Raw genomic sequence first — 69,759 nt, 5'->3', positions numbered from 1 at the left:
TTGCACACTATGTTATATTATTTTTTTAAAGTCATTGTTAACCCTTTAAAGCCGGTCAGAGCAGCACGCTCCGTGTTGTGTAACTATTTTTAAATCCCTGTAGAACCTGAACCGTGTAAGCTAGCGCAATAATTTGTTTTGCATATGAAACCGGAGGAGTTGTACTTACATCTGATGCCATCAGCTTGTCCTCGGTCACGGTTTCCTTCCACATATAGCTTTGCAAAAACTGCATAAAAAGCTCTTGCAGGAACAAAAACATAATATTCCAGAAACACGCTTTGCCGTTCCTATCAGCTGTTCGTAACACTTCCCACAGTGAAATGATGCACCTGCTGTTTTCTTTGCAAATTTGCATCATAGGATTGTTTTTTGTTTTTCCTGCAGTATATAAAAATTGCTGTATCTCCAAAATAAAACTATGAAGACACTCAAAATAAATTTCCTGTGGTGGGAAACTATTTTTTGCAACTTTATTGTATTTAAAGTTTTGAGGGATAAACCTCTTAAATTTCTCCAAGTAGAAATATATGTAAACAAAACAAAAGCGATTTTCAATTTTTTTTGTAGTTTATTGCACTTTTTTGCAATTTATGTAATTACTATGGACTTAATGCATACATATTATTAAAATATGGGCTATAACAGTTGTATTGATGTATAGCAACTTGAAATGCTCCCACAAATGGCACTACAGCATGTACAAAAAAATAAATAATATAAGCTCTGGTGGACTTGGTTCTATAGTAGGTCTTAAAGGGTTAAATAAATATCGGCAAATAATCGTGATCTCAATTTCAGTGAAAATAATCGTGATTATCATTTTTGCCATAATCGAGCAGCCCTAGTTACACCCATGAACGGCCGCCTCAGCAATGGAGGTGCTGACTATGGTCCAGTCGGTCTCAATGTCCCCAGGGTTCCTCGGAATAAACACTTTTTATTTATTTATGATCATTGTTAATATTTTAATAAATGTATTTATATAATTTTAAGGATTTTTTTTCATGTTTTTTAATTAATATTTTTATATTGATCAGTGGGTCTAAGTCCTGTCCTGGTATTTGGGGCTTCTGATTGTTTTTGTTTTTTCTCTGTGGGACTGACACTGATGCCTGTGGGTGTGTAGCAGCCCCTGCAGGATGGGACTGACCCCGACCCCTACGTGAAGCTCTATCTCCTCCCCGACCCTCAGAAGATGAGCAAGAGGAAAACGAAGGCGGCGCGACGCACGTGCAACCCGACCTACAATGAGATGGTACGATCCGCTCACAGCGTCTGGAAGTGCTGTGAGATACTGCTATCGATGTGCTAAGTAAATACTGGCCCAGCTGTGCAGATAGTAATGATAATGCAGCAGTGAGCTGCATGCTGGAGGATAGAAACAGTGTCGCTCTGATAGCAGTGTTGGTGTTAACCTGTCGGTATTTGGATTGTTCTGCATCTCTGGTGTAAAGAATCGCGGATGTCACTGTGGTTCAACTCTTAGATGTTGATATGACTAACTTTGCTGTTTCCATAGCAACATCACTTTTGCCTCCCTTTGTGTCCCCAGCTGGTGTACGAGCGGATCCCACGGGGGGACCTGGACCAGAGGGTGATCCACCTTCGGGTCCTGGGAGACGGCGCCTTCTGGGAGAACACGCTGCTGGGAGAGACCTTCATCCCCCTGAAGAGGCTGGTCCCAGGTCAGCACTGGGTGGGCTGGCACAAACTGGGCCCCCCTGGCTCAGACTTCGCCCACTGATGGACAGGAAACGGGAGGCAGCGGACTTAAAAGAAAGAAGAAGAACTGCAGGCGTTCCTGCTGAGGGGGAACAGTGAAACAAAAAAAGGGAGATCCTTTCAAAGTAAAAGCCTTGTGGCTGCTCTGCGGGTGTCGTGCCACGCTCGTTAGTTTATAAGAGACTGAGTTTTACTTCAGTGAACGAGTTCCACTAACGAGCTCGCCCTGACCTTTGACCTGAGAGCGACTGAAGGAGTGGATTCCTTTTTTAACAGACCTACAGGAGCTCAGACGTGCTCGAGCTGTTTCTTCTTCTTCTCCTCGGACCGCAGCAGGAAGTTGAACTGTGAAAAAGGAAACGAGGACAGAGGCGCGGTGAAGAAGACGAAGCAGGTTGAAGAGCGTGGGCAGCGCCGCTGAGAAGACTTTAGGTTATTTTTTATAGCGGGTTTGATTTATTTTTAAAGTGCGACTGACTGCCGGCTGCTTGCGTGCCTATGTTTCATTCCTGGTTTCTGAACCATGTCATTTCCTGTTTTTAGCTCAATGACGGCGGGCGTTTTGTGATCAGCTGATTTTTGTGTTTGCGCTGTAAATGAATGCGAGGTTTTCACAATGACTGCTTCACACGTTTAAAGACGAGAGAAATCTGAAGAATTTCAAAATTCTGAAACACTGAAATTTAATTTTTATTGTTGGATTGTTTTTGATCATGTGACTCTGTGACGTCATCACGCTGCTCATTCAATCAGCTATCACTTCTCTCCCTGAGGGCACTTTCCCCTGATTGGCCAGCATGCAGAAGCCTGCTGAGGGGCAGCCTGTGAGCTGTTAGAGCCCCCTGCCTGTGGACATGTCATTCCACAGGCAGGGGGCGCTCTCGGGGCAAATTTCATCCTGTTTTTGATGGAAGAGTTCGACAGTTTCTACTGCAGTGAAGTCGCTGAGGACATCACAGCACCACGAGCCGCTTTACAGCACCCTGCGTTTTGATTTGGGGTGTGAAGCCAGCTCCTGCTTCTGCTGCTAACGTGTGCTGGAGGTTTGGAAACAGGCGCCGTCAAGGGAGGACGTCCTGTCCTGAACTCTAACCGACCAAACAGCAGGCAGCAGTAGCGTGCTGGTGTTTCATGGGTAAAATCAGGTCCGCACGAACAGTTCAAGTGTTTGTATTTGTTCTGCATCATGTGACTGAGGTCCTGACCAATCAGATGAGGTTGCTGTGGGTGAAGAAGCATGATGACGCGCAGAAGCAGGCTTTGTTTGGATGCAGCTTCACTGATGACGACCTGTACAGACGAATGATTCTGAACCTTTTCTATTGTTTGCACTACACAATAAACTTGAAATGAAAACAGCTGAAGGTGGTCTGTCCTCCTCTTCCTCCCTCCTCCTAGGGTCTACACCTGCCTCGTTTCCTGTGTCCGTGCTGCGAGGGATAAAGGTCGGCCTGGTTTTAGAAGCTTGGCTTGGTCTATCAGATGTCTGGGGCTAAAGAGGGTGGAGCTCAGGTGAGCACAGTGTGGTCTGTAACAGCAGGTCTGCAGTCGAGGCTGAGATTTCATTAAAATCCAAGAATGCCAGAAATCTCTTTAAAATGTAGAATAGAAAACAATAGAGTCCAGGTGAACCACTCAGGTCTGCTGATTGGCTGTCGGCTCTCGGGCAGGTACTCCTGCAGTGGCGGCACAGAAAACACCCCACGGACGTCTTTGTTACTACAGTTTTTAATAATATTTTATATTTGCGGGTGGCTGTAGCTCAGGAGGTAGAGCAGGTCACCTGCTGATCACAAGGTTGGAGGTTCGATCCCTGGCTCCTCCAGTCTGCATGTCAAGTATCCTTGGGCAAGATACTAACCCCAAGCTGCTCTCCGATGCGTCCATCGGAGTGTGAATGTGTGTGGATGTAGTTAGAAAGCACTACGTATAGATAAAGTGCTTGTGAGAATGGGTGTGACTGGGTGAATGAGGCATGCTGTATAGAGCGCTCTGAGTACTCCGGGAGAGTAGAAAAGCGCTCTATAAGAATCAGTCCATTTACCATATTTACGTAGGGCAGATTTTTACAAGTAATGTGTGGATCAGATATCAAGCATCTCAATCCCAATGTTGATATTGGTATCAGATCGATACTAGTGTGACTGGACCGATACTTGGTCTATCCTCTGAACTGTTAAATAATTTCTAACAAATAAATATCCCAGAAACCTCTCTGAACCTTTCTGTGGTGCCAGGTTTATTCATAGCCACATTTAAACTACAGGAGCTGAGCCGACCGCTGTAGACACGGGCACATTTACAAGCAGCTCTTCAAAATAAAAGCTGAAATGTGTGAGAAGGCAGGACACACTGGTCTCCCCTACATCAGCTGCCTTTAAAGGGTGTCTGTGTCAGCAGTACTGGTCCTGTATTTACTTGGTATCAGAACGCTAAACTTTTTTACTGCAGGCTGGCTCGTTTTGGTTCACTTTTTATCTGTTTCTGTAATTATTGTGAAACTGCAGATTTGACAGATCCAGTTGTAGGCACAGTTTGGATGTCTTTGGTTTTTACATTAATCCTGATCTGTTTCCTGTGACGCTGACGGGACAGCAGGACCTTTGACCCTTGCCGCGTCCTCACACAAAAGCAGGTGATCCTCCACAGCATCATCCAGCACCTAGCTTACACACACACACACACACACCTGCATACAGTATTTATGGAGTTTAGTTTACTGTCAGATTTTGATCAATGATTTCTGATCCTGGACTTGACACCTGATCCCAGTGTCAGCCTTTTGGTATCGATCCGATATCAAGTAAATGCAGAGCCAGTGCGATACCAATACTGATACTTTCAGCTTATGTGAGAGAGCCGTGTGTCTCTTTGTCCCCGCAGCCACATGTCCCTGAGCCTGGTTCTGCTGGAGGTTTTCTGCTTGGAAAAATCACATTTTTCCTTCCTACTGTTGCCAAGTCGTAGGCTCGTAGGCGTTCGTCTGATTATTGTAGGGTTTTTATCTTACAATATAAAGTGCCTTTGGTTGACTGCTGTGATTTAACGTTATATGAATAAAACTGAATAGAATGGGGAGCAGTGTGTCCTGATTCATGAGATGAACCATCATCTATCGGCAAATTCTGAACACATGAATGAAAGGCTTTATTAGCCACATGCAGGTTGCATGGTGATATGAGATCTTCTGTTGTTGCCTGTTAAGAGTCGCGCTGCACAGTCTGAAGATCAGAATCAGAATACTTTATTGATCCCTGGGGGAAATTATTTTTTGTTACAGTGCTCCATTTTAAACCAACATTAAGACAAGACAGACAATACACTAACTAAGAATAGTACAATATATACATATATATACATACATACATACATAAGTCACTTATAAATAAATATTTGGAAAAGAAACATGTGTAGCTGTAGCAGCAAACAGTGTGTTAAGTGGATGCGTTGTACAGGGAGATGGCCACAGGCAGGAATGATTTCCTGTGTCGTTCAGTGGTGCTTTTCAGTAATCTCAGTCTCTCACTGAACGAGCTCCTGTGACTGACCAACATGTCATGGAGTGGGTGGGAGGTGTTATCCAACATTGTCTTTATCTTGGACAGCATCCGCCTCTCCGACACCACCTTGAGGGAGTCCAGCTCCATCCCCACAACATTGCTGGCCTTACGGATTAGTTTATTAAGTCTGTTGGCATCTGCGACCCTCAGCCTGCTCCCCCAGCATGCAACAGCATAGAGGATCGCACTGGCCACAACAGACTCATAGAAAATCCTCAGCATTTTCTGGCAGATGTTGAAGGACCTCAGTCGCCTCAAAAAATAGAGACGACTCTGGCCCTTCCTGTAAAGTGCTGTGGTGTTTTTAGCCCAGTCCAGTTTATTGTCAATGTGTACTCCAAGGTATTTATAGTCCTCCACAATGTCAACACTGACCCCCTGGATTGAAACAGGGGTCAAGTGTTTCCTGGTCTTCCTGAAGTCCACGATCAGTTCTAGATGATCTAAAGCTAATTGGTTAAGACACGTAAAAAGACAGGAAGAAATAGAAGCATGCATAATCATCTCCAGTTCAGCCTTTTTCACCATTAGTCTGAGTTTTGAAATGTTCCTTAGATGATGACTGACTTTTACTTTCCACAGTTGGCACAATAAAACACAGCTTTCATCTTTTATTTTGGAGAGCTGAATGTGAACGTGCCTGTCTAATGTGGCTGTAAATAAAACAGGCACCACAGAAAGGTTCAGACATGTTTCACAGCGTGTTTGACGCATTTGTTCATTAAAACACTCAGTGCGCTACATACTGAACTCGGGGGATAGAAACAAAGTATCGATTTAATACCAATATGGGCATCGGTTACTATGGGCTACTATCCATACTGGGTCCTTTCACCATCTCCAGTGTCTGAGCCGCTTCTATAAATTGACCGTGGGAGCTTCACGCTGATAAACACGTGGCACACTGAGCCCAAGTTTCGTTTATGTAACGGAGACGCAGGAGCGAACAGCACCTCCTCCTGCACTCCCTGCCCGCGGCCTCCCGGAAATAGAGATTCGCGTCATAGGCGACGGTCCCCGGGCTGTCTGATGAAATCTCTCAGCGGACGGACGGAGCGGCCGTGGAAACTGCTCTGTATTCGGAGACCGCACCAGTATTAACGCCAGGAGGAGTCCGGAGAGCACCGCAGACTGATTATAACCCGGTGAAGTGCTGCTTTGGTTCGAGTATTTGAATCCGTCTCCGCCTCCGGGGAACTAACCGTCAGGCTAACTAGCTGCTAGCGCTGAGCTAACGTGCTAAGCTAACTGGAGCCCCGCCGCAGACAGAATGGCCCGTTGCTGGTCTCCACACCCGGTACTCTTCGTGTCTCAGCACTTGGGTTTCTCCACCTCCGTCCGCACAGAGTTCTCCACAAGAAAGAAGCACCACTGTCAGCAGAGCACCACGGCCCGCGCCGGGCTCTCGGCCCTCGGATCCTCCCGCAGCTGTAGCCGGTGTGTGTGGTGTGCGGAGTAGGCGCGATGAGCTGTTGGATTAGCAGCTAACGTGCTAACAGCCTGTTCGTATTGAAGTTGTTCGCACATTAAACTGAGGACATGTTCAGAAATATGAGTGAAGAAGGACGTTTAATGGGCGGGAGGCGCCCCCCCTCATCTTCCTCCTCCATGCCCGGACTGGACAGCCAGGAAAGTTCGTGGATCGGCTTGCTGTCCAGGCCCGCGATGGCACTGGTGGAGAAAATCCGGAACCGAACTCTGAAAAGCAGCTTGGTTACCGAGGAGAGCGAATTTCTTAGCCCGCTGGAGGACGTGCAGCTCGGGCCTCCTCACCTGTCCTACCTGCAGTGTGAGCCCCGAGGCGTGGGGGCTCTGCCATGGCTCTCCGCGGACTCGCTACGGGAAATCGGGCTCCAGAATGGGGCAGAGGTGGACCTGAGCCTCTGCCAGCAGACCCAATTCAGATACCTGTCTTCGTTCCGGGCTGTTCTGGGCCACATGCTACTCAGTTCTCAGGAAGTAAAACCCCCGGGAGGGCAGAGCTGGTCCAGCAGGCCATGGTGGGACAGCTTCTGGGGGGGCAAGGAGTGCTCGGAGAGGGAGCAGCTGTCCCGCGGGATGCTGGGAGAAAATGCTGGAGCCAGCGACCACAAAGAGCAGCTGGTGAACAATAGAAGCCCCCCCACAGTCCAGAATGCTGTGGCAGACCGCCAGCTCAGCATCAGAGATCCACAGAACTGCTCAGGAGCCACCATCGCCGCAGCCTTACCTGTGACCCCCGAGCAGGACCATGGGTACTCCAGCCTGGAGGAGGAGCACCTGTCCGGCGTGACGTCCGCCAGAGCAGAGCCGTCGCCACCACAGGAGACTGAGGGGATGGAGGAGGTGGTGCTCGCCGTCCCTCAGTGCCAGAACAAAACTATCAACTTCATCATGGGTGGCCCTTGCAGCGAGGATGAGGACAGCCAATCAGAGGAGTCATCCTCTGATGATGATGATGATGATGATGGCTTTGACAGCGAGGGCTCCTCTGAGATGTCTGATGACACTAATGATGATGATGAGGATGATGACAGTGAGGCGGAATCAGAGGTGGAGCGTTTGTGGCGCTCTCTGTGCCACAGCGAGGACCCCTATGACCCCCGAAACTTCACTGCCCGCCTGCACACGGGTGTCACTGCACCTCGTGCCATCCCTGTCTCCACGCCACCATCCTCTGCTCAGTCTTCCCCCTCCTCCTCTCCTCCCTCCAGCCCTGACACATGGGACGACTCGCCGTCTGCGAGTGAGGCTGATGAGGAGAGCCTCCGCCTGTGGGACTCCTTCAGCTCCTCCTCAGACCCCTTCAACCCACTCAACTTCCAGGCTCCCATCAGGACCCGTGAGTCTGCCACGGCGAGGGCCAGGGAGAACTCCGCCTACCGCCGCCTCCGCCAAGAGTCTCCACCCGAGTACAGGAAGGAGGAGGCAGAGGACCGGATGGACAGCGGTTTCTGTGACGCCTCCGCCCGGAACTGCAGCTCCACGAAAAAGGTGCGTTGGGAGACAGTGCTGCTGGGGCGGGTCAGGTGGTTAAAACACTGATTAAGGTACAGGTGAGGCTCACCTGAGGGACAGTCAAAGGGTCTTTGTTAGTCACACCTGCAGACACACCTGCAGACACACCTGCCCTGTGGGGTTTTGGGAACAGTCAGAGTGAAAGTGAAGCTTCAGTCTGTTCTTGGTTCAGGTTACTGCGGCTCGCTCTGCGTCAGGAGCTCATGAACAGGTGAGACAGAGAAGGTGTGGAAAATAAAGTTTATTCAAAGTGAGCTGAAAGTTTCCAGCAGAAGAAATCAAATCTTCACGCTGCATACTGATCTCTCGACATACCTGTAGCTTTTCCATGTTCATTACAGCAGATGCTGTTCAACCTGCTGACTTTCAGTGTTTATTCTCAGGTTATGTGACATATTTAATTATTTAATCTAAAATATTTAATAAATCTCTTAATTTAGGATTTAAAAACTATTTTTAAAAAGTTATTCATTGTGTGGCTCTGCTGAATGTTTCTTCCTGTTAAAAGGGAGTTTTTCCTTCCCACTGTTGCAGAGTGCTTGCACCGAGGCAGTTGTCTGATACTTGGGCTTTGCGTGTTCTTGTGGGTATTTACCTTCCAGGTAAAGCACACTGAGTTGACTGCTGTCACCGACTTTGGGGTAAACATGCTGATTTGAACATGGGAGTCTGTGGCACCGACTCACTGCTGGAGCCTCTGCTGGCCGTCAGAGGAACTGCAGCTGAGGAGTGTTTGACAGTGAACATGAGTCAGACAGCAGGAAGCTCCGCCTCCTGTGGGTTTGTTTGCTTCCTGGAGAGACGTGAGGAGAAACTGGATCGGTGAGCTGTAATTAGCTCGGAGCTTTATTTACTCTGTAAACACGGCCAGTTTATTAGTAACTCCCAGTTCAGCCTTTACCCAGAGTTCCCACCAGGTTGTCCGGACAGCTGTGATGGTGAGCCCACATCTGGGCCATGAACTCAGAGACGCTCTTTTCGCCCCTGAAAGCCAAAAAACACAGCGCCATGATGGTTGAACGACTTATCCTGTGTCAGGTCTTAATGAAGGACGTCTAATGTCATAACGTTTCCCCATCAGATTTCAGCTTCAGTCAGATCCTATAACGTCCTTCAAACATCATAAAAGCCTGAAACTCACTTTGATTTGGACCCAAAGATTTAACCAAACCCGACGATCCTGCTGCTTCAACTTATCCCCAATACAGATGTAAGGATGTAGGGAGTGAAACAGTCGAGTCTGTCACTACCCGATCCGTACCGGAAACCCGATCGGTACCCCGCATGCGTGAAAGGTTTCTACTTCCGGTCGTAGCGTTTTACGATAGTTATGGGTCAGAGTATCTGTTAAGATGTTAAGAATAACAAGTATATCTTAAAATGGTTGCAATAATGAAGCATTTCAGTACAATGTAGACAAAAACGAAAAATAAAAAAGTTACGGATCAGGACTCTCCGATCCTTACTGCGCATGTGTAAAGTCTGACCGTACAAATCGGGTCTACCCGATCCGTACCGCGCATGTGCAGATGTTTTCTTCTTCTTCTGTTCGTTTAATGGCAGTTTACTCCCCAGTGTACGAGGATACCGCCACCTGCTGACCACGCGAATAAACCCTATTATAAACTGAATTAGCGTCATTACAAACGTGTGTTAAATTTGATTTAGTGATAGTCGAGTGTGTTTATGCTTGTCTGTGAGGAGAGGATTGTTGGAATAGTGATGATGATGTGCGCTATCACTGTCAATTGTCAGTAAACACTTCATCTGGCTGATGAATCTACACGTGAGATATTACAAAGTCTGCATTATTAACTCTGCAATTAGGCGCCATTCTTCTTATTTTACGGCGCTGTTGCTCAATCGGGGGACGCTCTCTGTTGAGGAGAAAAGCATGAATTTCTTTGTATACGGATTATCCATTGTTTAAATGTCCCGGGCAGTCGAAAAGGAGTCAGAGCTGTTGAGAAATGCTAAGAGCTAACTGGGCGCTAACCATATCATTCAAATATATTGAATGTCGCAATGTTGGCAAAGAGAGGAAGTGATGTAAGATTTGCGCATGCGGGGTACCGATCGGGTTTCCGGTACAGATCGGGTAGTGACAGAGTCGTTTGAAAGCTGATTTGTTCCTGGAAGTTTCAGTGACCTGATGACCTTTGACCTTTCTTTGTATTACCGAGCTGATGTCGTTTTCTCCCTTTCTTTTCCATCAGGTTCGTTTCTGTGACGATGTGGAGGAATTCTTTGCCAACTGTGGGGAGGAGGAGGACCGGCGGGGCCCGTGGGAGGAACTTGCCCGAGATCGCTGCCGCTTCCTGCGGCGCTGCCAGGAGGTGGAAGAGAGCATCGCTTACTGCCTTCAGCCGCAGCACCGCCGGCGCGTGTACGAACAGCTTGCCGCGATTAGGCATGCTCCTCAGGGTGTTTTTCTGGCGGCGGGCCCGAGGCAGAGTCCAGCTCCACTGTGAGGAAGAACGCCGCTGGGTTCTTCAGTGTTTCTGAGCTCCGAGCCTCATCAGCTTCCTGCTTCCTACCACAAACCCATGAGCACCACAAAAGAAGAAGAGAGGTCCAGACGCTCCACGTCTGGAAACGCTGTCAGTGTTAATGTGCAGAGCTGTGAGGGTGAGGATGATGAAGGCTCCCGCCTCTGATTAACCAATAAAAAGTCCCCGTCTGCAGCAGCTGGGCATCCAGCTGTTTCCAGTGTTTTCACTCTGAAACCAAAGAAGAAGAGTTTGTGTGTGTTTGTGTGTGAGCGAGTTCACCTGTCGCATGGGCAAACCTCCCCCAGACTCACTGATAATCAATACTGAGTTTTCCTGATCACTGTGTATTAACCCTGCGTGTCCAGCCGGAGGCGCTCTTGCTCCCTCTCCTTGTAATTCAGACTGGACAGAAACAGCTGACACGTCAGAGCCGAGGCCCCGCCCTTCAGAGCGTTCAGCGGTCAGAAAGATTGACGCTGTGGCAGATGTTCCAGATGTTTCTGACTGACAATGAGGAAGAGCGCTGCCTGAACTGTTTGGCGTCATTTTAGCGAGAGAAGCGTTTTATTTTTCTAACTGCGTGTTTGCCAAGGACTCGTGCCCATTGATCGTCTCACAGACTAAATATCAATCTAAATAAATCCAATATTTAATGATCGCACACGGCCTCCTGTCATTCTCCTCACACCTGCACACACCTGCCCAGCTGTCAGCTACGGTACCACTGGCAGCCTCCAGGTGGTGGTAACAACAAGCTTCCTGATTTGTGTTCAGGGTGGATTCTGTTAGAAAATGTCACACAGGTCTACGGACCAATCAGCTCCCAGGTGTCTTCCTCACACCAATCGCAGGCAATGGAAACCATTTAAACTTAGTTGTGTGGTTGCTGGGTGTCGTGATCTGTCTGTAGGCCTGTGCGGCTGACCTTTAAATCACCCTCAGGGACAGGTCGCAGGTATTTATTAGTGATACTGAGACATTGGTCTGATACAGAGTACACAGCATCAGTATTACAGACACCTGTACAGATACTGTTGTGTTGGGGAGAGCAGAGTGTCCTGATTCATGATAAGAATCGTAATCAAAGTGCAAATTCTGAACACATTTTACTGACCATTAAATCACTGTGACGTTTACTTTCCACAATAATGACTGAACACAATAAAACACACCTCTCAGCTTTTATTTTGAAGAGCTGAATGTAGACTTATGTCTAATGTGCTACAGGCTGCAAATAGAACAGGCACCACAGAAATGTTCATTGAAACATAATCAACACTCAGTGGGCTACATACTGGACTCAACAGGATAGAAACCTGTTGCACTAGTTATGATGATAACAGCGTTGGCATTGATGCTGTCGACGTTTGGTTCGATCTGCCCACCTGTAGCGTCAATCACTGATTTCTGGGTCAGTCATTAAAAATAATCAGCACAAGCAGCGTCTGCAGGGTCATAGGTGGAGCAGGAAGTCCCACACCGTGCTCGCTGAACTGCCCGAGGTAATAAACGTGTCAGTAAAGGGTTGAATCATTGTCGGGAAATTCAAAGAGACACACACTTCACTTCTTACACACTGCAGATTTTATTGGTCCGAGTTGAAAGCAAAGAGAGAACGCTTACAGCTTCAGGTGAGAGCTCAGCATGTATGCAGGTGATGCAGCCAGACACACGCAGGTACTCGACAGCTTTCATCATTTCTCATCTAATGTTCTAAAATGTTCTTAATTCAGATCAAACTGAGGTTATTGTACTTGGCCCTGAAAATCTTAGAAATATGGTATGTGTCACTACCCGATCCATACCGGAAACCCGATCGGTACCCCACATGCGCAAATCTTACGTCACTTCCTCTCTTTGCCAACATTGCGACAGTAAATGTATTTGAATGACACGGTTAGAATAGAATAGAATAATCCTTTAATTGTCCCACAAGGGGAAATTTGGTTGTAACAGCAGCCAAAAAGATTAGCACCCAGTTAGCTCCTAGCATTTCTCAACAGCTCTGCCTCCTTTTCGACTGCCCGGACATTTAAACAATGGATAATCCGTTTACAAACAAATTCATGCTTTTCTCCCCAACAGAGAGCGTCCCCCGATTGAACAACAGCGCCGTAAAATAAGAAGAATGGCGCCGAATTACAGACTTAATAATACTGACTTAGTAATGTGTCACGTAAAGATTCATCAGCCAGATGAAGTGTTTACTGACAACTGACAGTGACAACAATCCTCTCCACACAGACAAGCATAAACACATGACTATCAATCAAATTAAACACGCGTTTGTAATGACGCTACTTCAGTTTACAATAGGGTTCATTCGTTCAGTCAGCAGGTGGCGGTGTCCTCGTACACTGGGGAGTAAACTGCCATTAAACGAACAGAAGAAGAAGTAAACCCCTGCACATGCGCGGTATGGATCGGGGAGTCCTGATCCGTACCTATCTTTTTATTTTTCGTTTTTGTCTTCATTATATTGAATTGCTTCATTATTGGAAACATTTTAAGAGATACTTGTTATTCTTAACGTCTTAACAGATACTCTGACCTGTAACTATCGTAAAATGCTTCGACTGAAAGTAGACACCGTTCGCGCATGCGGGGTACTGATCGGGTTTCCGGTACGGATCGGGTAGTGACAGTATGTATGGTTGCATGTCTTTATCCTGTTTTCCTTCTCTCACCCCAACCAATCACAGCAGATGGCCCCGCCCCTCCCTGAGCCTGGTTCTGCTGGAGGTTTCTTCCTGTTAAAAGGGAGTTTTTCCTTCCCACTGTCGCCAAAGTGCTTGCTCATAGGGGGTCATATGATTGTTGGGTCTTTACCTTACAATATAAAGCACTGAGCATGCTGCTGATCATTGAGGCAAATGTTGTTGAGATTTAGTGCTATATAAATAACACTGAATTGAAAAATGTAATTATTATTAATTAATAATAATGAAATAATATTTAATTATTCTTATTGTGTTTTAACAAATTCTGTTTTATTCATTTTAAAGTTTGATTTTATTGTGCAAATGTATAAGGTTTAGTTTTACTTTGGTTATATGTTTGAGAATATTCTGCCAGATTGTTTCCCTACCCAACACTGGCTGATTGACTTAACTGAGTAACCCAACAGCAGGCATGAGACCCAGTCTGCATCTGGAGGTTGGTTGCAGAAGGCCAGTCAGCAGCCATGATGTGGTGCACCAGATGTAATAATTAAGGAGATTTGGAGACCTCGAGAGAAGAGAGCACTGGAGTAGACAAACTCGAGTTGGCGATGTCAGGGTACTAAGATTAAGCCGGCCCCGTAAGTCTTCCTTTGGCGTGATGTCGGGCAGTGACTGTACACGCCTGTGTCCTTCAGAGTACTGCCACCATTGTGCCATTAGAGCCACTGACAGAGCAGACCTGGGAGCGTCATCAGGAGAGAGCTGCTATGATCAGGGAAGCACTGCTGCTCAGCTGAGGACTCGCTGCTCCCAAACAGTCGCTGAATCTCAGCCTTCAATGAATCTTGGATTCAGGGTAACTAACCACTGCGCCTGCGCTGTTGCTTTCGTCCTTTTTTAAACTTTTCTCTGCGCATTTATTGTTTGGAAATTCCTCTCAGTGATACTGTTTTTGGAATAACGTTAACTTGCCATTTTTAGATCTTGTGTTTTATTATCTCTACTAGTAGAGGTAACTTTAGTACCTTTGCTCTGTTTTATGGGCTTTTACTAATGTTGTCCATCCCACGGACTAACCTCAAATCCCGTGGTGATAGAGCCTTCTCTGTGGCAGGTCCCAGACTTTGAAATAGTCTCCCCTTAAATATTAGATCTGCACAAACACTTGAGCAATTTAAATCTTTACTAAAGACACATTTCTATGCCCTGGCTTTTAACACGCTATGACCCAAGCATTTTGGTCTTATTTGAATTAGTTTAGTTATTGTTTTAATTCTTTTACTGTCCTTTTATTGTTTTTTACTGTTATTATTGTTTTACATTGTTGCTTTTTAATACCATTTTTATATTGTTAAGCACTTTGTGCAGCATCGGCTGTTTGAAATGTGCTATATAAATAAATTTGACCTTGACCTTTTATTGAGGGGGGATAAAAACTGTTTTATAAGTAGTCAAAGGAGCTTGCAAAGAAAAGCGTCTGGACTTCTTTAAGTTGCTTGAAGACGTTTCACCTCTCATCCGAGAAGCTTCTTCAGTTCTAAGGTCAAATGGTGGAGAGTCCCAGATATAAACCTAGTGGGAGTTTCCCCCCACAGAGGGACAAAAGATCCCCTGATGATCCTCTAATCGCCTGAGCCAAGGTGGGAAACTGGGTGTGGGTCCCAATCAGCCAGAGTTTCGGGTGTGTTCATTGTGAAACCTGGCCCCACCTTATCATGCGAATTCCTGAGGTCAGATGGCCCAGGATGTGAGTGGGCGTTAAGGCGTCTGGGAAGGATCTCAAAACTGGATTATAGATGGCAGAGAGTTGGTGTCGTAAGCCCCGCCTCTGTTCAAAGATGGTCGCTCACAGTGGACATAGATGCTTCTTTCACTCCTCTTTCAAACCATCTGTCCTCTCTGTCCAAAATGTGAACATTGGCATCCTCGAAAGAGTGACCTTTGACCTTTAGATGCAGATGGACTGCTGAGTCTTGTCCTGTGGAGGTGGCTCTTCTGTGTTGTGCCATGCGCTTGTGAAGTGGCTGTTTGGTCTCTCCAATGTAGAGGTCTGGGCATTCCTCGCTGCACTGTACAGCATACACCACATTGTTAAGTTTGTGTTTTGGCGTTTTGTCTTTCGGGTGAACCAGTTTCTGTCTGAGTTTTTGTGTTGCTGGGTCTGAAATGCACCGGGATGTCGTGCTCGGAGAAAACTCTCCTGAGGACTCTCCACCATTTGACCTTAGAACTGAAGAAGCTTCTCGGATGAGAGGTGAAACGTCTTCAAGCAACTTAAAGAAGTCCAGACGCTTTTCTTTGCAAGCTCCTTTGACTACGATGACCTGGATGACTAAGAAGCTTCACAGACATATTTTATAAGTAATTATCTGTTACGTCCTGTCCCCGGCTGTAACACTGCTCTCCCCTATGTAACCTAAATTATTCAAATAAAATCAGTTCCTAGGTTCATCTAAGCCTAGGCGACATTGTCAGAGTTAACCAGTAATCAGTCATTACCATGTTTTGACACATTCTTGGACTTTCTTTATTCACAATATGAGAAGCTGGGACAGGCAGGCCACAACATCCTGAACTGGTTCAGAGGAAGAAGGCTGGATGGTAAACCGTTCAGATGATGCTTTTTTAAATGCCACAGATTCTTCCTTTAACCAGAGGTGGCAGTAGTCCACACGTTTGTCACTACAGAGAAGAAGAAATGCTATGGTTCATGTTCTCTACTAAACTAAAGTGGAAGAAGTACAGGCTCTGAAAACAACATTCTTACGCAAGAGTACAAAGTTTACTTCAGCTCTAATTCTAATGACGCTCAGCTTGAACCTTCGTTACGTGGAACACAAACAGCGAAGAAGAAAGACTTTAAAACTCGGCCTGTTTGTGTTTCCCTGCCACCACAGCTGAACACAGGTACAGTCAAGGGTTCAACTGGGATTGATCAGGTGGGGAAGGTCAGGTGTAGCGGCTCAGCGTGGGTAAAAGGGGACCAGGATTTCTGTTCAGGCTGTGATCAGCTGACCTGCTGCTGCTGCTCTTCATGGACTTGCTGGACTTTTCTTCCTGTTCAAAGGGACGTTTTCCCTTCCCACTTTCGCCAAGTGCTTGGTCATAGGTGGTCATGCGATTGTTGGGCTTTCTCTGTATTAGGGTCTTTACCTTACGATATAAAGGAGCTTGTGGAGACCGCTGTTGTGATTTACATGACTCAGGTCAACAACATGTGAGCTGATGAGCCGTCACAGCTGACTCCAACCCTGCACACGTGTACTTCAGCTAGTCAGTATGTGCTGCCCTCGATGTCACCTCACACCCCAGCACAGTGACGTTTTGCTGATGTATATGACGGCAGACACAGGTGTTACACACTATGTAGCTTGTGTTTGATTACTATGTTGCTTAGAGCCGCTTTGCCTACACCTCTCTCCCGGTAGCACACACAGAGGGAACCAGTAGCGTTAATGGAGCTCTCATCGACAAAATGTCAGTGCGACGTTGATTATCAGCGCTTCATTGGAGGTTTCCTCTTTGACTAGCGATGCATCAGATAGCAGGAGTATAGTTTTCCTATTGAAATGTCTTGACCAAAGCTTAACAATAGCCTCAGGCAGACCTTGTTAATCGAGGCAACATCTAAGCCAGTCTGCAGTTGTTTCTCGCTCATATTGCAAGAAACAACTCCCAAGCCAGGTTTGAATCATGTATATTTTAAGGTATGCTTGGGTGCCTAGCTGGAACCTCCCCCATGCTAACCAATCCTATCTCGCATTGTGCATGCCATGAGTCCATCTTAAACCCAGAGGTATCGACAAAAAAACAGAAGAGTTGCCAGTCGCTATCCAGTTACACTACTCGCCTCAAATGATCAAGTGCGCCTCAAATGATCTCCAAGCTACTCAGAGCTTCCCGTGTGCGTCACAGAGCGAGAAAAAGCGTTGGAGAAGCAGAGGTAAACGACGTTGTCCTAATCTCTTGCCAACAAGCATGCTACATCAGCACTACCAAACCCCTCTCTGTGTGGGTCGTGCAGAGAGCGGTAGAACGTAGGCAAAGCATACCTAAGCGATGGAGGAATTACCTCTTCATAGTGAGCAAACATATGCCTCTGCTATGTAGGAGCTACCACCACTGATACAGTGCATAGAGGCTAAGTCGGCAATACCTCACTACACTGTGTTGGATGGGACGGAGACGGAGGGTGCTATCTGTGACTGACCATGAACCTCACAGCTGCTCTGCACCCGTCCTTACTTCTATCTAACCCAGGGCTGGGGAACCTGCAGGTTTTAGATCTCACCCTGGGTCAACACACCTGAAACAATTGATGAGTTCATTCCCAGGCCTCTGGAGAACTTCGAGACATGTTGAGGAGGTCATTTAACCATTTAAATCAGCTGTGTTGGATCAAGGACACATCTAAAACCTGCAGGACACCGGCCCTCGAGACCCGGAGTTCCCCACCCCTGATCTAACCGCTCTTCTTCTCCTTTCCTCTTTCTTACATTTTTCTTCATTTGTGAGTGAACTTCTCTCTCATGATGGGAAATACAGCGTCTGGACCTTTAGCTAGCAGACTCACTGTGTGACAAGCTGCACACAAAGAGTTTGTGTGTTTGCTGAACTCTTAGAAATGCTGCATGTGAAATTACCAGACACTTGAAAAACATTACTGCCTTTATGCTCGCTGCTCTTCTGTAGTAGTTGAAGTCTGCACCATAAACACTCTTGTGGATCATTCTGGCCCACTTTAACTTCTGAGTTTAGCGATATAATTGATGCATATACGATACACCAAAAGGGTTGTCTTTAAGCGCTATTGTTTCGGAATCTGGAAGAATCTGGAAGAATAAACTTCCTCCAGATGTCTTTAACTGAACGTAACAAGCCTGTTTGACAGATTAACCAATAAAAAGTTCAGATATTTCTGCTAAAACGTGGGGAGTAAAAGTAAAAAGTTGTCAGAAAAATAAATATTCAAAGTAGAGATACCTGAAAATTGTATTCCTGCTGCACCTTGAAGTACTGTAATGTAGTACTTATACTTTGTTACGATGTTCCTCCTGTAAATCTACACTTTGCTTTTTATCCACGTCAGAAAAATGAAGTTGTTTTAAACTCTGATTAAACAGTGCATGATGTTTCCAAGGTCATCTGCATCCACATCTCTGTTACCATAAAGTTCTCACCCATCCACAATACAGTGAAATGATGCCGGCTCAAATCCTTTCCCTCCATGCTCAAACTGGGACCCATGTGACCCTTAGCAAGTCACGTGACGATGGGGCGGGTCAACAACGCTCATGACCATAAGGCGTTCAGTGGATGAACATCTTCACAAAGAAGACTTCCTGCTGCCTTCGTTCAGAACACGGATGGATGCCAGACTCCGTTTTGGTAACGATGTGGATAACGTGTGCGGGATACTCAAGGGAGAAACGAATCGTGCTCCTCGTGTTCTGGTGGTGATGGACGGATTGTGGTGACCACGTTCCTGCTTCTGCTGCACCTTCAAACAAAAGGGTTGTTGATAAACTCGATGCCAGGTTCAGACTGCACGGCATCCACCTGACTGATGGAGGCCTCTGTAACGCTGTGTGACTCCCACTCTCCTCCTGGCTCCTCCTTCTTGATGTCGTCACACAGGTGAAGAACAGCGGCATGTAATCTGTCTCTTCAATCAGCTGATGCGAGAAGCGTCCTGCAGTCTGAACCCGGCAGTGGAAAGAGTACTTCAGTGTGACCTTATGGTGGTTGTTTAGCAGGTGAAGGTCTCCGTCTCAGCGCTGCAGTCTAGGCCCAGAGACGAGGTGCTGGGCGATACCCCTCCACTGTGCCTGGTGTCCTCCAGCTCCACTAGGCCCTGCAGATATTTGATGTACCTAATGGCGGCCCGCAGCGTCTCCACCTTGCTTAGGCGCTTGTCGGCACTCTGACCTGGCAGGTGGTCTCTCAGCTTGGCGTAACCCTGGTTGACACACTTCACCCTCTGACGCTCCCGCTCATTTCGTTTCTGGATGAATGCCGGCTCAAATGGACACTCGTAGACGCTGAAGTGTCCGTGGTGGTGAAAGGGGGTCAGATAGGGCAGGATCCCAGGGCCAGGGCCCCTCAGAGGACCTCTGTAGAGGCCAAGGCCGGTAGGGTCCATGCTGGACGGGTAGAGGAGGAAGGGGACGGAGTTGGAGAGAGAGTCTGAGTGCTGCGAGATGCTGTGATCCTCAGAGAGTCCAGCAGGCGGAGACACGCCGAAGCTCAGGTTCGAAGATCGTTGTTCGATGAACGAAGGAGAGAAGGCAGAGCTCATCGTGCAACCTGGCTGAGCAGTACCTGATCCGAACTCCCAGCTGGATCAACAACAGTCTTCAAAGACCACCTCAAAGACAGTCGATCACCAGCACGCAGAGATCTGGGGAGACGCATAAAGACAAATTCAGCTTTAATCCTGAATCTTCCAACCTGAAAAGCCACACAGGTGAGTTATCTTCCTGCTGACTGACACTGCAGTTCCTCTACCATCCAGCAGAGGGTCCAGCAGTGAGTCAATCCCCATAGACTTGCATTTTAAAATGTCCAACGTTATAGCAGAAACAAACATGTTTGCAGCCTGAAACAAAAACCGTTTTGGTCTTGATGGATAATTTCATGCCGTATTAAACTTTTGTTACAGAATAAAAATAAGAGGAAGAGTTCACTATATGTTAATGACACCGTTTTATATCCTGGAGACGACTTTAACGATTCCTCTGGAGTTAATATCACGAGTCAAAGGAAAATAATACAAGTGTATGGGGAAGAATGGTTTTCTAACATACCTGGAATATGGCTTAAAATTTGCATTATTAGGGGTGTGGCCTCTTTGACTCACCTGTGTGGGTCGAACTGTGATTGGTCAAAATTAATAATGAGAAATTTGAACCTGATATTTTGAACAATATATAGGAAGTCTTGGGAAAAAAAGGATGAAAATCACATGTTCTGATTTCTGAGGACTTCTCAGATCTCAGAGGCTGAAAGGAAAAATATTTCTGACGTTCTGGATCATCAGGATTAAATTAGATATGATATGAGGAGGAGTTTGGACATAAAAACACCACGTGTGCAGTTTATCGATCTTTCAGATGTGCTCATTCATAACTTTTAGACTAAATCATGAACCTGGAGATACTTAGATACTCAAATCTGTGTTCTGCTCTGTGGGAAGAACATCTAAATCTAACACAAATCTGTTGTGTGTTGACCTTGTTTTATGATGGACTTCATGGTCACGTTGAACTTGAGCTGATGATCAAAGCCTGAGTATAAGGTATTTGTATGACTGCACATCTGGAGCAACAGCAGCTTTGTTCTTTGTGTAATTTTTGTCCTGAAATGAGGTGTTAAACACATGAGACGATCTGATGGATCAGAATCATTGAACTTCAGGTAAACTCAGGAAGGTTTTTCAGTCTTACTTAAAAAATAATTCTTCTTGCTTTTTGCTTGGTTTGGTTTTTCAAAGCCTGCTTTGGATCTAAAATAATCAAAGTCTGGAGACCACGCCCGACGGAGCCGGTCTAATCCAGAGCTGAACTCCAGCACGGAGACAGCTACTTGTTATGTTTAAAATAGTTTCCAGAGCAAGTTTACCTGTTTAAGATTTTCTTTGTAGTTTGAATTAATGTCACAGTTAAACTGGGCATCTTTAAAAGTTCAGAGCAGGTTTAAACTCTGCATCCAGGGGAACAAAAGCACCAAAACCTTCACGAAGAGTCTGCGTACGTGAACAAAGTGATGAAAAACAGGTTTTCTCCGTATTTTAAATACGTAAATTATCTTCAAGGTTTTTTTTAGTCTACATGTTGTACAAAATATTTTTTACATTCATCTTTAGTTTTAGTTTTTATTCTGACAGCAACACGAAGAACCGCTGCGCCCACGTTTAGTCCCAGTCAGTGAACGCAGCACCAGATCAGCTCACACACACACTCACTGGTTTCCAGTAACACTCTGACACCCTTTCTGGGAGGAAATGTGAGAACTTTCCTCTTAAAACTGAGATTTCTTCCAAAAAATAAAAAGTGAAAGACAATTAAAAACAAAACAGTGGAGACTACAGCTGCACACATTACAAACAGCATCATTTAAACTGCACAGTGTGTGTGTGTGTGTGTGTGTGTGTGTGTGTGTGTGTGTGTGTGTGTGTGTGTGTGTGTGTGTGAATGCATGATGTGATTAGTCGTGTCTTCATCTCACCTTCAGGTGCAGCTGCGCTCCTTCCTCCTCGAGCTTCACAGGAACACTGAGTGCACGATGAAAAGCTGATGCTTTACCTGCTTCTGCCTACTGAAGCCCCGCCCCCTACAGGTGTGTACAGGGTCATCAGGTAAGAGAAACTGTAGAAAACCAGCGAGCTGCGTCTAGCTTCACCTTGAGCCGATTAACTCGCAGCTCTGAGGTCGGATTAAGGTGAAACCGAACGTCGCACACTTCCTGTGTGGAAAATGTTGAATTTATCATCTTTCTCTTTTTTGGGGGGGGATTCACTCAGGTGACGCAGGTTAAATCTGCTCGCCGCCGTCTCTTCTTTCTCTCTGGCTGAGAAACATCAAAGACAGAAATGAGTGTTTGCAGTTTCCTCTTCCTAAATCCTGCACTTCCAGATGAAAGGCGTCAGCGACACACGCCCTTCCTGTCATCACACATCTCATCACACAGCACACGCTGATGACTGTTTACACGCACACACACACACCTGTAACCTGAGCTGCTGTCTGAGAGTTTCCTGAGCCTGTGTTCACCTTCACATGAACGTCTCTGATTGTTCATCACACAGAGACCTGTTACCTGTGAGCCGTCAGACTCACCTGAGACGTCTGTGTTCGTCCGAGTTTGGCCACGACTGGAGAGCAGAAGTTTCTGACTCGATGATCTGACGGTTCCAGATCTGAAGGATCTGCGAGCACAATCAGCTCGATAAGTTCTCTGGTGAAGAAAGCAACTGTCTGAGGAGACACTGAGCGTCCTGTGTGAAAGCAGAGAAGACAACAGTGTCCCACGAATGAAGAAGCCATGAACATGACCGACAGGTCTGAACCTTAAACTACAGCTGAGGCAGAAATCTCTCAGAATAAAGATCATGAGCTTTACTAAAATACAGTTTTATTTACAAGGCACCAAAAAGACTGACCGGGAGAGTCTGTGCCAGGGTGCTGGAAAGACGAGTTTGTCTTTTAGCCAAACCTCGGATACCGAAGGAACAATGCGGTTTTCGTCGCGGTCGTAGAACACTGGATCAGCTCTTTAACCTCTCGAGGAGTTTGCCCAAGCAATCTACATGTGTTCTGTGGACTTGGAGAAGGCATTCGACCGCATCCCTCTGAGTGTCCTGTGGGAGGCGCTCTGGCAGTATGGGGTGTTTGGCCCATTGCTACGGGCCATTTGATCCTCATACAACCGTTGCAAGAGCTCGGTCTGCAGAGCCGGCAGTTCAATTCAATTCCACCACTTAGCATCAGCTTTCACCAGGGTGGGGAATCTCATCTCTGCTTTTTGCAGATGATGTGGTTCTTTTGGCTTCGTGAGGTGATGCTGGAACGGTTCGCAGCCGAGTGTGAAGCGGTGGGATTGAGAATCAGCACCTCCAAATCTGAGGCCATGGTCCTGAGCTGGAAAAGGGTGGAGTGCCCACTCTGGGTCAGGGACGAGTTCCTGCCCCAATTGGAGGAGTTTAAGTATCTCGGGGATCTTTTTCACGAGTGACGGGAGAAGGGAGCGGGAGATCGACAGACGGACTGGTGCTGCAGCTGCAGTGATGCGGACGCTGCACCGGTCCGTCGTGGTGAAGAGGGAGCTGAGTGTAAAAGCAAAGCTCTCAGGTCCCTACCCTCACCTACGGTCGCAAGCTGTGGGTAGTGACCGAAAGAAGGAGATCGTGGACACAAGCGGTGGCTGGAGATAGGATGAAAACCTGAAGAAAGGAATCGCCTAAATGTTTGGGAAAGTCATTCCAGATCTTTTCTGCTTCATCTGTTCCAGAAACAGTTGGGTGTTTTTTTTCAACATGTATTTATTGAGCAGTTCACATGTTTGTATGACAATGGAAATTACAGTATCAGATAGTCGCTCTGTTTTTTACATTAACATCACATAACAAAACATTACATAATATGGTACCATACCCTCCCACACACCCACAGTCCCAGCTGTGCAGCTCGTTTGTCAGAATAAGAAGCCAAAAAACTATAACTGCTGGTTAGAGCTGCAGACATGTAGGGACGGTCTGTCACAAAGAGTATATCGTAGATCCAGACTTAATGTATTTGCCAGCTCATTAAGCCAGAGCTGTAAGGGGGATGCATCTCTCTTCTTCCAGTGAGTGAGAAGTTTCTTTGCAATAATAATACAGTAAGCTATAACACGTCGCTTTGCACGGTCTATTCCCACAGTATCATCAAAGATGCCCAGAATAACTGTTAGTGGATCAGGGCTCAACTGCACATGAAGAACTGGAGCATTTTTTTAACCTTGGGACAAAAAATGAAATGTGGCTTAGGGAGCATTTCTCACACAGAGGAGACACCTCAGGGTGTATTTTATTTAACCTTTCTCTTGAAAAGCTTTAACCTGAATCAAGCAGTGTCTTGCATTATGGATATTCTGCAAATAGTTTCCCATCCAGCAAGGAGATGGGACGATAAGAACCAGCATCCTCAGCATTCCTACTTTCTTATAAAGGACAGTTATAATCTCCTCTGTAAAGGTGGGAAGAGGACTTTATCTACTAGAGCTTCAGGAAATGTTTTATGCAGGTATGGGCACAAAAACCTCACTAAAATTCACTGGCGATGCCATCTGGTCCAGCAGCCTCATTGATTTTACTTGAAGCAGTCGCCTTCTTGATTTCTTCTATTGTTAGTTCTGTTGTTCTGTTGTGAGTTTAAGTGTGCGAGTTCATCCTCCCCTAGGTTTGCAGAAGTGCTGCTATCCAAGAACTTTTTCATAGAGTCACAATCCATATTTTGTGTCGTGTATAAATTTGATAGAATTGGACATATTGATAATGTCTCTGAGGTCCGTTGAAGCCTCACCTGCATCATTGTTCTTGTTTCCCAAGTTGTCTTGTTAGTATTTTATATGGTTTGTCACCAAGCTCAAAGTATTTCTGCTTGGTTTACAAAAAAGCTTCACTGACTTTTGCTGAGAGTAGATCATTATATTCATATTTATTCATATACAAAGTGTAGCAGGCTTAGTTTCCGAGTTTGCATCAAATACAGAGATCTGCGTTTCCAAATATTCATGAAAATCCTTCTCACCCAACAATAGAGGCTGAAGCCACCATGTTTGCTGCGGTCTAGTTGCATTTTAAGGTTAATGTGGCAGGGAAGTGATCCAAGATGACAATATTGTGAGAATTTGTGTCAATGACATATGGCGTTGATTTGGCATCCAAAAGACAGTAGTCAGCTCTACTGTATGAATTATGCCTGGTTGAAAAGAAAGAGCAATCCCTACCAGTGGGGTTTGCAGTTCTCCAAACATCGGACACATTTGAATTTTCAATAACGGTGTTAAGAAATGCACTGGAGTTGTTCCTGACCTGCTTAGTTAAAGAAGGTAGGGGTCCAACACACAGTTAAATTCCCCACCAATGACAAGGTTTGTTTGGGACGTGTCTGGGACAAGTGCCGTGAAGAAAGATGGACCGTCCACATTCAGGGCGTATACATTCAGTAGAGTGAGAGGAAAACAGCTCGACCACAATCGCATCTGTTTTTATGGTACCTCTAGTTTCCTCGTCCTAATCAATCTCTCTCTCTCACACGCACGCACGCGCACACACACACGCACACACACACGCACACACACACACGCGCACACACACACGCGCACGCACACACACGCACACACGCACACACACACACACGCACGCACGCGCACGCGCACGCACACACACGCACACACACACGCGCACGCACACACACGCACACACGCACACACACACACACGCACACACACACACGCGCACGCACACACGCGCACGCACACACACGCACACACGCACACACACACACACGCACACACACGCGCACGCACACACACGCACACACGCACACACACACACACGCACACACACACACGCGCACACACACACGCGCACGCACACACACGCACACACGCACACACACACACACGCACACACACACACGCGCACGCACACACACGCACACACACACACACGCACGCGCACACACACACGCGCACGCACACACACGCACACACGCACACACACACACGCGCACACACACACGCGCACGCACACACACGCACACACGCACACACACACACGCGCACACACACACGCGCACGCACACACACGCACACACGCACACACACACACACGCACACACACACACGCGCACGCACACACACGCACACACGCACACACACACACACGCACGCACGCGCACGCACGCACACACACGCACGCACACACACGCACGCACGCACACGCACGCACGCACGCACACACACGCACGCGCACGCACGCACACACACACGCGCACGCACACACACGCACGCACGCACACACGCACGCGCACGCACGCAAACGCACACACACGCACGCACACGCACACACACACACACACATGTCGGCGAGGCGTGATCGCAGATGCCGTGCAGGTGCATCTGCCTCCCCTGCACCAGCACCGCAGACCACGCCCGCCACGCTTGTGTTAAAAAACACTGCAGTAAAAACTGATTCAACTGTTTTAGTCAACTAAAAGTGAAAAAGCAAATTTACTCTGAAATGTACTCAAAGTAAGAAAGTAAAAAGTATCTCCTTGAAGAGTCCACCCTCATTTACATGCACGGGTAAAAAGACCTTCTGCTATGTTAATATAACACAAAAGTAATATTAGTGTGGATCTGTTATTTCACACACAAACTAACCTGTTTTCATGCAACATTTGAACAACACAACGTTAGTATACTTGTGCGTTTTGCAGGACGTTTCACAATACAAAAATACAGAATTTATCAAAATCCATCACCAACAGATGCAGTATGTCATTACAAATTATGACACTGCATGTAATCTTTAATCTGCAGTTCATCTTTTCTTACACCTTTCTCCATCTCTGAGTGAAATAAGCAGCTGGACCTTTATCAGTAACACACTGTGACACAAACTGCACATAAGCAGTTTGTGTGTTTGCTGAAGCTTCGCCTCGTCCACCCCAGCTGTGAAACTCAGAAACCAGTCTTGTTATCGTCTATCGTCCACCTGGGCCTTACACAGAGTTTCTGTCTGATTTCTCAGACCTTTTATCTGATTTAGTTCTGAGCTCAGATAAAATAATTATTGTGGGTGATTTTAACATCCATGTAGATGCTAAAAATGACAGCCTCAACATGGCATTTAATCTGTTATTAGACTCAATTGGCTTCTCTCAAATCCATGGTGGTGTTATGGCCGGGAGGCCGGACCAGGAGAATGAACTAAATGCAGACACAGATGGAGGCACTGGTTATACATGAGAGGTTTTTTTACAGACTGTGATATATTTAGAATATCAACCATGGACTGTGAACTGGAGCATAAACGGAGAGCTATGAGGCAGTTTTAAAGTACCAGGTATATGTAATTATTTTGCTATTAGAGACCTGAAGTGTTCGTTCCCAACCATGTGGCTCAAGTTTTAGCTCCGTTGTGGTCTCTAATGAACTATTGTAGTATTTCCCTCACTCTCTGGGCTGCTATCCTTTCCCCAGGCTGCGGTTCATCCCAATAGCAGACGAAGCTGCGCGCTATTCAATGTTCCCCACTGCCATGTCCACAGAAAAGCCACATTTCTGCAGCTCGAGTAAAGGCCTGAGGACAGAAGCGATTCACGGTTAAGGAGGTTTGAAATATATTATAAGAAAGAGTTGTCTTCCTTTCTCTCTACAGACCGAATATTAGAATGTTGTTTCCTGTTGAGTGGGACTCCAGGTCCGTCAGCTTTGACCGTAGAACTTCATGCTGCTCCAGGCAAGTAGTTAATGCCTCAATAGCCTCTGCCGACAATTCCTCCATTCACCCTAATCGTTTCCACTTCAGCTACATGGTCAGACAAGCTCAGCATGTCTCTCACAAGCGTATCGAGTTTGGAGTTGATCTTGTGACCCAGGTGGTGAATTTCTTATCTTAATCGGTCATTCTCCTTTTTCGGATCTGTTTATAATTCATTACTGGCCTCGTTATATCTGTTGACTTACTGGTTCCTCCAGTGCTCTGTTGCTCTGTACTTTGTCATTGTCACGGTCCGGTGTGTGGGAATGGAAAGAGAGGACCAAAACAAAGGATGAATGGGGCGGAGTCTGAAACAAGTGTTCAGGAGGGCAGCCACGTGGTCAGCAGCATCACTACAGCTTATCTGGGAGGCCAGCAGCAGTGCCAGCGACGATCCACTGTAGACCAGTTGAGGTTGCCGGTGGTGCAGCTTGGCGCAGACCTCTGGCTTAGACAGAGCAGGACCAGCAGGTGCAGAAACCTACGCTGGGCTGTGCATGGATCACAGCAGGCTCAGGTGGCTCTAGCTGGGGGTGCGCGTAGCTTGCAGCAAGCACTGGATGCTGCAGATGGAGCTCAGGTTGAGGACTGGGTCTTCCGTCCCTTGAAACCATTACAGGTGGAGGAACTGGCCGAACCTGAAGGTACAGGTGCAGGGACGTGTTGGGTCCTGGCCGCTCTCAACCTAGGAGCAGGGACAGGCGAAGGAGCTAGCTGGACACCAGCTATCGCCACCCGAGGAACAGGTATGGGTGCAGGAGTGGACCAGGTCTCAGCTGCCCTGGGAGCAGGCACAGGAGCAGGTGACAGCTGGATACTAGCTGCCCCAATGACAGAGCTAGACTGAAAACACACACGAGAAGTCGATGATGACGAGCCAAGGAACTGTGGGAAACTGAGGGTTTAATAGACTGGATAATGATGATGAATGGAAACAGGTGGGAACACAGCTGAACTAGATCTGACTAATGACACAGGAAGTAGAACTAAACATAACACATACAGACAGATGACTAACACAATAAAACAGGAAACATACATGGGAACTAAACAGTGACAAAGTCCAACTGAAAAGCTTTGAAGCCAGATAACACACACCAGTGAGTTAAACTGCAGGAATGTCTTAAAGACATAAAGACCTGGATGGCTGCTAACTTTCTGCTTCTTAATTCAGATCAAACTGAGGTTATTGTACTCGGCCCTGAAAAGCTTAGAAATATGGTATCTAAGCAGATTCTTACTCTGGATGGCATTACCTTGGCCTCCAGTAACACTGTGAGGAACCTTGGAGTCATTTTTGACCAGGACATGTCCTTCAATGCACATATTGAAGGACATGAAAAGGACATATTGAAGGACAAGGAAATTTCAATGCAGATAAGTATATTAATGACGTAAAAGAAATTCACTGGACTGACATCTGCCTCGAGAATGACCCTGATAGGGCATTATCTATGTTTATTGAAAACTTTTGCTACCTGGCTGATAAACATGCCCCCTTAAAAAGATTTACTGTTAAAAAGAACTATGCACCTTGGTTAGATAACGAACTTAAGGTTGCAATGTCAGAGAGGGATATAGCAAAAGCAAAAGCACATAAGTCTATCAGTCCACAAGAGTGGGCAAGATATCGCGAGTTAAGAAATCAAGTAACTAAATTTAATAGGCGTAAAAAGAAAGAATATTATCAACTTAAGCTCAAAGAGGCCAATAAGGACAGCAAAAAGGTGTGGAAAGTTTTAAATAATATAATGGGTAGAGATCTTGCTCCGGTGATGCCTCACATCCACACGGGTGGTACGTTTATAAGTAAAGCCATCCATCGCAGTGGAAAGAATCGAAAATAATTCCGATTCCTAAAAACAAGAATGACATTTTTAATGGTGTCAACAGCAGACCTATCAGTCTGCTACCCATTTTAAGTAAAATTATGGAGAGGATTGTCTACGAACAAATTCAACATTATCTAATAGAAAATCAGTTACTCACTCAGTTTCAACATGCCTACAAACCTGGTTATTCCACCAGTTCAGCTCTCATTCACATGACAGATAACTGGTACAAATACCTAGATAAAGGGAATTTGGCCGGGGTGGTATTTCTGGATTTTAGTGCTGCATTTGATTTAATAAATCATGATCTACTGATAGATAAACTAAAATGTTATGGATTTTCACCAGCTGCTTTGTGCTGGATGGAAAGTTATCTGTCTGGAAGAAGGCAAAAGGTTTATTATAATGGTTATTTCTCGGAGGGCCGCGAAATGAACTGTGGTCTACCCCAAGGCAGCTGCCTCGGTCCACTTCTCTACTCAGTTTTTACAAATGATTTGCCGTATGTCCTGGATAAATCTCATCTTGTAATGTACGCTGATGATTCCACCATGTTTTATTCAGCCAGTAGCCACTCTGAATTGACCAGCGTGTTACAACTAGATTTGCTGAACGTGTTTGATTGGATAAGTAAAAACAACATGATTATAAATGTGACTAAATCCAAATCCATGTTAATAGGAAGTAGAGCACGTTTAATCAACAGTCCACGACTAAATCTTTCCATAGCTGGATCGGCATTAGAACAGGTCACCCAGATTAAATTACTTGGTGTTACCATAAACCACCACCTTTCATGGTCTCAGCACATCAATTCTGTTATTAAGAAAATGGGACAGGGCATAGCTATAGCTAGGAAATGCTCCTTTTATATTACTTCTTCAGTTATGAAAGATGTCATTAACGCATTAGTATTATCTCATCTAGAGTACTGCTCAATCATCTGGTCTGCAGCTAATAAGACAGATCTGAATAGACTTCAGTTAGTCCAAAATAGGGCGGCCAGATTAGTGTTAAGGTGTTCATACTATACAAGTATTGACAAAATGCATGATAAACTTTCTTGGCTTTCTGTACAAGCTAAATTATACTATGGCTTACTTGTATTTTTAAAGAAAACAATACTGTTAAACACACCACACTTTTTTTGTGCTCAGTTGCAGTATCCAGATGAAATTCATAATCATGCCACACGATTCTCAACCAATCACAATTTAGTAATTCCTCGTGTTAAAAGTAACTTTTTGAAAAACTCTGTTATATTCAGAGCATCGTTTCAGTGGAATAAGTTGCCTGAGGCAATAAGAGAATTGGCTTCAATTCATAATTTTAAAAATTACTTAAAAGCCTATTTAGGCAGTTTTTAATGTATTTGTAAAAATTGTAGAGGGTAATATCACTTGTAATGGAAATTGTGTATTTTGTTTGAGTGTTTTGTTTTGGTTTTCTGCTTTTATATAATTTTTAATATTCACATGTTTACATTTCAGTATTGTAAAACTTTACTGTAGATCTAATTGTTGTAACATTTTATTTGGAGATATTTGATGGCTTGGGCCCCAGGAATACTAGCAACCACTGTTGTGGAAGCTAATGGGGTTCCTTATAAATAAACAAATAAACAAATATTAAACAAATATGTAAGACTGCTTTCTTCCATTTGTGCAACATCTCTAAAGTTAGAAATATCCTGTCTCAGAGTGACGCTGAAAAACTAGTTCATGCATTTATTACTTCCAGGCTGGACGACTGTAATTCATTATTATCAGGAAGTCCTAAAAACTCCCTGAAAAGCCTTCAGCTGATCCAAAATGCTGCAGCAAGAGTCCTGACAGGGACTAGAAAGAGAGAGCAGATTTCTTTTTTTTTTCCCTTCCCTTCATTGGCTTCCAACCAATCACAGCAGATGGCCCCGCCCCTCCCTGAGCCTGGTTCTGCCAGAGGTTTCTTCCTGTTAAAAGGGAGTTCTTCCTTACCACCTTTGCCAAAGTACTCATAGGGAGTCATATGATTGAATAATACATACTTTCTGTATGTATTATTTTAGGGTCTACCTTACAATATAAAGCTTCTTGAGGCGACTGGTGTTGTGATTTGGCGCTGTATAAATAAAATTCAATTGAGTTGAATCGAACTGGAAAGTGATCTTGAGCAAGTCTGTTCACTTCAACAACAAAGCCAGAAACCCCAAACAGAGTTTTGATTCATTTTAAAGCCTGACGCTGAGCCTTGTTCACTCCAGCTATTGTCCACCTGGGCCTCACAGGTTCTTTACCTAATAACCTTTTAACTTGATCGTTTTTAAATTACCTCCACCAAGGTGGTTTTGTTTTTGGTGGTGTTTGCATGTCATTCTCTCTACACACAATAGCCAGAAAAGTTTAAAATAAACAGTGATAAAACTGTAGGGCTTTTTTCAAGGTTTCAGTTAAACTCCAAATACAGGACTCGGGAAGTAACTTAAAAGCAGCTTTATTGCTGAAACTCAAGTAATTACAACAGGAAAACATGTAAAATTAGGAATAACAGAAAAACGTAATGGCATGAGCAATACACCAAGGAGACACACAGCTCTCTATTTACAACTGTTCTTTGTAGGTGTGTAAACCTTCCTGTAGGCTCCCAAAAATATCATTCTGTTCATCTGGACCTGACATTTTCAGTGGGAGAAGCGTTTCATCATCATCATCATCATCATCATCATCATCATCAAGTGACTTCTTCAGTCTCAGCTGACTGCAGGTTTCCAACCTTATAAACAGGACATTTGCATGATAACTGAAACCATGGGCCGTGAGGTCAGTTTTCATGATCATTAACATGCAAATGTGCATGTTAATGATCATGAAATATGCAAACTTTGCAAATATGCAAAATCTGTAGGGATGGGTATCGTTTAGGTTTTATCTGATACCGGTGCCAAACCGGTACTTTTGAAACTGTGCCGGTGCTCAAACGGTGCTTAAAGAATGGAGAACACACACTTTGTCCAAAAACCTCTCATGTTCAGCTGTTTTTTTGTAAAAAGATAACAATGTTAGCCTTTTCTGCAGCTATGGGGCATATATGGCATCACTCTTGGCTGGAAGCAGTGCTTAAACAATGGAAAAAACACCAACTTTGTCCAAAAACCTCTCATGTTTAACTGTTTTCCACTTTTTCTTTGGTCATTTTAGCCTTTTTGGCCAGGGTGAAGGGAGTATCTGCCATCAAACAAGAAGACAGCCGCATGTAGCTATGATGATGTTTGCTAGTTCACCTTACATGCATTAATGTAATAACGTGGTTAGCCTACTCAACGTAAATTACACACGAACAACATGAAGCTACTCACGCAGAGAAGAACGGCTGCTGCTGCATCATCATCCTCATCATTTCTGCTACACTGGCAGGGCTAGGGGCCAGGACTCTCCTCTTCGGGTTTTTGGGGGATGTTGCTAACTCCGGGTCAGATAACAGGCAACCCACGCACAGTAGATGTGCTCGGTGTGAGGTCTCGCAGCAAGCTATCAAATACGGCGCATTTCTCGGCTTTAAAAAAACGCTATGCGTCGCCAGGTGTTTCATCAGATTCGAGGTGTCACCTCCTTTGACAGTATCACAGTATCAGCTTAAAGCACTTGTTGCTGCTGAGTTTGCATCTTTTGCTGTGAAGTACAGCCAGACTTTGACCGCTTCGCCTTGGACATTTAATCTGTAGCTCTGCTCTAAAAGAACGTACGTACCTGGGCCCGCCTACTATCCTCGGAAACGTAAAACGATTGGCTAGAATCTAAAGTGTATCACAGCTCAGGAAAATAAAGCACCGAAATAAAGCACCGAAATGAGCGCTGCTTTTCGGTCTGGTTACTAATGTTTATGTCAGAACCGGCACCGGTACCCATCCCTAAAAATCAGTTTATCAAATAAAATCAGCTGTTGATCAGCTCAGTGTGACTGACAGATGATCAGAGGTGCAGAGCAGCCAGTAAAAGAGTAGATAAGCGCTGCAGCATCTACATCACAAAAGGAGACCAGACCCTCCTCACAAACACCCCCACCTTCTCAGGACCGGGCTGAAGAGAGAGAGGGACTGGAGGGCTAGCATTGGCTTCATACTTAATTCCATTTCTCAGCCACACAGTCCAGAAACCGTGTCGAGGACTCACTGTGAGTTGACCCTTCCTGTTGATCGACTCTGTGGCCACTCCTAGGTCCCACTCAGTCTTTCCTTTAACCTGAACCTCAAAGTAAAATCTGCCTGAAGAGAAACTCTGCTCTCCTTAAACATTAAACACTGAGAAAATCTCTCTGGGTTGTCTGGAAGATTTTTCTTCACATTACTGTGATACACTTGTTTTCCATCATCAGACAGGATGAGTTTAGGATGAGCTGTATCAGGATCCAGAGTCACATCCACCTCATGCTGCTGGACCCTCTTCAGCTCTGCAGCCTCAACCAGCTTCTTCTTCATGAGTTTCCTGAGTGTCTCCTCCAGCTGAGCCACAGCTCTCCCCACAGTCCCCTCATATGATGGTGGACGGACTCTGACCTCTGTCCAGTCCTTGGTGGGTGGAGCAGCTTTCAGGGACGAAAAGCTTTGGAGGAGGTGGAGGTGGTCTTCAGAGTGTGAGAGCTGCTCCACCTCAGAGCTTCTCTTCATCAGCTCAGAGATTTCCTGTTCCAGATCTTTGATGAGACCTTCAGCCTGTTTCTCTGTAGTTTCCTGTTTGTCTTCGATCTCCTTCATGAGCTCCTTCAGGCGTCTCTCAGACTCCTTCAGAGCCCTGAGGACCTGAACACCTTCTGCTTTCTGTCTGTCTGCAGCATCTTTACTCATCTTCACTGATCTCCATCTCCATAATCTTCAGTCATCTCTTCTGGATCATCTGCTGAATCTCAGCCTCTGTCTTCTCCAGCTCTGCCTTCTTTCCTTCATATTCTTCTCTCAGAGGAACAAACTCATGGTTCTTGTGGTCTAAAACAGAGCAGAGCACACAGACACGTGTCTGGTCGGTCTAACCCTAACCCAGGTCAGACACACCAGGCAGGACTTCGGCGCCTTCAGTCTGGGTCCAGTGCAGACGTCACAGGGTCTTCTCCTGGTTTGGCAGCTTGTTGCTCTGAGCTGCTGCTGCTGGCTTTCTGCTGAGCTTCACGTCTGAACTGAGAAACCATCTCAGAGATTAATGTGTTGACCCTTAACCGAGGTCTAGTGCAGAAAGTCTCTTTACTCATGGGACACTGACACCTCTGACTCATGTCCCAGTGCTGAGTGATGCAGTTTTTGCAGACGTTGTGTCCACATGGTGTAGAGACTGGATCAGTGAACACATCCAGACAGATGGAGCACAGAAACTGATCGCAGATAGCTGACAGCAGGCGTGTCTGCACTCTGAGGGAGAAAAAAATAAATTTTTTATTACATTAAAAAAAAAAAAGTTTTACATTACATTTAGATTACATTTTTAAAAAGACAGAAAAAGGTGTCAGTTTTGAACTCTTTACATGTGTTTCTCAGTAGTAGATATTACTACACTTTCTGGGTAGTGTAATAGAAAATTTCCATTATTCTCATTTGAAGTATTTAAGTGCTTATGCATATGCTTGGTTGTGACACTGTAATAGACTGTTCAGTGAACGTTTCTAAAAGTAGATGAACTTATTTCAGGCTCAGCAGTTGGAGAAGACGACTCCCTTTGCAGGTGCTGATAATGCCAAGGGCACAAAACAGCATACCCGCTGTTCTGTTAGGTTTCCTAGCGAGGCACGTGATGTGTGGTGATCAGTTTGTAAATTCCTCCCTCTTCCTTGGAATGCATAAAGGACTGGGAGCACCACTCCTGTTTCAGAGCTCGCATGACTGAACTGTGATGTTTGATGCCTGGGAGCTTGAGGGTCCTGCGCAGTATCTTAGCTGTTCCCAGGACTGCACTCTTCTGGACAGAGATGTTATTCCCGGGATCTGCTGGAGCCACTCGCCTAGCTTGGGAGTGACCGCACCTAGTGCTCCGATTACCACGGGGACCACCGTTACCTTCACCCTCCACATCCTCTCGAGCTCTTCTCTGAGCCCTTGGTATTTCTCCAGCTTCTCGTGTTCCTTCTTCCTGATATTGCTGTCATTCGGAACCGCTACATCGATCACTACGGCCGTCTTCTTCTGTTTGTCTACCACCACTATGTCCGGTTGGTTAGCCACCACCATTTTGTCCGTCTGTATCTGGAAGTCCCACAGGATCTTAGCTCGGTCATTCTCCACCACCCTTGGGGGCGTCTCCCATTTTGACCTCGGGACTTCCAGGTTATACTCGGCACAGATGTTCCTGTACACTATGCCGGCCACTTGGTTATGGTCTATTTGGTAAAGTAAATTGAAGTAAATCTGTTGGGCATCTTTCTTCGCCTTTAGACAATAATTCTGATGCAAAAGAGCCGAACGGGACAGGCAAAAAAACAAACAAAAAACAAAAACCAAAGATAGCGGAGGGCGTTACACAGCAGCTGTTTTGTTTGACAGCCCTATTAAAGATTAACATCAGTCTGCACAGGATGATCTGATATCCTCGTGTCGGTGTTGTTCCCACATCATCATGCAAATGTTGTTCCAGGATCAACATTGCAACTGACCAATCACATTGTTGTGACGTTATTCTTTTGCACGCCAAGCCATTCGTGCATTTATGAAATTCCAATGTTGCAAGGACAATATCAGTTCTGCTTACTGTTTATTAAAGGGTCAGGGTCAGGGTCAGGGTCCGTTGATTGGCGGACAGAGGCGGTTTTTCCCGAAGTCGCAAAAGTATGACGTCACAACATTCTGATTGGTCACTTGCAATGTTGATCCTGGAACAACATTTAGTATGATGATGTGGGAACAACACCAGCACGAGGATATCAGATCGTGCGTCTGCACGCGCTCCAGAGAGCTTTTCTTCACATTCTTTAATTCTCACTCTCTTTTGCAACTTTGTACTTTTGTGTTACTCGCAGCAACGACTCCACTTCATTGTTAGTCCATTTGAAAAACTCGCTGCTTTTCCTGCGACGTTTCAAAGAGCAGGAAAGTAAATAAGCGGCAGACAGAAATGAGGCAGGCGCATGCGCAGCACTGGAACGTCAGCGTTTGCAGCTGTTTCAGTGTGGACGCACAACTCTGTGAAAATGACTGAAAACGCTTGTGTGGACGCGGAGCCGTGGACGTAGCTATGGCTAAGCTCTCCTGCCTGTGCTCTGGGTTTCTGCACTTGGGTTCGGTTCTGGTACTGAATACTAGAACTAGCACTGTTAACAGAAGAGTTATTAAGGGCAAACCTTTCCTGGGTGTCTTAGCTAGTGATCAGCTCCAGATAAACACCATGGAGGAACCATACGAGAACATGTCATATTACTTTATGCTGTATGTCTAAAATGTGAGGATATTATCCAGTAATATTACAATCATGTAAAATATAATTGTAGTATTGGCGTTACAACAGACGGACGACGTGTCCAGGATGTGCCCTGGCTCTCACCCAGCATCTTCTGGGACCCTGAATCTAAACAGCATTGAAGAAAACTGATGATGAAGATTGCACCACCCTTTATTTAACTCAAACTTAACTTCCTGTTTTTAAGTTCATGATAAAAATCAAAAGTCTGAGAAACACTGATCCTTAAAGAAGAACAGCTCTGCTAACAAAACTCTGGCCATTAAGCGACAAATACATCACAAATCTTCGTACTGCATCACAATAAAGGCCTCGAGTTCTATTGTTGTTATTGTGAAAGACTGGATAATCATCAGTGTTCAAATTCTGAGCACTAAATCACTGTGACTTTTACCTTCCACAATAATGATTCAACACAATAAAACACAGCTCAGCTTTTATTTTGAAGCTGGGTTTTGGAGAGCTGGATGTAAATGTGTCTCCAAAGCTCTCAGCTTAGCTTCTGTAGTTTAAATGTGGCTGTAAATAAAATGCAAACATCAGCCATGACGGAAACGCCACTGTGAGCTATACGATGGTTCTCTGTGTGAAAGGACTGACAGTCTCTGATTCACGGGTCTGTCTTTGAGTCTGTTGCTGCTCCGTAACGCTCTCTGTGACAAAGCTTCCTCTCTTTGTGCTCTTCCATGTCTTTATATATGTTGGTGCCACAGTGGAGAATGTTCTTCTAACATGCACGATGTTTGCAGCGTTTTCATTTACAGCTGTAAAGTAACACAACACTCACTGCAGCCTGAACGTCACATGACCACTGGGCAAGTAAGCAGAGTAGGGAGGAAGGGCGTGCATGAGAGGTGTCTGCACAGACATGTCTACTTTCTGATGAACGGGGCCATGCACTACACCAGCAGGAGACAAACCGGTCATGCTGGTATCGATCCAGTACCAGTGGATTCAATATTTGGATTGATCAGGTCACTCCTGATCAGTGCCGCAGTGAGACAGTTTCAAACAGCAGATGTTTCTACAGCGGATCTGTGGCTAAATGAGCCCATTTGTATTGAACCAATGTGACTGTGACGAGTCAGCATGAAGTCATCTGAGTCATCAGAAACAGGAAGTGTGATGCACTCAGCACTGCTGCTGAGAGAAACCTGATGGACTCTGGTGAATCCTCTCTTAGACCCTAACAGGACTCGACTGCAGCTCTGCTGCTGCGCTCTCACTTTCACTTTCTTTAGTAACATGACCTCTGACTTCACATTTTTCAGGCGTTGCTCCGCCTCTACCTGCAGCTGTTTGTCTGGTTTTGCTGCCTCTTCCTTTGCAGCAATCAGCTGGTTTATACACACAGTAATGACGGCCTCAGGTGAGAAACTCACCTGGATTTCCAGCAGACTGAAAGTTTCTGGTGGCCACTGATGGAGGTCACAGGTCTGAGCTGAAATGATGCTTTAAATCAGCGGTCCCCAACCCCCGGGCCTCGGACCAGTACCGGTCCGTGAGTCGTTTGGTACCGGGCCGCGAGAGTTGAGGCTCAGGTGTGAAATGTGTGGTTTTCAGGGTTTTTATCGGTTTTCAGCGTTATTTTGTTATCGTTTTTATCGTTAACTCGGTTTTCCTGGGTCTTTTCACGTGTGTTATGAATACATTTTGCTTTTTTTCTGTACCAGTACTAGTTTTATGTTGTTGTATTTATCCGCGACACCTTAAAGGCCGGTCTGTGAAAATATTGTCGGGCATAAACCGGTCCGTAGCGCAAAAAGGTTGGAGACTGCTGCTTTAAATAAAATATGTTAGAAATGAATTCTTTAAAGCTCTGAGTTTTTGTACTTCCAGCCTGTTCGACCTCTTTAGTTTGCTGTAAACCACAGACTTCACTACGTTTGTGGGAAACCATCACAGCACTGAATGGTTGCCAACTGTTTGACCATCAAATAAGGCTACCTCTGGCATGCCGAAGCACAACGCACAGCCAGCTGGACATAGTTTAAACATGTGCTGTATGTTCATTTCTTTTAACAAAAATGCAGTAAAATTTTGGTATTAATTTCAATCAATACCTCATCTAAAACAAAGACCAGGACAAAATCACAGTAAAATTAGATTTTGGGGCCATCTGTTGGTCAGAAAGTGGCATTGCAACATACGGGACATTTTGCTCGGTATGATGGATGTCGCGGCTCGAACAGGACAGAAACGTAACGTAAAATAATGAAATTGACCTCCTACATGTGTAAAAATATGTACTTAATATGATCAGTAATGTTATTGTTCGATTAATCGGGCTTACAATAGTAGAAAACTACTGTTACTTGGGTTAATTATGTAATTGTATATAACGGTTCTTGTACATTTAAGCCATAATATATTTAATAAAATTGATATAAAACACGTCCAAGTGTGTAACTGATTACTTGGTTTATAATAAACTCCCATCTGCTGTTCATCTTTGACTACATTAAATGTAATGTTGATTTATGTCTTTCAAAACATCCATAAAATGTTGTTGTAATTATTCTGTTAATTGCAGATCTTGTCAAGTACAAAGAGACTGATAAGAAACGAGTCCACAAACAAATCACGTGTTCTTGGATGCAAACACTGAGAAGTCCACGTACTTTGTAAAGTGCTGTAAAAGAGGAGCACAACATTTTTATTTGGCATATTTGTCCTTGAAAACATTTTTCGACATTAAAAAAATCTAATGTTGCTATAAGACCACCTCAAGATTTCATGTCAGTTTTTACTTGAAATGATAAATAAATATTTGGCCTCACTGTAAATCTCACTGTGCAGCTGTCCTTCTCACTTGCAGACCCCTTCGTGTGATCGTGTGCGTGGCTTTGTCACGTCGGTGCTACTGGTTGCTGCGCAGCGCCATCTACCATCCCATCATGATCTCTGTCCTGGAAGTGCTCGTATAATAGCAGAAGTCTCCGATGCAGCATTGCAGTATTTCTGGCTGCAAGCAGCCTCCTATCAGGTAATTCTCACCGTCAGCAAAGCCAATCCAGTGCCATGCAGTTACAAGAGCTTGTTTCAGATTTACATCTACAAGCCTTTACCTTCCCTCTGTGAGCGCAACAGCAACAGACCTTAAATACTGATCTGCATGCGTAGCTTTACATCAGCTTTTAGGCGTTCCCATCACTGATGGAAACCTGACGTCTAACCTGCCACTTTTCATATCCTCCCTGATGAACTTGATGTGTTGCAGGTATATAGATGTGTGTGCATACTGTTGAAGTGAGACTGAGCAAACACAAGGAGCATAACAGACCAAATGTTTCCATTATTTATTGTTGAAAAGTAACCATCAGACTTTCTAAGGCAGGCACGTTCTGAAAACACAGCTCTGAGTCAAAGAAACGGACGCGAGTCGAGTCCAGACCGGCAGGGACGGACATCTGTGCTGCAGCCCGATGACGAGTCAGTGTGGGCTCTGCTGCAGGTGACGCTCACTGGCTGTGTCCCATTTAGGGTCTGCACGCTAGAAGTACGCGCACTACGTACGGTGCGCACTACAAGTACGAGAAGTGTGGAAGCGAGAGGCTTGTGAAATGGGACGGTATACGCTTCGTCGCGCTGTTCAGGTTGCCTAGCAACCATGATACTAACCGCGAGACACCTTACACACAGCTTTGCGTACTTCAAGCGTGCAGTCTCTTAATTGGGACACAGCCACTGTCTGCGCTCTCAAACAGGAAGTTATTTCTACGTCACACAGGAAATGAGGTCACACAGAAATGGAAAAAACTCTAAAACAGGAAACGGACGCAGATCTCTGAGACTTCGACTAGAGTTTTAAATCACGAACTCTAAACCAATGATAACTCTTAACAGGACAGATACCGACTGATTAATGAACCGATCATCTCAGCTGAGGCCTGAGCCGCACACCTGAACCTGCCGTGCTCACAGGACCTCACTGATGACTCTACCATGATTGATTAGAAAAGCAGCCGTGTTAGGATGGAAGACACGTTCAGTGCAGCGAGACGAGGAGGTGATCGGGCCGCGCGTGGTCTCAGCGGACGGACGGACTCCTCCTCAGCCCATGTAGGGGTACTTCCACTCTGTGAGGGGGACGTGCGTCCGCTTCACGGTCTGCGGAGACGTCCACCTGAGGACGTAGTGAGGACCTCCAGGTTTGTCGTTTGTACCTGCCACACAAAGCAAACAGCACTAAACTTATGGTCACACGTCGTCTGGTCCTCGCTTACGTTTTGCTCGGAGTCGTTGTTTGGCGTTCCCGACAGGTAAAGTGCCCTCTGGTGGACAAACTACGTAACACGTGTAACAGGCGTTGACAAATATTTCAGACATATCTGCGATATTCTGATCAGACATAAGAAACCGTCGGCAAAACAGGAAGTACTCGAGTAAATGTACTCTGTTACGCTCCAGCTGAGGTCAGAGCAGCGGCGACGCTAACCTGAAGCTCTGGCGCCCCCGAACGGCTGCTGAGCCACGATGGAGCCGGTGGATTTGTCGTTGATGTAGTAGTTTCCCGCGGCGTTCCTCAGCACGCTGGAGGCTTCGTCGATCACCTTCCTGTGACGGAAACAACCAGAACACACAGAGTTCAAACTTCCTCTGAATCCATTGCTGTTAGAGCTCCGCCTCTTTCTCACTGTAACCCACTGACAGTCAAACAGGAAGTGGCTGAGGGCGAGCCTTACTCGTCCTTGGCGAACACGGCTCCGGTCAGCGCGTACGGCGACGTGGCGTCGATCAGCCGCAGAACCTCTCTGTAGTCCTTCTCAGGATAAACGTAAACGGCGAGGACGGGCCCGAAGATCTCCTGCAGAACACGCGTGTTCATTTAAACACGCAGAAACACGGGATCAGGAAGGCGGACACACGCAGATGCCGTGAACATGACAACATGCCATCGCGAGGAAAGCAGCTGAGGTAATAATGATGCGTGACACTGGCGGTGGGGTTTTAAAAACAACATGGACGCTCACGCAGCATCACTTCATACTTGTGCTCGCTGTCAAACATTGTGTCGCTAACAGACCTGAGACAAGCTCGTCGACACGCCTGTGCGCGCTCGCCAAGCTACATACATGAAACTGTAAACAAGGACTAATGAAGGATGCACACAGGAAGCAGGGAGACGGTTACTGCGGCCCGTACCTCATTCATGATGGCGTCCTGCGGGTCTCTGGTCTCGATGATGGTCGGCTCCACGAAGTAGCCCTTCTTGTCGTCGCAGTTTCCTCCGGCGATGACTTTCAGGTTTGGGGAAGACTTGGCGCGTTCGAGCCACTTCTTTATCCGCCCAAACGACTGCAGGAGGTGACGAGCAAACGGGGCTCATGACGTACACCCACCGACATACTAACACTGAGACTTTTGTTGTTTCCGAGCAACGGGATGTTTACCTTGTCGTCGATCACGGCTGATAAGAAGGTGCTGAAGTCCTCGACAGGCTGACAAAACAGAGGAAATCAGTGAGACTCAAACATCACGCACTTCTTGCACTTAAAACCTGCTCAGAGCGAAACTTTAGGACCGCCCCCACGTCCTGTTTGTGGCCCACGGCTGACTGAGTCACCTGCTGCAAATCATTAACGCTCAAATAATGCAGGACGTGAGAGTGAACATGACTGCATGCTTCTGCACGTCAGGCTGAATCACCTGGATGTTCTGTCGGAGGTTTCTTCCTGTTCAAAGGGAGTTTTTCCTTCCCACTGTTGCCAAAGTGCTGCTCATAGGGGGTCACATGATTGTTGGCTTTTTCTCTCTGTGTTATTGTAGGGTCGACCTTACAGTATAAAGCTCCCTGTTGTAATTTGGCACAACTGAAAACTGAATTAATGAACATCTAACCTGAATAAATCCTGATCACTTATGAACAGCTCAGACTTTTCAAACCGCTTCTGTGTGCACGTCTGAAACGACGCTAACATCTGCAACTCGCCCACAAAACCTCAAACACGCACGGACGAATCGGCTGATACGCACAGGACACGCCACATCCACACGCGGTCAAAAGACACAGATTAATGCTGCCCGCTTCGCACAGATGTAAGCTGCGTTCAAGTCCTGGTGTAAAGCTGGGACAGCGGGCGTTTCTTTTTCCAAACACACAGAACAGCTGGTCTCCCCACCACCACAGGAGCCTGCTGGGAGAAGTCAGGGAGCAGCATGTTTGTCACTGTGTGTCAGCCAACTCATCCCTCTGCATTTGAATAGAGAAATAATCCAGGTGATGTTAGCTTAACCACTAATCCTGAAGGCTGCTGTGTCATTTAAGAATTTAATGGGTAAATCTCTTTGTGGCAGAGCTGCTCTGTGTATTTACAACGCCTGCTTTACTTAAAAACAAACAACAGAGGAGTAGAGGAGGATAGAGGATGCCCATTTGTCCCAGTTTTACACTGGGACTTGAACTCAGCTTACATTAGTGGGTCTGTGTGAAGCCGGCACCACGACACTTGTCTCAACATGCGGGCGATTCGTCCACACGTGTCTAAGGTTTGTCAGCGAGCGATGTTAGATCCGAGTCGTCCTTCACAAAGAGGTTTTCAATGACCCGTTCTGATTCTCGGCTGACGTTATTAAAAAAGCCCAAACAGATAAAAACCAAACTGAACGTGTTACATGAAATCTGAAGCGAGCAAAGCCGCTCCTGACCACGCAGCAGCTCTCTGTACTCACGTCGCCCACTCGGATGTCCTTGTGGATGGCGAGCAGCTGCTCTTTGATCTGCGGCCACAGGCTGTCCGGTACGTACATCCTCGAGCAGGCCGAGCACTTCTGACCTCCGTACTCGAACGCCGAGCGAATGGTTCCCGTCACAACGCTCTGGACCTCCGCTGACGTGTGGACGAAGTGGAAATTCTTCCCCCCGCACTCTGAAAGCACAAAGAAGTGATGGACACGAGCTGCTTTTAAAGACAGTAGTGAGAGCAGACAGCGAGGAGCGCTCCTGACCTCCTGCCAGTCGAGGGAAAGTCCTGTAGATGTCCAGGTTCTGCGCGACCTGCTTCCAAAGACGCTTAAACGTCCTACGAACACAGAACCGTTTGTAAGAGACGTACAGGCGGAGGACGAAAGACGTTTCACTCATCAACTCTGACAAAGCTGAAAGAACCGGACACGCTGACAAATCAAGCTGAAACTGCAGTTCCACGGACATCCAGCAGAGGCGCCGGCAGCGAGTCAGCATGTTAACATTTATAACAACTGTTATAACGGCTGAATGAAAGAAGGACGAGCGTCACAGTTTTATATGCTGCTCAGTCCTTTAACAGGAGTCAGAGACAAGCTGACACCTGTGGGAGGGGACAATGTTTTTACATCTCACCTGTTTAAACTGCTTGTTATTATTAGGGGCGTGGCCTTTTTGGTTGACACAGCTTCACCTGAACTGAACCTGTGGACTGTGTTTGTGCTGCTGGAGTCTTCTGGAGTATTTTAATGATCTGATCAATAACTGCTGTGAGGTCACTGTACTAACAGAGCGTCCAAGAAGGCGGAGCTCCAGTTTTGATGCACAGCGAGATTCAGAGATTGAATGTTTAGACTCTGCAGGACATTCTTGTGTGGAAACAGTCGTAAACATCCTTACGGCATGCTGCCGGTGAAGTTGATGCCTGCCAGGTGCTCCGAGGCGGTGACGGCGTCTCCGAACACGGGGCCGTCAGCGGGCAAGAACTGGATGATGTTTGGCGGCATGCCGCACTCCCTGAGGATTTTATACACAGAGTAGCTGGCAGACATGGCGGTGTCACTCGGCTTCCAGAGGACGACGTTACCCTGGAAGACATGAAAACAGTCCACAGATCAGGGAGAGATCCTCCATCAGCCACAGCTGAAACAGGACAACTTTATTAAAAAGCGAATTAATAAATACAGCTGCTTCTATTAAGAGCAGTGTCATGCTGGTCTATTATAAACAAATCAATCACGCAGCATGGATGCACTTCTCCCCAGAAGGAGCGTGGCAGTCAGGTCCGTGAGCGGCGGCACTACGGGGAAATCGTCCGGCATCTTGGAGCTTTGGGAACCTTAAACCTGAATCTGACCTGTGGGAGGTGTCGGGCGCATCACCTGCAGCCTCGCACTGCACTGTCTGTTCATTAAAGTCAGAAGAGAACGTGGAGCCACCAGTGGGCTGCACACAGTGTGAGTTAAATTCACAGTCGGACTCGAACATCAGACACTGAATCTCAGCTGGTTGGTGAAGTTGCAGAGCTGCAGAAACAGCTGACGTCGCGGGACGCTCGGCCGCGTCGCTCATAACGACCCCTCGCGCCGAGTCACGCCGAGTGGAGCCAAGTGCGCGGCGGTGAAAGAGGCTTTTGTGAGTCAGCTGACACGACCACACTCACCATCAGAGCCGGGGTGCCCGCCAGGTTTCCACCAATGGCAGTGAAGTTAAACGGAGCCACAGCAGCTACAAACCCCTGAAAGAAACAAAGACATGAGAGCGGTCAGCTGCAGCCGAAGCACCGCCTCACAGGTCCACCTGGTTACGCGTGACACGGGAGGCGTTCCACATGTCACGTGCCCCAGAGCGCCGTTTCCTTCCACTCACGGGTTCACAGAAAAAAAAAAGCACACGCAACAAGAAAACCATCATAATCATCGCCGTGACCAGCGCTTCACAGCAGGTCCAGCGCTGGACTACACAAAATCATCGCGCTTCCACTTATGGCGACAGCAGGAAGTGATGTCATGTTGTGCAGAGTAAAATGTGTTTCTGTTGTTGCTACAGCTAACTCTCAGCCTCCTTCATACACACGGCGCTTCTTCTCGAGTCATACTGAACACGTGGCTCGCTTTAACGAGCAGGTTGTTCCAAACCAACGCCACCACAGCGTGAGCATGTGACTCCGAGTTCACGGTCAAACAGAAACAGCTGACGGTCGAGCTGTGAATTCATCAATCGTCTGCTGACGTCAGCGTTGGGACATCCCGCGTCGGGTGGCCGGGTCTCCTACGCGAGGAAGTCACGATGTAACCTGATTTTTACCTCCAGGCCTCGGTACAGCAGCGTGTTGGTGCTTCCCTCTGCGTCCAGCGGCTGCTGCCGCTGCAGCTCGATGGCGTGTTTGGCATTAAACCTGAAGAAGTCGATGAGCTCCGCGGCGGCGTCGATCTCCGCCTGCACCACCGTCTTCCCCTGAACGCCCACAAACGAGACAACAAGGGAAACAACTGTAAGGACACGCCCCTCGTTAATCCGTCACCGCCCCCCGGCTCGCACCTACCGTACCTGTCCGATCATGGTCTTGGCCAGGATCTCGGCTCTCCTGGGTCCGCTGATGACGTCGGCGGCTTTGAAGATGATCTGAGCTCGGTCCTCGACGGGCTTCAGGTCCCACTCCTTCCTCGCCGCCACAGACGCCGCGATGGCTTTGTTGATGAGCTCCTGCACGGGACACAGAGGACATGACCAAAACATACTGACAACCAGGGTTTCTGCCCCGAGAGCACGGACGCTTCACGATTAGAGGGCAGGAGTCCCGTCACGCTGCACCTCCGTCACTCAGACCTGCGATGAGCTCACCTTGTCAGCGTAGCAGAACTTCGCCACCTTGTGTGAGTGATTGAAGGGCTGCAAGAGGAAAGGAGAGAGAGCGGTGACCCCTCAGCGTGCGCTAAAGGTAAACGTGACCAGACTGAGCGACCAGCGTTTCCTCACAGAGAGCTGGTATCTGATGTCTTTGGTCCACACGTGCTCGTCTCCCACCACACACGGGATCTCCTCCGTCCTCCCCTTCAGGCTCGCCAAGGCCTGCAGACACACAGCAGGGAGTAAGGAGTGAGAGGGGTGAGGGAGGGGTGAGGGAGGGGCGAAGGAGTGAGAAGAAGGAGAGGGTGAGGAGGAGCAGAGTGAGCTCAGACCTTCAGCAGCTCCACCCTCTCATGGCTGCCCTCTTTGAAGCTCAGGATCGGCTCATTCTTCACCTCCACAGCTGCACAGGGGAACGTCTTAAACCTGCAAACACACACACACACACACACAGACACACACACACACACACACACACACACACACACACACACACACACACACACATCAGGGTACATAAAACCAGCCTGGAGCAGCTGGATTTGAGCTGATCAAACTGGTCCCACTGGGAGGATGCTGGACTCCTGAACTGTGCAGCTAATCAGTAACCAAAGACACACACACACACACACACTCCTCGTACCTATGGTACGACAACTTTTCTCCGTGCCCCTGGTACACTGCGCAGAAAAACCTTGCCACACACACACACACACGCACGCACGCACGCACGCACGCACACACTCTCTCTCCTCTCTGCAGCTTTTCTGCTGTCACAGGGATGAGCTGACTGAAGGGAAGCCGTCTGTCAGGACCTCCATGTCTTCACGTCACAGCTTCTTCTTCTTCTCTGCGACCCCCTAATGTGTCGCCCCCCCCCACATGTCAATCACACGCATCCTTCCTCCTATTGGTGGTTGCATCAGTTGCCGCGGTTTCCCGAGCGTCTCAGAGCACTGACATTACAGACTTACATGTTTCTCTGCTGGGTCTGTTGTTTATCTGTGCAGGTGTGCGTGAGAGGAAGATGAACCGAGGCCGTTGTAGAGCCGCGCTGTTTGCTGATGTTTCTCACGACCTGGTTATTCCAGCTGGATCCAGCTGAGCCGGATCGCTGCAGCGCCTCCTTCATCTATGATTAACCCGTCTGAACTCTGAGCAGAAGGTCGGCCAGCTGCTGTTTGCATTGGAGGAGGAGGCGGCGACACGCCGGCTGGCGGCATGTCGGGCATTCACACACACCCATGTGGCTCTGCGGCCCAAACGATGACAGCAAAATGAATCTGAGCCCGTTCAGTGAAAATCATGCGAAACGCAGTGGATGACCTTAACGAGCAGGTAATCCCGTGTAGCAGTACCTTAACGTTAACAAGCAGCTCTTCTGATTTTGATTAACACACGTGGCGTTCGTGTGGTACGTATGTCAGGTTGAACTTCAGAACTGACCTTAATGTAAAGACTCAGGATTGCCACATACAGAGGTTACCCAGGCGAGGCTACAGATTCACCTGGAGCTCAAATATCATCATTTCACTCAGACAGGACAACAAAACCATCCATAATTCAGAATCCTCATCGCTCCTATTTTGAAAGCTCTGTTGCTACTTAATTGCACTGTAAACCCAGAGTCATCGACACCCCTGAAACTCCCCGTTTTAACGGCCCACATAAGGCCGGTGTGATCTGAAGAGAGCCCGTGGTGCCACGTGTGCTTTTAATGTAAATGACTGACTGTACAGGTGAACGTGTCATTACACGTGCACTGCAGGCCACGCCATAAAACCAGGCGGTGAAGGCAGCATGACATCGATACTCCAACGCTTCCAAGGTGCATTTTCCTTGAACCACTGCTTCAGTGTGGAAAATCACATGTGACCAATGAGGTCCCCTGAATAAATCACATGATTGGTCGAAACCGTCGATAACGCTTTGTATCGCCTCAGTGCCGTGTGAATGTGCGTTTTTGAAAGCTGGAGACATTTTCAACAAGAAAAGAAACAAAAACAGTGGAAAATGATTGTTTGTCATTAAAATCTCGATCCCATGGAAACAACCACACCATCCCTCACATCCTCCGTTTCCCCGGCACGCCTTCTTCAAACTACTACATAACAGCAGTTTACAGAATCCACAGACCATCCATCTTTGCAAAATTGTGTTTCATCGTCCACGCAGACCTTCATTACACTCAGCACCATTAGTTCAACATTGTTACGCTGTCTCCTTTTTCACCACTAGATGTCACTGAAACGACGCTTTGCATGAATGAACCGATTTTCAGTACAGTTGGTGAAATGGTTCATTGCTGGTTCATTGCTTTATTTGCGCAGCACTACACGGCTGAAGGGTTTCTTCCTGTTCCCACTGCCACCAAGTGCTTGCTCATGTTATTCACCTCACGTTATAAAGCTCCTTGAGATGACTGTTGCTGTGATTACTGTACAAATAAAACTGAATTGAATTTAGGTATTTTTCCACGCCCTCCGGCCTGGACTGGTCCCTTTGGTTGTGGCTCCTGGAACCAGCTGTTTGACACCAAGTTTACACACTGACTTCTTTATCAAATGTTTGTAAGATATCTTGTTTGTTTTCATCTGAGCCTCTCGGGTAAACACACCTTTCAGGTAAATGGCGTAATAAAATGTATTCTTAAAGATCTTCCGGGATTAATGGAGTGGTACCCAGATGGCACCACCGGAGGTGCGAAAGGTAACTGTTGCCCTATCATATATGTATGTGCTCTTAATCTGAAAGGTATAAATACGGAAGTGTGTGAGGAAGGCGTGTGCCTCTGAAGTAAAACTCTAACAACGTGTATGTGGTTTATTCCTCCATGAGATGTGCGAGTTACCACGGTATTTCTGCCCTAGAGAATGGAACATCCAACAGTAACAATGTCTAGCAGGTGTCTTCTTACATGTGCTCCCTTCCATTTCCCTGAATGTGTTGGATTATGAAAGTAGTATTAAACGTACAGTACTTGAGTAAAAGTACTTGGTTCAAGTTTGTGTGCAGTCAGTTCAGGCAGCAGCTGCCGGTCAGGTGTCATTACATAACCTGTAAACCTGTCACAAGCGACCCACTGGACCGTTACCGCCCCACACGACCAGCCTGGACCTCCACGCATGATCCGTCCCGTTACAGCATCGGTTATCGATCAGGTTATCGGAGTCGGAGGCCCTGAGGAGGCTAATTAGCTAAATGACATGCTGCAGAACTCAAGGAGTCTCGTGCGGGAGACATGCGCAGACCTACCCCCTCCAGGACCGACACACGGCCGCCCTCACGTGGAGCATCTTCCCGCCACAGGCCGCTGATTCACGCTGAAGGAAAAAGCCTATAGACCCGCTAGCAGAGCCGATCTGGCCGGAGAATGGATCAATAAACGATCGGAATCAACTTTCAGGTAACACCGACCCCCCCTCGTCGACTACACACACATCCCAACTCACTGCGACCGGGAAGGGGACACTGGTTTACTTATATCGTTCAAGTGCTTCACGCTGTCGCTACGCATTGGTGACATAACTCTACTTTACTAACGTGTCACTAGAAAACCACTCTTAATCTCTCAGATTGGACTAAAGAAGAGCAAATATGTTTACAAACCTTCAGGAATCATAGATCCCCCCTCCCCACTACCTACGATGGAACCTTCCACAGGCGAATCTGCCATTGGCTACTCAGTAACCAATAAAAACAGGGTTAGGGTTAGGGTTAAAACAGGTCAGCCAATCAGAGGCCATATTCCAGGGGTCGGAACGAGGCTCCATATTTAACAATGTTCTTGATCTTTCGGTCAAGTCTGCAGTGTCTCTCTGATAATTTATTTGATTGTATTTCATATTTAATGTTTTTTTTATTTTATAGATACTTTTGCGCTTCATTATTAAAATTGAATTGTATAGTATTAACTTAAATTAAACAGAAATTGTATTTTTTTAAGTTAAGTATACAACTCAACATGTGTTCTGTATTTTAAATAAATCACATGCACATTAAAGTGGCCTCTTTCATGGCTGTCCTGTTCATATTTGTGTTGGGCTGGCTCCAGTCCTGAGGTTCACTGGACTTGTGAAACCAGGAGGAGCAGGTGGATTATCTTTCTGAGAAGAGCTGCTGAAAATAATCAGAATACTTTATTCTGATTCTGACTAAATGGTGGCCATGAACGATGGCTAAGTTATGAGAGCCAAAGATGAAGCACGTTGGCTCTCTGAAGTCATGCTGTCATTTACGTCATGAAAACGTTTATTTAATCCTGCTGTCATCTGCGTGAACTGCAGTCAGTAATGACACAGAAGGACCACAAGATGGAGACATAAACCTCTGACTGAACTCAAGACGAGACGAGATCTTTTATTATCCACAGGTTCTCAGGTGGAGTCTCTTGAAGTAAAGCCAGGTGTGCCCTCTGAACATTATTACTGCATATGCACAAAAACAATGCTTTGATTTGAAAGGTTCAGAGAGAGTTTAATGACTCCATCAGTTATAATTTCTGACCAGTTTAACCAACTAATGATTATTCTTATATTTTCATATTCATATCTTCCTAAATGTTCTTGTCTCACAGTTTTCAGCCTACCACAGAGTCACAGTATATTTTAACGTGTGTTTGATGCTGCATGTAAGACTGTTTTAAATTTATCTGTGAACTGCTGCTAGCATTTATATTTAAAGCTCATAATACATAATATTATATTTGTAATAATATTTAAAAACGTTAATTTAACTTTTTAATTGTATTTGTATTTAATTGTGTTTTGATCAGCCATAAACTAACGACGACACACCTACACACACACACACACACACACACACACACACACACACATTTCTGCCTTCGCGTTTTTTCGTCTTTGCCCTTCTTGTCCCAGTCTGCCCTCCGTACCGTGAGAGGCGTTAACAGCAGATAAGACTCCGGTGTTGTTGTGAAGATTAGGTTCTTATCGCCGATATCCAGCGGCTCAATTCACAACTATCAGCCGGACTACCAGAGCTAGCGGCGGCTACAGCGGAGCAGCGGCCCGTCCGAGCAGCCGGAGGCGGTGAGTGTCGCTGTCATTAGCCGCTAGCTGTTAGCCTGCTACCAGCTGTGTGACATGTAACTGCCTACAGCCGAGCGATGCTCGACTGATGTGTCCAGTGATTACCTCGACACTCAGCCCCCAAAGTCCCGCCGACAGGGTTATAACGGACCGGTCTGCCGAGCCTCAGTGCTCCGGTGAGCTAACGGGGGTTAGGGGGCATGCTAACAGCCGAGCTAGCTGTGCTTCATCATTGCTCAGGGCTACCCCGAGACTACACTTCATCATCAGCTGTATGTAGCAAGGTGATAAAAGTACATAATATTAGACCTAGGAGAGGGTAATCGCAGTGTATCAGTTACATACAGTTAAAGTAAATCCAGCATGATTAAATTCTTTAGGCAGTAAAAGTACACAGGTAGGATTGGGGCAAAGTAGTAAAAGTACACGGTAATGACTCAGAGAGGGCAGGAGATGTTTATGTCAGGTGCCAGGCGCTCTCCTGAACATGTGGCTGCTGTTTGTGACACAGCTGCCTTGCCCTGTGCTGTGATTGGACACGACGATGGTGGTGGTGTTTACAGGTGTGTCTCTGGCAGCAGTGTGTGGGTCAGGTGGCTCCAGTCAGACACCATGAGTTCTAAGGGAGGCGGCACCGCTCTGACCCGCCGTAACTACAGGCTGGCGTCAGACATGGACAAGCCGAGATCCACAGGTATGAATGCTCAGTCACTTCAGCACGTACCCACCACTCCTGCCCTCCGATTGGTCTGTCTGAGTCAGCTGTCCCTCTGCCAGGTATCGTGAACGAGAAGATGCTGAGCGACTACCTACACCATGTGTTTCCCTCCACCAAACAGGGACCCACACTGGCCTCGCTCAGGTAAGCTCATGCTGTGACACCCCCCCGATGCACATCTCTGAGCAGGTAAGAGGCGAGACCACCATCAGGTTCAGTTTTTACAGCTCTAAACACAAACTGAACACAAACTGATTTTGTTTCTATTTTAAATGTGCGAGGCTGTAAAACTGAAACCAGACGCAGGAATGAGGCCGACGGTCACAGCTGCTGCTTACTCTGAGTGTGTGCACGTGTGTGTGTGTGTGTGCGCACGTGTGTGTGTGCGCGTGCGTGCGCACGTGTGTGTGTGCACACGTGTGTGTGTGTGTGTGTGTGTGTGTGTGTGTGTGTGTGTGTGTGTGTGTGTGTGTGCGCGCACGTGTGTGCGCGTGTGTCCTGAGTTCCTGTTTAGTGACTCAGAGCCTCGTTATTTAAGCCGGCCAGGTTCATGTTACCTTCAGCAGCTTTAAACACACACACACACACGTGCGCACACACACACACACACACACACACACTCGGATACAATTCATGAAATCTAAAAACAAACATCAACGTTTTAATCATGTAAAACTTTTTTCATTTGTTTTTTAACTGTAAATTTTCATTTTGTTCATTTTTAACCTTATTTTTCTATATTTTTTTTCCTGTTTAATAATCTGCAAAAATGAACTTTGGGTGTGTGTTTATAAATAGTCAGATTGTTTTGTTTTTTTAAACATATTTTTTTATATAACACATTTTAAAATGTAACCAGTTTCTTTTTGGTGATTTCTTATTTCTGTGATTGTCTCTGGGGAAAAAATCTGATTTATTGTAGACGTAGTTTTGACTTTAAGTCCGATTCTTTTTCTATCTAACTTTTTGTTTTTATTCTGTTTTTGAATCTTGGTTCATGCTGTAGGAAGATTTTTTTTTTATAGTCGCGGACTTCTTTGACTTTTATGTTTCAGGGGTTTTTTTTAGGATGTAGTTCTTTCTCTTGTCTTTTTTACAAACTGTTGTACTTCCCAAAATAGTTTTTTAATAATTGTTATTTTTCTTTTTTTTGATAAATATTTGTTGGGTTTGTTTCTAACTGAATGACTGTGCTGTGATTACCTGATGTGAGAGTCGTGTGCTGGTGTTTTTCTGTGTAACGAGTCTGGTCTCTGTGTCAGTGAACGAAGTTTAAATGGAAAAATCAGACTGAGCTGAAAGGAGGAAACGATAATGAACAACTCTGAGAATAAAATCTTTTCTGTCCCTTTGTCGTCTTTTCCTGCCGCTCTGGGTTTCAGGAAGCCTCTGGGCTTCCAGGATCTACCTGCTCACCTGGAGAAGCTGCTGTCTGAGGACACGCCTACGGAGGACGGTAAGGCTGGAAGCGTCTGTCTGCCTTTAAAACCAAACCTTATGTTCTGTGACTCAGAACGAGCTCAAATGTCTGATAACACCGTCACCTGAACCTGTGCAGGTCAGGCTGTGGACGGTCGTCTGGGTCCTCAGCCCGTTGTCCTCGATCACACCAGCGGCTTTGAAGGACTCCTGTTTGTAGACGACGACCTGCTGGGGGTGAGACACGCCGGAGACCATAAACCAGTGAAACCAGTCAAAGTTTGGACACGTGGCTGATGTTTGTCCAGACTTTTGATTGGTACTGTAGAAAAACACTTCCTATGTGTGATAAGTGTGTAAGGGTGATGAATTTCTCTGCATTCAGGTCATCGGCCACAGCAACTTCAGCTCCATCCGAGCGACCACCTGTGTTTATAAAGGTACGTTGTCTCAGAAAAAGCTTTGACTTTTGGGTTTGTGCTGAACTGACTCAGTAAATATGACACACAACAAAAATAAGCCCTGAAACAAAAAACTGTCACAGGAAGTGTGACCTTCTCTGCAGATGGGCTTGCTTTTCACAATAAAAGTCCAGTTTAGAAAGGTCGTCTGATCTGGTTTTCCTGTATTATTGTCGACCTTCCAATATAAAGCACCCTGAGGCGACTGTTGTGATGTGGAGAATGATTTTGGGCTGTTTCTGTCTGCAGGGAAGTGGGCCTACGAGGTGCTGATCTCCTCTCAGGGTCTGATGCAGATAGGCTGGTGTACCCTTAGCTGTCGCTTCAATCAGGAGGTATACACACACCTTGATGATGAACCCTGTAAAGGCCTTGACACGGCGCATGTTGTGAGGGAAAACAAAACATGAAACTCGACTGGGAACTGGTCAGAGCTGTTATAAATAAATGCTGCAGGTTCATCCTGCAGAAGTACGCAGTGAGCGTCAATGGCTCCATTAAGACTGCAGACATGAACCCGGGGGCTCAATCGTGAGCCGCATGGAAAACTGGGACAGCTGTGAAGGACTGACTTTCTTCTTGTTTCTCAATATTGTTGTTATGAAGGAGGAAATGATCTATACACACCAAACAGTTTGTGTATCAGGATTTAAACCTTTTTATTTCCGCTGCAAAGTTTTAATGCGAGTCTGTGTGGACTCACTGCTGGAGCTTCTGCTGGACGTCAGAGGAACTGCAGGATGTGGAGGTTGATGCTTGATTAAAGGGTTTTTGACACGCAACATTAATGTTGCGTGTCAAAAACGTTGGAATATTTGTTGGTAAATTTAAAAAAGAAGTAATTGAAGCTGGATATTTGCTTCAATCAAAGAGCTAAATTGAGTTTTCTGTGGCTGGTGTCTGAGGGCGTCCATTAAAAACTGTCTGTTTTTCACCTCTGCTGCATCCGTTCCCATGAAGGATGGCGGCACGGCGATGCTGAACAGTGTGTTCTTGTGCTCAGGAGGGTGTAGGTGACACGCCGGACTCGTACGCTTACGACGGAAACAGAGTGAGAAAGTGGAACGTGACGACGACAAACTACGGAAAGGTGAGCGTGAACACAGACGCTGGGATCTGCCCCTCTGTTTCATCATGTGACCATAACGGCGTGTTTTCTCTCCCCAGTCGTGGGCAGCAGGAGACATCGTGAGCTGTCTGATAGACCTGGATGAAGGAACCATCACGTTCTGCCTGTGAGTCCCTCTGTCCTTTCCTTCCCTCCTTTCCTCCGTTTGGTCGTCTTTTTACATCTTTGGTTCAAACCGAGAACTTCTGATCATCAACATATCAGGATGGCTTTCTGTCCTTCACTTATCCTAACGTCAGCCCGGAGTTTATCAGGCTAGCTGTCAGCATGAGCCCGTGACAGAGGCGGAGTTTGGAGCAAGTGACCAATCAGAAAAACAGACAGGTTTCTTGATAGCAGAGCAGCTGACTTTACAAAAAAAGATAAAACTGTAATTTTGAGAAAATGTGACGACAGAGTAGACTAGAAGCAACATCTGTGAAACATCTGTAGCGTATGTTAGGTATACAGAATGATTGTCACACTTAAATGTTTCAGAACATCAAACAAATGTAAATGTTAGACAAACTCGAGTAAACACAAAATGCAGTTTCTAAATGAAACCGTTTGTTATTAAGGAGTAAAAAGGTGAAACCAAAGCTGACCAAAAACAACACAAAGTCTAGCCTCAAACATCTCGATGATCCCGAAGACTTCTGGGAAAATACTCTGGGCTGATGAGACAAAAGTTGAACTTTTTGGAAAGTTTGAGCCTCTGTGGCGTAAAAGTAGCAGCATCTCAGGAAAGGAACATGATACCAGCTGTAGGGTATGGTGGTGGTAGTGAGACGGTCTGGGGCTGTGTCGCTGCCTCAGGACCTGAAGACATCTACTAAAACCTCCTGAAGGAGAATGTCTGGACATGTGTTCATGACTTGGCTTCTGCAGCAGGACAATGATCCAGAACACGGCAGCAAGTCCACCTCTGACTGGCTTTAGAAAAACTAAAGGTTTTGGGCTAGTGGAGTGGGCTAGTCGAAGTCATGACCTGAGTCAGACTGAGATGTTGTGGCATGACCCTAAAAAGGCAGTTCATGCTCAATCTAGGGGTGGGCAGTATAAACGGTATAAATTTGGCCAACGGTAGAGATTTTGACTATACCGCTATAGCGCATGTTGATGGTGTCATCAAGCTGCGCCTGTTTTGGTCGAAAGCATCGCAGCGGCTGCAAACATCATCTGCAATGTTTATGCCGGGCGACAGTCATAGCAAAGAAACGAAGCACTTTTGGAAGATGGGGAAAGCCAAAACCTGCGCTTCCTCCACTTCTGTACCATTGATTCATTAATGTTGAATTCTCTCCAGCTGCTCTGTTCCCATGTTGTTGCAGTATATTAATGACTAACCTCGTATTGTGGATGGATTATCTCAGTTGTTCTCCTGACTGAAGTTTGGTCCGTTTACAGCATCCTGCCATGCGATTGCATTTGTCTCTAACCATCAGGAACCCTCATGTTAACTATTATCGAAAGTTAGCGTTCATCCTCCAGCTTCACTGTGTTTATGCTATGCTAACATAGCTGTGTCGCTAGCAATCACGTAGCACATCATTATATACCAGCTAGCCAAACTTCAGTAACCCTACAAACATCACTGCTGTTTAGTTTTCTGTCTTCATTTATGTTGGAAGTGACAGCAGAGCTGTACGTTTGAATGCATGTAACAGGCATCTCCGAAAACGTGAGAGCACTTTTGCAAATATGTGATGTCTTGATGAACCGAGCAGATATTAGAAGTTTACACAGAAACATTCTCGCATGAAAATATCTTAAAAGTTTATTTTGTGACCCAGAAAGAGTAATATTTCAAACTCCGCCCCTCTGTGTTCCTCCGCCACTGCCTCGTTTGAGTTTTGGATGAAATGGATTCTGGGATATTGCATTTTGTCATTTCGAGCTGATTGGAGACCAGAACAGCCAATCAGATTTTTTTGCATCCAAGTCTGTGATTGGCTGGTTTTGTGGCACAAATATAACGGTGTAGAGAAAGAGTTGAGCGCGCGCGGGCAGAAATGTTGCGAGGAAGCGCAAATGCAAAAACTGAGCGAGAGGGGCTGCTGTGTGTGTGTGTGTGTGTGTGGATAATAGCAAACACTGAAATACAGTTTTTGCACGCAGGAATGAGTTTTGTTCACTCAAATTCAGCTTTTCTTTGCACCAAATAAATTTCTCGTCAAAATGCAACACTTGCACCTGTGTGCCTAATAGTGAGTAATATACGTTATACAGAAGAAAAGAATATATCGCGATATATATCGTTACTGCACATGCTTCAAATTATGCCGTGATATGGATTCTAGGCCATATCGCCCAGCCCTAGCTCAAACCCTCCAACAATTCTGACGGTTGGGCCAGAATCCCTCCACAGCTGGAAAAGACTCACTGACGGTTATCACAGATGCTTGAAGGCAGTTGTTGTTGCTAAGGCGCACCCAGCCAGTTATTAGGTTTAGGCACGTTTCCTTTGATAAACCTTTCAGGGAGTTTTTTGGGTAAATCATTCTGATTTCTGGCCGTCACAGATGAGACTGTACATGTTGGTCTGCAGACTGAATCAAAAGGTTTTAAGCTGTCAGTGACTCCGTTTGTGGTTGAAGTCTTCTCTGATGTGTCCTCATTGTTTAGTAAAGCACTGAGCGTGTCCTCTGTGTCCTCAGGAACGGCCAGTCTTTGGGGACGGCCTTCACCAACATTAAGATGGGTCCTGGCATCGCTTACTTTCCCGCCATCAGCCTCTCCTTTAAAGAGTCAGTGGCTTTCAACTTCGGCAGCAGGCCCCTCAGATATCCTTCACAACTAATCGCAAAGTGCCCAGAAGCCCTGCCGGCAGGTGTTAGCGCCACTCCCCTGGGAGCTATCAGGGCCGTACGTTTGCATGGTGGAGTCATGGACGGCACAGAGAAGCTTCTACAGGCGTAGGATTTCAAACTGAGCTCTTTTTAACTAAGCTGGTCCCATTTTATTTTTTCAGCATCCATCTGAAAAATGCTGTTTGGCTTTATGGGTTTGTACAACTCTTTTGCTGTGAAAGATTTCCCTGGAACATCTGTAAGTGGAGAGTCCTCTTCACACACTGAGGTTAATTATGGAGTTCCACAGGGTTCAGTGCTAGGCCCAATTCTGTTTACATTATACATGCTTCCCTTAGGCAGCATCATTAGAAGACATAGCATACATTTACACTGCTATGCTGATGACACCCAGCTCTCTGTCCATGAAGCCAGATAACACACACCAATGAGTTGAATTCGATTGGATAAATGCTGCTGTGGTGTCGTGAGTTTGTCTTTAACCCGACTGTGACCCACGTACCCCGTGGACGGCTACCTGCCCCTCCAGAACCCTCCAGCTGCAGACCTGATGAAGGCCCACAAACTGCTGGGCTACATCAAGAACGTCCTGTCCACCGCCATCGACGCTCAGGTAGGAACACGAGCAGGTGAAAATGGCATTGCCTGTCTTCAGCCTGGTGTTTGGTTGACGTGCAGGTAAAGTGAAAGGTGCGTCCTTTGTCTGTCCTTTACTGCTGCAGGAGGAGAGGCTGGTGGAGAAGGACTGCGCCGTGTGGAGGCTTCACGGAGAGCCGACCGTCCTCGTCACTCTGGCTCACATCTTTAACCACTTTGCTCCACTCATGGTGAAATATGCTGTGTTTGTAGCTTTTTTCCTTTATTGCATGAAGCGTCAGGAAACTGAAAACCACCCAAAGATACCGATGTGAGGCTAACAGGGCGTGTTCAGAGATCGCTAAAACTGACCGCTGCTCTGTTATTAACTGAATAATCAAAGTGCTTAAACAGCGCTGTGGTTAAAACGAGGCTGCTCCTGTCGTCCGTGTTTCTGGATGAGGACTTTTCCACCAGAGTCTGTTTTTAGAGTTCGTTTTTATTATCAGACGTTGTCACTCGTATTTAAATACACGGAGAAGAGACGACAGGGAAAAGCATAAACTACGTCGGCTCGCTTCCTGTCGTGGTTCATACGAAGCATAAAGTTTCTAATAATGAGCTGAGTGTCACTCAGACTGTTTCTCATGATCCTGCTGTGAGGCTGAGACACAACAAACAGAAGCAGATTATTCAGCTGGATTTTATATCCAGCATCAGAGCTGTAACTGTAAAGTTTAAAAGAACAGACTGCATGCAGCCACATGAACTGAAGCAAACTGGAGATGGCCTTTGTTTTAGTTCCCAGACTTCTCGTGCACCGTGCTCTGCAGCTGATTAAATCCATCCACAGTGGAAACTAAATCCTCTGTTTGGGGCGCTGTTTGTGCAGGCGATGCGTTTGAATGGATGAAATCACCTCTGTCTGAAAATGTGATGTCATCAGGTCACGTGCACTGATGGTGGGGTTGTCTGGTTGCAGTGTAAGGTGTATCTGGTGGAGGACGTGCTGATGAACTTCCTGCTGGGGATTCTGGAGGGAGGAGGTTCGGTGGACGAACACCCGCTCATCCAGCAGCTGCTCGACCTCTTCTGGCTGCTGATGGAGGTAAATCTGCACGCTCGGCTCACTGCTCCAACCATGGCGCCCCACCAGCCACCGCAGGCCTAAACCCAAAAACTGGACTGTGCGTCCACAGGGTAACTGCAAACATGCACAGAAATACAAGACGTGTAAACAGAAGAAGCAGGACGCGCTCAGGTTCAGGGACGTCATTTAAAGTTGCTGCATTTATACCTGGCCTTGTGGACCGTCACCTTAACACCTGTTTACCTCATTGTTGCAGCTCCGCCTCGTGTCCGACTGTACAGGTGCGTTTTCATCATGACTTCCTGTTTCGAGCTAAAGTCACACAAAAACATGAAACGCAGGTTTTTACTGTGAAAACCACGAACGTAACAAATCATTTAAAAATGTTACATTTCCAGAACGGTCTGATCAGCTGGTTGCTGTTGATGATCTGTGGTAAAGCTCCACTTCGGTTATTAAAAGCACGCATCACGACCTTTAGAATACCTTTTGACGAGGGTCGGTGTACGCGCACACCTGTCGGTGTTTCTTTCCTGAGACAGTTTCATGTTTTCTTCAGTGCGAACTCCCCCGCCTTCCATTTTACTGTGTCCGTTCATCAAGCAGCTCGGATTGATGCGGCCGCACAAACACTCGATCAGCATCTTTTATTTATTCCTGTTGTGTCAGCCAATGAGGAGAAAGCTTCATCACCTGCAGGTTGGGCTGAAAGCTCCTCTTGGTTAGTGACCTCAAAAAGAGGGAGACGCATCCTGCTGTACACCATCTCCTCACAGGAGGCGGCCCTGGGTTTGCATCGCCCCGTCATGTGTCCAAAACTCAAGATGGTTTTTTCTTTTTTATGGTCCGTCGACCCACTTTCAGGCCTTTTTGCCTTTTTCACGAATAGTTCACAAACCTTTAAAGACAACAGGCTGAAATTTTCTTCATATCAAGATGAATCTGTAACTTGGGACAGATGCATAAAAACTTCTTAGAGTGGATGCTCTCCTGCAGAGTTCCACATCTGAGGATACATGAATAAAAACTAATGACGGCATGGATGACGTGTGGTTGTTAAAAGGTTAATTCAACTTTCATGTTGCTCCACAGAAACAAAAACATCAGCACTTTGTTCAATAATAGCAAGTTAATAATAATACAATGTTCTGGAGTATTGCACAGTACTTTCACCTCCTGTAGGAAGCGTCGGAGCTGCCCAGGACACCACCTCCAGGAGGCCAGCGCCTCAGCTGCCTCCCTTCAATGTGGAGACATAGCTGCTCCACTCAGGGCGCCTCCTGAATGGCTGAGCTCCGCCCTGTCCCGCTAAGGGGAGCCCGGCTGTCAAACAAAGCTCATCTCCACTGTGAGCTTGAAGGGTTGCTCCATCTTGGGGTATTAAGGTTCAATTAAAATGTTAACGGTTGGGTTAAATGAGTAGTGACCATAGCAACGTCGACTGGTCACACACGTCCGTGTGGGTGTTTCTGCTCCAACCGCTGCCTCTGAGGCAGAAACCCTGTGAATGTTTCGAGCACGTGTAGTGCCGACAGTTCATGCTGAGCTCCTAAATAAAAGTGACAGCATGCTGAACATGTGTACAGATCTCCTAATAGCTGATGGTTGGTTTATTTACCGCCTCACGGTGGCACCCAGACTCCACAGAGGAGGACCCGGAGGTTCAAACAAGGAGGCGATGGTTAAAAGCACTCGTTTAAATTGGTGATATTTACTGTAGAGCGTCTGCATCAGGATGTTTTTCTGGAGTACCACAGCCTGAAACCTCTCTGTCCTCTCTGTCCTCTCTGTCCTCGCTGTCCTCTGCGTCCATCTGCTGTCCTCTGCGTCCATCTGCTGTCCTCTGCGTCCTCTCTGTCCTCTGCTGTCCTCTGCGTCCTCTCTGTCCTCTGCTGTCCTCTGCGTCCTCTCTGTCCTCGCTGTCCTCTCTGTCCATCTGCTGTCCTCTGCGTCCATCTGCTGTCCTCTGCGTCCATCTGCTGTCCTCTGCGTCCATCTGCTGTCCTCTCTGTCCTCGCTGTCCTCGCTGTCCTCTCTGTCCATCTGCTGTCCTCTGCGTCCATCTGCTGTCCTCTGCGTCCATCTGCTGTCCTCTGCGTCCATCTGCTGTCCTCTGTCCTCTGCGTCCTCTCTATCCTCTGCGTCCTCTCTGTCCTCTGCGTCCTCTCTGTCCTCTGCGTCCTCTGCGTCCTCTCTGTCCTCTGCGTCCTCTCTGTCCTCTGCGTCCTCTCTGTCCTCTGCGTCCTCTGCGTCCTCTCTGTCCTCTGCGTCCTCTGCGTCCTCTGCGTCCTCTCTGTCCTCTGCGTCCTCTGCGTCCTCTCTGTCCTCTGCGTCCTCTCTGTCCTCTGCGTCCTCTCTGTCCTCTGCGTCCTCTCTGTCCTCTGCGTCCTCTGCGTCCTCTGCGTCCTCTGCGTCCTCTGCGTCCTCTGCGTCCTCTTTGTCCTCTGCGTCCTCTTTGTCCTCTGCGTCCTCTGCGTCCTCTTTGTCCTCTGCGTTCATCTGCTGTCCTCTGCGTTCATCTGCTGTCCTCTGTCCTCTGCGTCCTCTGTCCTCTGTTTGCAGGACCACGAGGTGAACGAGTGTCTGAAGCAACTCATGATGTCCTTACTCAGGGCCTACCGCTTCTCCCCCATCATCCCAGACTTGGGCTTCCAGGTAGGACAAACAAACAGAGCCCCACAGGTTATATAAGGTCAGGGGGCGGGGCCTGCAGAGCGACCTCACTGACACAGGAGGTTCATCTTCAGAGACCAAACTTTAAATGTTTGTGTGCAGGTGGCGACAAACTTCATCTAAAATCTTTTTTTTTTTCTCATGTCACGTGTTTCCAGATGTTCTCCAGCTGATGTGCTTGTGTTTCAGATCCACTACCTGCGGCTGACCACGGCCATCCTGCGCCACGAGAAATCCAGGAAGTACCTGCTCAGCAACGTCTTATATCCTTCAGCCGCCAAGCGAAAGCGCTCTGTGACATTTAAACCGCTGTCGCGGCATTCTCCTTAACCGAAGCTCACGTTCGACGTTCTGCGCTCGGTTGTGTTCTTTTACATCAAGACTCCTCTGAGGGTGAAGGAGGCGGGGCTAGAGGAGCTCATCCCAACCACCTGGTGGCCCACGCACTTCGACAAAGAGGTGAGAGAAACCGAGGCTCTGCCATTTGCGTCTCCTCGCTCCTGACGAAATGTTATCGAGTGTGTCAAAGTCATTAAGCTGAAAGCAGCGAAGCTCAAACAGAGAGAGGCCGTTTACCTCTGTGACGTGCGCAACGACAAATCAGATGTGACGTAAGAACTGACCGTGACAGACGAACCGCAGGCTCCTCAGGGGAAGGCTGCAGCCATCAGGTGTTTACAGCAGCACAGGTGTGAGAGCTTTAAACAATGCTTCTTTATCAAACAGGGTAAAGACGAGCGCGAGCCCAAAGACGAGAGCGCCGACGAGCGTCTGAGGCGCCGAGCCTACGAGAGAGGCTGCCAGAGGCTGAAGAAGAGGATCGAAGGTCGGTCTCCGTCACTCGGCCGTGTTCTGTTTTAGTACTTTACTGTTTTATTTTGGTGTTTCACTGAGTTCCTGTCTTTGAGACCACCCACCTGTCTGCTTACCTGGACTGTCTGTGTGCGCTCCTCTGACCTCTGACCTCTGTTCTCCTGCAGTGGTGGAGGAGTTGCAGGTTCAGATCCTGAGGCTGCTGCTCAACAACAAGGACAAGAGCACGGTGGGTGCAGCGCCGTGATGTGTTGGTGATGGCGACCGCGGTCAGGACGCTGCTCTGATGTTTGCGGTGGCGAGACGTTTCAGCGTCGGTGTTTCTGTCGGGTGGAGGTTCAGGTGTTCGGCTCAGATCAGATACCTCAGCTGTGCCGGCTCTCCTGCAGCACCGTAGCACGTATCCAAGCAACTGCCAACGAATTCACGGAGCGAGCGCTCGAAGCGATAACGGCCCGGGCTCGGAGTCGCTTTGCTTTAAGCATTTATTTTAAACCAAATCACGTAACCGGGAGGAAACGGCACCTCGGCGTGAAGGCGACGACCAACCGTGCTATTCACCCCGCTGCTCTTTCGTTCCTGTAACTGTAAGATCATCAGGAAACACGTTGTATCATAGACCCATTTTTAGTTTTTTCTTGATGGTGATTTAAAGAAAGTCTTTTCAGTCACAGACACGAGAGCCTTTTTAGGTTTTAGCAGCGAACCCGTCAAACTCACTGATCCGCGGTTTCCCTCGGTGCGAGTTGGATCGCTGCACTTTGAAACCACGACTCTGACGCAAAGAACTTTAAGGTCTGTGTGTCTAACAGCAGCTTTTATTCCTATCCTGCTCAGAGACCAAACGGATGATCGTGCAGTATTCCCCGTTTATCCAAAAACAGATCCAGGGTCTGCCTGTTCTCAGTTTTTACTCTCCGTGTCGTCCTCGGATGCTTCGGCCTGACGTGAACGTTGGCGTCCTCCCCGAGTAACACTCGGTCTGATCAGACTGAGGGTTGGACTGCAGCAATCGCTTCTCCTGTTTCAAACTGCAGTGAAGAGAAAAACTGAGCTCTGCTCCTCTTTCAGGGAGAAGCATCGCGCTACATTTTCCTCAACAAGTTCAGGAAGTTCCTCCAGGAAAACGCCAGCAACAGAGGGGTAAGGAGCAGCGAGGAACGCCACCCTCTCACGTCATGTCAGTGTTTCCACAGGTCAGTTTGTTCCTGTCTGTGAGCGACGCAGACAAACTGAAACCACAGGTTTGATTTCATGGAGACGTGTTTTTATCAGTGCGCTCTAATCACGGGTAAAGCCTCACCTGTGTGTTTGCACATGCGTGCACTCTGTGTGTTTGAGCAGCACCCCACGGCTCTGTGTCCGCCTGAGTACATGGTGTGTTTCCTGCACCGCCTCATCACAGCGGTCAGAGGCTGCTGGGACGAAGGACACCGCAAGAGTCCGAGCAGCGTGAGCAGCGACGGTACGACACACTGAGCCACACAGCGTGCGTGCGTGCGTGCGTGCGTGCGTGCGTGCGTGCGTGTGTGCGTGCGTGCGTGTGTGTGCGTGCGTGCGTGTGTGCGTGTGTGTGTGCGTGCGTGTGTGCGTGCGTGTGCGTGTGCGAGTGTGCGTGTGCGTGCGTGTGTGTGTGTGTGTGTGCGTGCGAGACCTGCAGTGGAGCAGAAGCTTCCACTGCAGGTCTCGCACGGGCACACACGCGCGTGTGTGTGTGTGTGTGTGTGTGCGCCCGTGCGTGCGTGTGTGCGTGCGTGCGTGTGTGTGTGTGCGCCCGTGCGTGTGTGCGTCTTCCCTCAGTGATGTGCTTCTGTACCCCTCACAGAGGCCTACGTCCCTCCTCAGTTGTTCTATAACGGGAAGGTGGACTACTTCGACCTGCAGAGGCTGGGCGGGCTGCTGTCCCACCTGAAGAAAACCCTGAAAGGTAAGGTGTGCTCCTGGTGGGCGTGGCCCTGGGAGGCGTGCTCGTGGGGGGCGTGGCCCTGTCCAGCATGCTCCTGTGTCTGTTGTCAGTTTAGGTGTTTGGTAATGACTCTGAGCCCAGAGCGCTGGGACATGCAGGAGTCACTTCACACCGACCCCCTCAGTGTCTGATCAGCTGATTGGCGGCTGGGAGAGTCAGAAGTGCCCCAGGACAACGTGATTGGACGAGCTGTCGCTGCTTTGGTGACGTGTGCGAGCGTGAATCCTTTCTCAAGATCTCCTTCATTGATTTCCTGTCACGTCTGTCTAATGACGAGCTGTGCCTGCGTAGGAATCTTGAACTGAGTTTGTGAGGAGCAGCCAATCAGGAGCAAAGGTGCTCAGAGGGGGAGGAGCTAAAGCAGGGTGCACAGAGGTGTCACATAAACGGGGATTATTGTTAACTCATCCAAGATGAAGGACAGGGAGCTGGAAGCAGGCAAGCGCGCCCGCGTTAATAACTGGATCAAATCTGAAGTTGGTCATCACAGCTGTCTCCACCAGAGGGAGCAAGTGCTCCATGTTGGATAGAAACCTCTAACGTAACCAGTTTGACCAGTTTGCCCCCCATCAGGTTGAAAGCCGCTGGGGGGCGGGGTTGGCGTGAGGAGGTAAATACACCAACCATCACCCAAAAGAACCGTTTGAGATCCTGTCAGGTGTGTTTGATGTCTGTACCCCCCGTACACTGACTGACGATGGCGAGGCCTCAGACTCACAGATATGAAATACAAGAGGCGTGACGGGGTTAGCGGTGAGTCCTGAGTCCTGAGCCAGCGGGCTTCGCCTCAGTATCAAGAGCAAGCGTCTGAATGATGTTTCCGTGGGGAGAAATGAGGCCGCCATCAGCAGGTGTGTAATGTGGATTGATTCACTCCGTTGTGCTGACTGGCAGCGCTGCACAACTGCCATCAGTTATCCGCTCCGGCGGCCCGCTCGCTTCCATTTCCTCTCAAAGGCGGGCACGCTGCTTCCTCCTACAGTCGCTCGTGATGAAGAGGAGCCCGAACAACTTACAGCCATTTGTATTTTGGACGTTTGACTTTGAGTCTCGGTAAAGATGAGACTTCAGCCCCGAGCGTGTGTTCCTGAAGGTTTAGTCGAGGAAGTCCTCTGCAGATTGGTCGGGAACTTCCTGCACGGGCCAACCAGTCAGCTCAGACTTTTAACACCCGCCCTCCTTCACTCTCAGTACCAGTGACAGTTTCTTCGTTACTGCCAGCTTCCTGTCAGGCTGATGCTCATTGGCTAACGCTCACACGCTGGTCTCCGATCAGTCTGAGGCCGTCTCCTCCTGACGCGCCCGGCACGGCTCGACGGTTTGACCTCGTCAGCGGTCAGAACGTTCGTAGAAAGCCGGTGCGAGCTGGCCTGGACGGCTAAGCTCAGTTTTAATGTAGGGTTGCAGTTTGTTTTTAAACGTATTTCTGTGGTTTTGAACTTTTCTGATGGTGTTTTGGGGTCTGAGTGAATATAAAATGCCGCTGTGAGAGCTGTGCTCGTCTGATGTTGGCGTTTTTCTGCAGACAGCTTGATGAAACTCAGCTGATGGGTTTGTTTTCATGAGTGAAGAACTACAACATGACAAATGTGCCTGTTTTCTCTTTTTCAGACGATTTGGCGAGTAAAGCAAACATCATCATCGACCCCGCGGAGATCCAGGCCACGTCCATGGACGACCTGGACGAGGACGACGAGAGCGGAGCTGCTCAGGTGATGTGGTGATGTCATTTGTTTGTGTGTCACCGAGTAAACAGTATGTGTAAAAGTACACATGAGTACTTCCAGATATTGAAATAAAACGATGGAACATGTAAACGTTATGAAGAGCGAGTGCACGGCGATGGATTCAACACGTTCTGCCGCCATTAAAAACCATGAAACATTTTTATGGCGTGCACGCTCTGAGTTGGAGAGCCGATCTAACGGCGCCGGTGACGGCACGCCCGCTTTGTCTAAGCCTGCGCCCGCACCTGTTTCTGTGGGCTGAGCCGCTCTGAAGACGACATGCTGCAAAATGTTGGCGTGGCGAGACCAGAACCAGCTGACGGGTGGCTCTGCAGGGCGTGGCAGCTGCAGATGTGAAGCACAGCTGGCTGCGTCTGACGGAGAGCCTCGTCCATGTTTCTCTCAGGCTGCTTCCATTTGTCTTCATTGTTCCCGTTCACTGATCGTGGTTTTAATCCGTACTGCTTTAAGCCCCTCCCCCGATTGGCTGCCCTAGCTGAAACTGTGGGTTAGACAGGAAGTGAGGTAAAACGTATCCACTCGTTTTTTAAAGAACAAGCTTTAAAAAATTATCCTCACTGATGTTTAATATCCATAGTTTCTAAATGTGTGACCAAACATCTGTGCAGACAGCTCTGACCTCTGACCTCCTGATCCTCTGACATCACTTTTTTTTTTTTCCGTCTGACCACAGAGGCTGCCCGGGGCCGTGGCGATGGGCGGAGCTCTGGCGAGGCCCAGCTGGTTGAGTTCTCCCACTTTGGGTCGGGCCAACCGCTTCTTGAGCACGGCCGCCGTCAGCCTGATGACCCCCAGGCGACCCCTGAGTCAGCCGGAGAAGGTGAAGGTCCGAACGCTCGCCGTGGAGCAGCGCACCGAGGAGGACAGTGAGTACAACTCGCTCCTGCTACGGAACTCACGGGCATCAGCCCCGTTTGCTCAGAGCTTCTCCTGCGTTTGAAAATACGAAGCAGGTCTATGTGGCAGTGCGTGGCGCCCCCTGCTGGCAGCAGGAGGTCAGTGATTTGTCAGGAAGTTTGCTTTTACAGGCATGATGAACAGCCACACAGGGGATCACTTCCGCATTTGCTCGCTTTGCGTGGAGCTTTTAGGAAGTGAGAATCAGAATTTAATTGTGTGAGGTTCACCTAGGCGTCAACGTGACGAGCGAGTCACTTCCTCTGTGGATGTATGGCGTCATTTTTGTGCCACTATTCTGAGCGCACGTAAAAAGGTTTGCAGGTGCAAGTGTTGCATTTTGAGGAGAAATTTCTTTTGAGCGAAGAAAATTCATTCCTGCGTGCAAAGAAATAATTTCAGTGTTTGCTATCTCACACACACACACACACACACACACACACACACACACACACACACACACACACCCACCAGCAGCCCCTCTCGCTCAGTTTTTGCATTTGTGGTGCAATGACACCGGCGTGCAGGAGACGAGCAAAGTGAGAGAAGGGCCCGAGCCGTGATCGCTGCAGGAAAACGTCTGCGCTTCCATCTTTCAGTTGGAGTCTGCGTGTTGTTCCACTTCATCCTCCAATCGAAGGTAGTGATAAATGTTCAGCCACGCTCTCCTTTCTGCACCCAGCACAGTAATCAGAGTAATCAGAGTAAGCATGGTGATGGCAGGAAACAAAGCAGCAGAGGAATCTGCCAGGTAAAATATCAGGAAGTACTTTGTCAGTGACAGTGTTGGAGACGTTTGAGAAGAAGTGATTGGTTCCTGCGTTCTGGTTCTGGATGGTGGGACAGAGCGTGGATGGAGGTGGATCGATCCCTCGCGATGTCCACCAGTGTGTTTCATACCACGTGCTTTCAGCCCGGCGTGTTCAGCTTTACGAGGTATTCGTGTGCTGGGAGCTTTAATTGGGTCACTTCCTGTTGGGGTGTGTCAGGTGTCCTGTTGATTTCACATCATTATTTTTCACTGTTGGCCCAGACTAAGTTGGTCTCTGGTTGTTTCCTTCATTAGTCAAATGAGGCGCTCGTGCCTGATTGGCCGGTTAGACACAGCGTGAAGTTGGCGTGGAGCCAGTTATCATCGCCTGAGTCTTTGGGTGGAAGTGCCACAGCTGTAAAAATCTCTTGCCTTTTTTAACCATTTCCTGTTTCTCTGCAACCTGAAGTCGAGGGAAGTCATGGCAACGACGGCCTGTTGCTGGGGCGACCGCTCGAGGAGCCCGATCAACAAATTGCAGACAAGTCGCTGCTGGAGATCGTGGACGGGATCGTGATGATGTACAACCTGAGTGTCCATCAGCAGCTGGGGAAGGTGAGTGTGTGTGTGTGTGTGTGTGTGTGTGTGTGTGTGTGTGTGTGTGTGTGCGCACGTCTGTGGTGTCTGCGATGAAGACCAGCGAGCACATCATGGCCGTGCCTTAAACGAAGTGCTGAAGCAAAGAATGTGTCTAGAATTTTTTCTAATCGAATTATTCGAAACACACGATGAACCGTTGCAGCACTAACTATATGCTTTAAAGGAAAGTTTGAAGCCTAATCTTGAAAGTAGAGATAGTGTCTGTCTCCTGAATCCAAACTGGAAGCTGGTTCCACAGAAGAGGGGCCTGAAAACTGAAGGCTCTGCCTCCCATTCTACTTTTAAATACTCTAGGAACAACAAGTAGGCCTGCAGAGCGAGAGCCAAGTGCTCTAATAGGGTGATATGGAACTACAAGGTCATTAAGATAAGATGGGGCCTGATTATTTAAGACCTTGTATGTGAGGAGCAGGATTTTGAATCCTGGATTTAACAGGAAGCCAGAACAGGAGAAATCTGCTCTCTCTTTCTAGTCCCTGTCAGGACTCTTGCTGCAGCATTTTGGATCAGCTGAAGGCTTTTCAGGGAGTTTTTAGGACTTCCTGATAATAATGAATTACAGTCGTCCAGCCTGGAAGTAATAAATGCATGAACTAGTTTTTCAGCGTCACTCTGAGACAGGATATTTCTAACTTTAGAGATGTTGCACAAATGGAAGAAAGCAGTCTTACATATTTGTTTAATATGTGCATTGAAGGACATGTCCTGGTCAAAAATGACTCCAAGGTTCCTCACAGTGTTACTGGAGGCCAAGGTAATGCCATCCAGAGTAAGAA

General features: G+C 47.1%; 5 protein-coding genes and 1 pseudogene across 14 annotated transcripts in view; 3 read left to right on the top strand and 3 right to left on the bottom strand.

Annotated features, from left to right (window-relative positions):
- The window catches only part of pik3c2b (phosphatidylinositol-4-phosphate 3-kinase, catalytic subunit type 2 beta), a 45,454-nt gene extending 42,996 nt beyond the window's left edge, over positions 1–2,458 (top strand). For 2 of the 4 annotated variants that reach the window (XR_014911828.1, XM_085407728.1), the window contains one exon: positions 1–1,122. This exon is cut by the window's left edge. Coding sequence is in view for 2 of the 4 variants with exons in the window: in XM_085407726.1 (XP_085263852.1) it covers positions 1,130–1,258; positions 1,556–1,747 (321 nt within the window). In the remaining 2 variants the exon portion in view is untranslated. The other 2 variants (XM_085407727.1, XM_085407726.1) reach the window with 2 other exon arrangements.
- Positions 2,459–5,584: 3,126 nt separating this feature from the next.
- On the top strand, positions 5,585–11,435 carry ppp1r15b (protein phosphatase 1, regulatory subunit 15B). Its single transcript, XM_085407718.1, has 2 exons — positions 5,585–8,258; positions 10,499–11,435. The coding sequence occupies exons 1-2, from the start codon at positions 6,825–6,827 to the stop codon at positions 10,751–10,753; spliced, it is 1,689 nt and encodes a 562-aa protein (XP_085263844.1). The 5' UTR covers positions 5,585–6,824; the 3' UTR covers positions 10,754–11,435.
- Positions 11,436–17,953: 6,518 nt separating this feature from the next.
- On the bottom strand, positions 17,954–19,735 carry LOC146670686 (achaete-scute homolog 5-like). The gene has a single exon (XM_085408058.1). It carries the CDS (start codon positions 19,733–19,735, stop codon positions 19,187–19,189), a length of 549 nt encoding a protein of 182 aa, XP_085264184.1. The 3' UTR covers positions 17,954–19,186.
- A 12,043-nt stretch (positions 19,736–31,778) lies between these two features.
- Positions 31,779–37,577, bottom strand: LOC146670685 (E3 ubiquitin-protein ligase TRIM21-like; annotated as a pseudogene).
- Positions 37,578–39,991: 2,414 nt separating this feature from the next.
- Positions 39,992–49,680, bottom strand: aldh4a1 (aldehyde dehydrogenase 4 family, member A1). Of its 2 annotated transcripts, none has more exons than XM_085407714.1 (15): positions 49,498–49,680; positions 46,575–46,668; positions 46,372–46,464; positions 46,237–46,284; positions 45,943–46,098; positions 45,700–45,849; positions 45,056–45,130; positions 44,293–44,480; positions 43,656–43,729; positions 43,380–43,576; positions 42,101–42,148; positions 41,853–42,005; positions 41,393–41,514; positions 41,146–41,264; positions 39,992–40,873 (listed from the first exon to the last, which is right to left on the bottom strand). In XM_085407714.1, the coding sequence occupies exons 1-15, from the start codon at positions 49,536–49,538 to the stop codon at positions 40,761–40,763; spliced, it is 1,671 nt and encodes a 556-aa protein (XP_085263840.1). In that variant the 5' UTR covers positions 49,539–49,680; the 3' UTR covers positions 39,992–40,760. The 2 variants fall into 2 exon arrangements, with proteins under 2 accessions (XP_085263840.1, XP_085263841.1); XM_085407715.1 differs by lacking the exon at positions 49,498–49,680 and adding an exon at positions 47,217–49,467.
- Positions 49,681–51,062: 1,382 nt separating this feature from the next.
- The window catches only part of rnf123 (ring finger protein 123), a 106,396-nt gene continuing 87,699 nt past the window's right edge, over positions 51,063–69,759 (top strand). For 3 of the 6 annotated variants that reach the window (XR_014911827.1, XM_085407709.1, XM_085407713.1), the window contains exons 1-24: positions 51,063–51,293; positions 51,805–51,987; positions 52,071–52,155; positions 53,394–53,467; positions 53,570–53,667; positions 53,816–53,870; positions 54,141–54,226; positions 54,895–54,981; positions 55,059–55,126; positions 57,657–57,782; positions 58,308–58,422; positions 58,532–58,636; positions 59,368–59,493; positions 62,038–62,130; positions 62,338–62,406; positions 62,485–62,607; positions 62,875–62,974; positions 63,129–63,190; positions 64,033–64,104; positions 64,306–64,426; positions 64,787–64,888; positions 66,539–66,639; positions 67,349–67,541; positions 68,793–68,938. Coding sequence is in view for 5 of the 6 variants with exons in the window: in XM_085407709.1 (XP_085263835.1) it covers positions 51,906–51,987; positions 52,071–52,155; positions 53,394–53,467; positions 53,570–53,667; positions 53,816–53,870; positions 54,141–54,226; positions 54,895–54,981; positions 55,059–55,126; positions 57,657–57,782; positions 58,308–58,422; positions 58,532–58,636; positions 59,368–59,493; positions 62,038–62,130; positions 62,338–62,406; positions 62,485–62,607; positions 62,875–62,974; positions 63,129–63,190; positions 64,033–64,104; positions 64,306–64,426; positions 64,787–64,888; positions 66,539–66,639; positions 67,349–67,541; positions 68,793–68,938 (2,289 nt within the window). In the remaining variant the exon portion in view is untranslated. The remainder of the gene's footprint in view (positions 51,294–51,804; positions 51,988–52,070; positions 52,156–53,393; positions 53,468–53,569; positions 53,668–53,815; positions 53,871–54,140; positions 54,227–54,894; positions 54,982–55,058; positions 55,127–57,656; positions 57,783–58,307; positions 58,423–58,531; positions 58,637–59,367; positions 59,494–62,037; positions 62,131–62,337; positions 62,407–62,484; positions 62,608–62,874; positions 62,975–63,128; positions 63,191–64,032; positions 64,105–64,305; positions 64,427–64,786; positions 64,889–66,538; positions 66,640–67,348; positions 67,542–68,792; positions 68,939–69,759) is intronic. The other 3 variants (XM_085407712.1, XM_085407711.1, XM_085407710.1) reach the window with 3 other exon arrangements.

Source organism: Rhamphochromis longiceps, linkage group LG5, assembly GCF_057381845.1.
Source record: "Rhamphochromis longiceps isolate RC_006_pf linkage group LG5, R_longiceps_female_GT1.1, whole genome shotgun sequence".
Taxonomy (NCBI): Eukaryota; Metazoa; Chordata; class Actinopteri; order Cichliformes; family Cichlidae; genus Rhamphochromis; species Rhamphochromis longiceps.
The sequence above is the reverse complement of the archived record's forward strand: the minus strand, read 5'-3'. Positions and strand labels throughout refer to the sequence as shown.

Bases quoted from the DNA above. Each gene is read 5' to 3' on its own strand.
- ppp1r15b (XM_085407718.1), top strand. From the start codon at position 6,825: ATGTTCAGAAATATGAGTGAAGAAGGACGTTTAATGGGCGGGAGGCGC. The intron at 8,259-10,498 runs GTGCGTTGGGAG...CTTTTCCATCAG, and splicing joins ACTGCAGCTCCACGAAAAAG to GTTCGTTTCTGTGACGATGT.
- LOC146670686 (XM_085408058.1), bottom strand. From the start codon at position 19,735: ATGAGCTCTGCCTTCTCTCCTTCGTTCATCGAACAACGATCTTCGAAC.
- aldh4a1 (XM_085407715.1), bottom strand. From the start codon at position 47,374: ATGAAGGAGGCGCTGCAGCGATCCGGCTCAGCTGGATCCAGCTGGAAT. The intron at 43,730-44,292 runs GTAAGGATGTTT...CTGTGTTCGTAG, and splicing joins AACTTCACCGGCAGCATGCC to GACGTTTAAGCGTCTTTGGA. The intron at 41,515-41,852 runs GTACGGGCCGCA...CGTGTTCTGCAG, and splicing joins AGGACGCCATCATGAATGAG to GAGATCTTCGGGCCCGTCCT.